We start from the raw sequence: 72089 nt of genomic DNA on the forward strand, positions 1-72089 counted from the left end.
TTACAGAAGCATCGATACAATATAAACTGGATTTCATGGCTTTACAAGAAACTGGGAGGGATAATTTCACAACCCAATTTTTAAATAGTTTATCAGGAGGGGTTGATTTTGATTGGCATTATTTACCACCAAGGGGAAGATCAGGTGGGATCTTACTTGGGGTTAAATGCGAAACACTAGAAGTGATGAGTGTGGTTTATGGTGAGTTCGCCGTCAAATTTCGTGTAAGGTCGAAAGTTGATGGTTTTAAGTGGGCTCTAGTTGCTGTCTATGGGGCGGCGCAATTGGAGTTCAAGCCTGATTTTCTTGCAGATCTAGTGAGAATCTGTGGAGATGAAACGTTACCAATTATGGTGGGGGGAGATTTTAATATCATTCGTAGACAGGATGAAAAAAATAACGATAACTTCGATACACGATGGTCATCAATGTTTAATATGGTTATTGAGAGTCTAAATCTAAGGGAGATTCATCTCTCTGGTAGACAATACACTTGGGCAAATTCTTTACCGATACCAACATATGAAAAGTTGGATCGGGTTCTTACTAGTGTTGAGTGGGAACAAAAATACCCATTTGCCACGGTACAAGCATTACAGAGGGCAATCTTAGATCATACTCCTCTTTTAGTTGACTCAGGGGAGGCCAATCATAGGGGCAACAAGAATGTATTCTCGTTTGAACTAAGCTGGTTTGAAAGAGAAGGGTTCATGGACCTAATTACAAGGGAATGGGGTACATACTTAGGTGGATCCACCAATGTCGAAATTTGGCAAAACAAGATCAGAAATTTGCGCTGAGTTCTTAGAGGATGGGCGAAAAATCAAAGTGGTATTTATAAGAAAGAAAAAGAAAGACTAACGAAGCTGATTGATGAACTTGACGTCAAAGCTGAGTCAGCGCAACTAAATTCTATTGATACGAATATCAAAACAGATGTTGAGATTAGATTGCAAAAATTATTGAGAGAAGAGGAGATGAAATGGGCACTAAGAGCTAAGGTGATGAACGTGGTTCATGGGGATGATAATACTAAGTTCTTTCACATGATTGCGAATGGCAAACATCGAAAGAAGATTATTACTCAGTTAGAGCAAGAAGAGGGAACTATAATAGGACATGAAAATCTAAAGGTATATATTTCAGAATATTATAGGAGTCTCTTTGGTGCACCAGAGGAGAATATGATCTATCTGGATGAAACCAATGTTCAGGATATTCCTCAACTAAATGAGCAGGAGAATGAGGTTCTATCTGCTAGATTCACAGAGCAAGAGGTATATGAGGCTATAGTACAAATGAAACACAATAAAGCACCAGGACCAGATGGGTTTCCTGCAGAATTTTACAAAAAGTGTTGGCATATTATTAAGGGGGATCTAATGGCTATGTTTCATGACTTATTTAATGGTCGGTTACAACTGTTTCACCTTAACTTTGGAACAATAACGTTGTTGCCAAAAAAGGTGGATGCCATGCGTATCCAACAATTTAGACCTATCTGTTTACTAAATGTTAGTTTCAAGATTTTTACTAAGACAGCCACTAATAGATTAACAAAGATAGCCGATTCGGTTGTCCAACCAACACAGTCAGCGTTCATGCCTGGGCGACACATTTTGGAGGGTGTTGTTGTTTTGCACGAAACGCTTCATGAAATCCACACAAAGAAACTAGACGGAGCTATATTTAAAGTGGATTTTGAAAAGGCTTATGATAAAGTTAAGTGGTCTTTTCTTCAACAAGCCTTACGAATGAAAGGGTTTAATGAAAAGTGGAGACAACAGGTTGACACTTTTATTCAGAAAGGGAGTGTCGGAGTTAAAGTTAATGATGACATTGCCAATTTTTTTCAAACACATAAGGGGCTAAGACAGGGGGATTCAATGTCCCCAATACTCTTTAATATAGTAGGAGACATGTTGACAATACTTATTGAAAGAGCCAAGGAGAAAGGACAAGTAGGTGGTCTCATTCCACATCTGGTAGACGGAGGTGTGTCCATTCTACAATATACGGATGATACAATCATTTTTTTGGAACATGACATGGAGAAAGCGAGGAATATGAAATTAATTTTATGTCTTTTTGAACAACTATCGGGGTTGAAAATTAATTTTAACAAAAGCGAACTATTATGTTTTGGGAAGGCAAAAGAAGAGCAGCACGCTTATCGACAGCTATTTGGTTGTGAGATGGGTTCTCTACCTTTTAGCTATCTTGGGATACCTATTCACCACATACGGTTAACAATTAAAGAATGGAAATGTATTGAAGAAAGGTTTGAAAAGAAACTAAGTTGCTGGAAGGGCAAGCTTATGTCATATGGAGGAAGATTGGTATTAACAAATTATGTTTTAACAAGTCTACCAATGTTTCTCCTGTCTTTTTTCGAGATACCTGTAGGGGTACGGAAAAGACTGGATTTTTATAGATCTCGTTTTTTTGGCAAAATGATGAGAACAAGAAAAAATACAGATTAACACGCTGGGATATGATTTGTAGACCCAAAGACCAGGGGGGTTTGGGCATTGAAAATTTAGAAGTAAAGAACAAATGTCTCCTCAGCAAATGGTTATATAGAATTTTCACAGAGACAGAGGGTATGTGGATTCAAATTTTGAGAAATAAGTATCTTACATCAAAAACTCTAGCTCAAGCTACAATTAGACACAATGACTCACCTTTCTGGAAAGGGTTGATGAGGATAAAGATTAATTTTTTCAAGAGGGCGAAATTTATTCTAGGGGATGGTACCTCAACAAGATTTTGGGAAGATACTTGGCTTGGGGATTCTCCACTTGCTTTACAATATCCCATGCTCTACAACATTACGCAACGTAAGCAAGACTATGTGTCCACGGTCTTACAATCGATACCTATAAACATGCACTTCAGGCGAGCTCTAGTAGGCGCACGTTGGGAGGCATGGACGCATCTCGTAAGAAGACTTATGCAGGTACAACTATCTGATCAGTCGGACAGTGTTAGATGGACTTTAACTGTCAATGGGGTATTTTCAGTTAAATCCATGTACACAGATTTGGTGAATTCCGGACCCTTAGCTAGATCGTTGCATATCTGGGATATTAAAGTGCCGTTAAAGATAAAAGTTTTTATGTGGTTTTTACACAAAGGTGTGGTATTAACCAAAGATAATTTAATTAAGCGTAGTTGGAGAGGTAGATCCAATTGTTGTTATTGTGATCAAAATGAAACTATCAGACACCTGTTTTTGGATTGTCCCCTCGCAAAATTACTTTGGCGCACTATCCACATAGCATTTAACGTGATCCCACCTACATGTATCAATTCAATGTTTACAACGTGGCTCAATGGAGTGGACGTTCAACTTTCTAGACTTATTAGAATTGGGATATGTGCTCTTTTGTGGGCTATATGGAATACCAGAAACGACATAATATTTAATGGTCAGAAATTCACCAATTTTTTGCAGGTCATTTTCAGAGCAACGTCTTGGATCCGTACGTGGTCATCACTCAGTCTTGTGGACAACAGGGAGCTTATGGGTATTGGGTGCAACCGGTGGGAGACGGCCGCACGGGTTATCTTCAACCGGTTTGGATGACGTGTTAGTAATAGACTAGGTGTATAGGCATCGTAGTCTGCTATTAGTTACGTCAGAGGAGTGTATTTCTTAAGAGTTTGTTTAGCATTTTATCTTCAGCCTTCAGGCTTGTCTCGAACTATTTTGTTACTTTGGATATTTAATAATATGACTGCATGCATCGATTGATGCAGAGGCCGGGGGCTCGTTCCTCCTTTTCCAAAAAACAAATGAAGGCAACTGTTCCGTAATTCTTTTATTTTAAAGTCTTGCTATAATGATTTTATGAAACTGAGAGATGACTCTGCACAATTATTACTAAAAACAAGAAAATATAGAGAATAGCCACCAACAATATTTGATGTTTTTTTTTTGAAAATGAGGATGACCCACGGCCTTTGCATCTGGAGGATGCATGCAGCCATTTTATTAATTATTCATAAGCATCTTACAAAGTAATGCATGAGTAAGTATGAAGCCACCAGCTCGATCAAGAGAAAAGGAGGTGCCTTGCCATGATCGGGGCACCAAATCAAGATGTTGGTTTCGGTTCCTGGTCCCTTTAGTGTCACCTATAAAGAGCAGGTCGTAGGAAGCGACTTTTTGGTGGACGGGGACATTGGCTCCCGATTTTGAAATATTCAAAAATCATATTTCCAAGTTTTAAAAAATTCAAGAAGAAAAACTGTGAAAACTTATTCATATTCACAACGGACTCAGCCGATTCTGGTTAGCAATCTTCCGCTATATTTAAGGTGTTCTAATCAGGGATCAAGATCCTATGATGTTAGTAACACAATTCACGGAATATCTATTTCTGAGCCTAGGCTCATCTGCAATCGGTAAAAAGAAAATTCAAAAAATATACTTAATTTTTTTAAATATATTATATACTTTTTGCATGAAAGATAATTTGGTGTGTGAGATCCGTTTGAAATTTCAAATCATTTGGACATATGAATAGCTCTCAGCAAAAGAAAAGTTAGATTAGAACAATAGATGAACAGCAAACTGTTTCACATACCTCAAATTTATTGCACGGTAAAAACACGTCCGCGCACTAGATGGAACTGCATCGCGCGCACTACATTCGGTGCGCTCGCTCGCGCGCGGGACAAAAAGATTCGCGCGCGCGAACCAGCAACCACCCGCCTTTGCCCCTCCCACGCCCGCCTTCGCCCCTCCTTTCGCCTCCGCCGGCGATAGACGGCTGCAGCGGCATGACCCCGACCCCTCCCTACGCCCGCGATCCATTGGTCGCCGCCGCCTCCTCCTCCCCCTCCTCCTCCTCCACTGCAAACCCTTGTGCAGGGTTGCCCTCCGGTTTCGCCGCCGGCGGAGCACCGACTCTAGGCACCGGTCTCGTGCGCGGCCTTTTCATGGCGTCACGGACAAACCCTCAAGGTCACCTCGCGTTGCCGCCCACCTCGAAGCCACGGAGCTCCATCATCAAGCGATCACACGCGGCGACGACACCGGCCCAAAAGAAGAAGAAGGTGGCTGCGAAGAAGAAACCGACATCGCCCCTCGCCCTATCTCCGCCTCCGCCTCCACCGCCACCGGAAGCGCCCGAGGAGTCACAATTTGGCATGTCGGCGGCCAACGCCCAAATGGCGTTCGATGAAATGACCGCAAGGTAATATTTTTTATTCTTGTTGTTGTTGATAGAAAAGTGTGCATATAAATAGCTTCACATAATTTTCTTATCATACTTTGTAGTGAATAATTCAATGATGGCACATATTTCTCAATTACGGATGTTGGCTCCAACAATTCTCATTGCCTCAAACAAATGAAGTGCGTCAAAATGATCATGAATATGAAGTGGATGAGGAAGCTGAGGGTATGGTTGATGCACCGAGAGGAAAGGCTACCAATTACACCATGGACGAAGACATCTTGATATGCAATACATGGTTGATTGTGTCCATGGATGCCATCTTTGCAGGTGACCAAACTAGAGATGCATCTTAGATTAGAATGAAGGAGTACTTTGATGCAAAAGACAAGTGGAATTGAGTGCACCGATATCTCTCTTCGCTCCCGGTGGTTGACGATCAATAAAGATTGCCAAAGGTGGACGACGGCAATGACGTCGGTTGACAAGATAAACCCAAGTGGCACTAATGATGACGATAGTAAGTGTCATTTATTTATGTTTCATGTTCATCCTTCATCTTTTGTGTTTCAAGTGGTAACTTGTTCTTTTGTTTGCAGCACAATATTGCACAAAACTTGTTGAAAGGACGTGGATGTCGCCTAGAGGGGGGTGAATAGGCGCTTTAAAATAATTACGGTTTAGGCTTGAACAAATGCGGAATAAAACTAACGTTTAATTTTTCAAGCACAAAACCTACAACAACTAGGCTCACCTATGTGCACCAACATCTTATGCTAAGCAAGATAAACAACTAAGTGATAGCAAGATATATGACAATAAACAATATGGCTATCACAAAGTAAAGTGCATAAGTAAATGGTTCGGGTAAGAGATAACCGAGGCACGCGGACATGATGATGTATCCCGAAGTTCACACCCTTGCGGATGCTAATCTCCATTGGACCGGTGTGGAGGCACAATGCTCCCCAAGATGCCACTAAGGCCACCGTAATCTCCTCACGCCCTCGCACAATGCAAGATGTCATGATTCCACTAAGGGACCCTTGAGGACGGTCACCGAACCCATACAAATGGCAACCCTTGGGGGCGGTTACCGGTACCCGTACAAATTGCTCGGGGCAATCTCCACAACCTAATTGGAGACCCCGAAGCTTGCCCGGAGCTTTACACCACAATGATTGAGCTCCAAGACACCACCAAGCTTCTAGGACGCCAAAGCATCCACGAAGAACAATCTCTAGGGTACTAAGTACCAAAAGGTAATATGGCTTCTCAAACTTCACTTCCACGTATCATCGTGGAGAACTCAAAACGATGCAACTCATGCAATGGAAAGAACACACAACGTGGTCAAGTCCCTCACACTCAAATCCCTCCAAGCCAACAAAAGCTATGGAGAAATATGAGAGGAAGAACAAGGAGCTCAAAAAGAACTCCAAGATCTAGATACAAGGGGTTCCCCTCACATAGAGGAGAAACTGATTGGTGGAGATGTGGATCTAGATCTCCTCTCTCTTTTCCCTCAAGAACAAGCAAGAATCATTGGAGGGATTGAGAGTTAGCAAGCTCTAAGTAGGTCAACAATAGAGGTAGAACATGAGCTCAACGGATAGATTAGGCCAAGGGGGAATAAGACCCCCTTTATATAGTGGGGGAAGGAATCAGACCGTTACCCCCACTTACAGCCCGAGCCCAGCAGTACTACCGCTTGCTGCAGCGGTACTGCCGCTGAGCCCATGGTAGTGCAAAGATACTACCGGGCCAACCACCGCCAAGAATGTCTTCGCAAAAAGTCTGACGTAGTACAACCTCAAGGATGACTGTACTAAAGTCCTGGAGCGGTACTACCGCTGACCAGGGGCGGTACTACCGCTGGGCCAGCGGTACTACCGCTGGGCCAGCGGTACTACCGCCAGCTCTAGCGGTACTACCGCTAGGGCCAGCGGTACTACCGTTAGGACTGGGGCGGTACTACCGTTCGCCACTGAAACAGCCATAACTTTCGCATACGAGCTCCGAATCGAGCAAACCCAAGCTTGTTGGAAATCTTACGACCATGGAGATATGAAAATGCCAATGATATAGAGATGTGAGTCCTCTTTGAATGAAGAACCGACAAAAACTTCAACATCTAAAACATCATAGTAGTTGCATATGGAGTCCGTTTTCGATGAACTCGAGCTTGTCATGAAGATGACCATAATCTCTAAAACTCACAAAGAGAAACACCAAATAAGAACCAAGAAGTATGATGCAAGGATGGAAATGGTTTGAGCTCTCAACAAACGATACAATCAAGCTACTCACTTGAGAGCCCCCCTTGACAGAACGACAATCTATCCTAAAACAGAAAACCTATCAAGGGCAAACCTATACCTTGCACCTCGTCCTCTTGAGCTAGATGATGATGATCTTGGCTTCCTCAAGATGGACCACCTTTCTTGATTGCGTTGGCTTGATGAAGAATAGTTGATTTCTCCCATACTCACTATGGGTGAGCCACTCTTTAGCATATCTTCACAAGTCCATTGCCACCACAATGGACGGCAAGCTTCAAGCATGATATATTTGTGCTGATCCACTTGAACTTGCACACCGCAATCTTGATGCCGATCACCACTTGACATCATCCTTCATGGGTTGTATGAGATCTTCATTTTGACGCAAGCCCATGGAAACACACCTAACCCCCACATAGAACTCTCATGAAGACCATGGGTTAGTACACAAACACGTAATGGACAATGCTTACCATACCATGGGATCACTTGATCCCTCTCGGTACATCTTGTATGCTTTGTGTGTTGATCATCTTGATTTACTCTTTGTCTGAGATCTTGATCAACCTTGTGTCTCTATGACCATTCTTTGGATAATACCTTGAATACCATCTTGGTCATCATATAAACTCCTTGAACTCAATAGATGGACTTCAAGAAGTGCCTATGGACAAATCCTATAAATATAACTTAAGGCAACCATTAGTCCATAGGAATTGTCATCAATTACCAAAACTGCATATGGAGATATATGCTCTAACACTTGTTTCGAGGGGAAGAAAACAAAACCATGAAAGGCAAGGTTAAGAAAGGGAGAGCATTTGTGTTGCTCCATTGCTACAAAGTGTTGAAGGATGAGGAGAAATGTAAGAAACGTCTCGATGATGATAAGGAGGAGAACAAGAAATGCAATGTTGATGTGGTGCTCTTAGATGATGATGATGATGACGATGATGATGAGGCATCAAGTGATGGCGTCAAGAGGGGCCCTACACCAAACTCGGTTGCCTACTCCAAGCCAAAAAGACCAAGTGGAGTTGCAAAAGAAAAGAAGAAGAAGAAGAAGGGAGGAGATGACGACATCAAGATGGCTATGGAGAATCTTGAGATGGCAAGAAAGGAAACAAACGAGGAAAGAAGGGTAGCAAGAAGCCAAGAGTCGGCGGTTGAGGAGAGAAGGTTGGCGGCCAAGGAGAGGAAGGTGGCATTGGAGGAGAAGAAGTTGGCCATGGAGGAGCAAGCTAGAATGTTGGAATATGAGAAGAACCTCTTCTTGATGGACACATCTAAATTATATGATAGGCAAAAGGAGTACATCAACCTATGTCGTGATCAACTCTTGGTCCAAAAAAATGTTGGGCATCAGATGCATGGGAGCTAGCTTCGGAGGCATGGGGGCTATCATGTAAGGCTTCAGAGGCATGCAATCTACCATGGGAGTCTACGAAGCTATCATGGGTGGCTTCATAGTACCTACGAGAGGCTTGGGCAACAGTGAAGACATGGGAGCACCTACGGGAGGCTTGGGCGGCATGGGAACTGTTGGGGATATTACCTGCGGTGTAACCCGCCCTAGCTGGGCCGGGTCACTAAAGGGGGACTCATTCATTGGTGATACAGGCCCTGGCCCACGAGACGGATGGCGGTTCAGGAGCTATACATAGGATAAACTACCCAGGAGGTTTCCAGTCTTGGAAAGCACGACGACTTAGAGCTAGGGAAAGCTACGATTTGTAGGATAGCCAGGACTCTTGTAAATCCTAGGGCCTCGACCTGTATATAAAGGCGAGTCCCTGGGGAAGATAGGGGCAAGTTAGAAATCATCGAGAGCTAGGTCAGGCGAGTTACACCTTCCTTGTAATTGAAACCATCATCAATCTACACAAAGCAGGACGTAGGCTTTTACCTCCACAGGAAGGGCCGAACCTGGGTAAATCTGAGTCTCGCTTTTCGCTCACCCCCTTTGAGTCGCCACCAAGGTGCGATGGATCCATCCTTAAGTCCTTTCATGATGACATCTGCCGTGAAAAAACCACGACAGTTGGCGCCCATCGTTTCAGCTTCTTGAAAGCATGAGTCTTTATTGTTCTATGAGTCGTCCAAACATTGACGCTATCAGTGCCAAAGAGCATAAGTCGCAATGCTGCAGTTATTTCAAAACTAGGTACTGATAAGCCAAAGAGGACCACGCCACGTTGCATGGTTCAAACAAGGGCGCCTTATTAGATTTTGAGAATTAAGCCGACTTACTTGGGGGCTACAAGTTCCCAAGTCGTTTTGCAGTAAGAGCGTACACGCTTCTGCAATCCTATGCCCGACTATTCCCTAATCATAGGTCACTTGGGGGCTTCCACTCACTAAGTTCAGCCTGAATACCCTCTTTGCTAGCGAAAAATTACCGCGTTACAAATGGTTATACTAGACTATGTGTTGGACAAGTCGCCACATGGACCTATGTACTCTGGGCGAGTCAATCCGTTATTTGGACCCTGAACTCACCTTGGTTAAAACATAAAAGGTACCGGCTGGAGCCACACATGGAAATAGAGAAACCATTGGTTCACTGAACCTGCTTCACTGAAGCTTGACTCGCGCCTCATCAGCCGGTCTAAACAATATGGGATGTTGCAAAAGCCTTCTTGGGGTAACACTAGAGTTTTGCAAACTCGTCTTATCCTGTCCCAGCTCATTGAGCCGACGACTTTTATATCTTGGTGGCATGGCCGCCAGGTTTCATAACACCCTTGTATAACTCGCCGCGACTCATTGAGCCGGCCTATATTCATAACTCGCCACGACTCGTTGGGCCGGTTTTTAACTATTATTTGCCATGACCGAGGGAGCTGGTTTATCTTCTGCCATAACTCACTGAGTCGGCTTGTGGTGTTTTTTCCTGACACACAGGTTGAAGATTTTTATGTCAAACTATGACACTTCCTTGCTTATCAAGCAGAAGCATTGTAAAAGGTGATTCACGATTCGCATAAAGGATAAATTATCCAGCAATCTCGAGCAAAAGGCATGGGCGAAAGACTGTTTTCCTACAAACTAATAAATCATTACATGGCTCACACAACCAAGTCGCGCGTCGTCTCCCGATCAAAGAAGAGATCATATTGTCTTTTCAAAAGAAATGGTTACATCTTAAGAAGACTCAAGCCGCCTCCGGGTCGCCTTGCCTCGAGCTTTCTCCACCTTCAATTTGTAAGCCGCCCAGCTTCCAGTTACACTTCGCCAAGGCGACGAACTCATCTTCATTGTCAAGGAAGGTTGATAGATCTGCTTTGAAGTCAAAGGGATTTTTGGGCCGGCGAGGAGTCAGGCTCGTGGTTTCGTACGACGGAGGAGTCACCTTCTTGTTATTATCATCATACACAGCTTGGTATTTGTTTAAATCCAAGCCGGCTGCTAGTTGAGTCGCCGCAAAGCGGGACTCTTTGATCACTTGATGGTAGTCATCTTCGGTGAACTCCGACCCGTCGTCTTTCAGTTCAGGATAGCCAGCAGCTACATCCTCTGGTTTCAGCTCGGGAGCATAGGCCAGGCACCAGCTTAAGATATTCAGGGCTCCCTTCCGGGCGGCTGATCTCTTTAGCTCCTCCACTTGAGGAGGCAACGTGGACCTACAAAGGATAAATCCGTGGTTGTTAGTCTTGGCAAACTGGATTGATTTTTTTCTAAAGGAAATTGATCCTTACCAAACATGGCTTGAGTCATGTTGGAGATGTGCTTTTTCAAGCCGGATAGCTCTTGCTGGACAGCTTCTAGTTTCTCCTCTGCTTGTTCAGCCCGCTTCACGAGGGCGGCTTGGTCAGCTTTGGCCTTCTTTTCAAGCTTCTGGTGATCAGCCTTCATTTTCTCTATTTCCGCCAGGAGCACCTGATACTTCCTCTCAGACTCAGACCGAGCATTCTGCTGTTCGGCTAAATTTTTCCTTAAATCGGCCAGGGATGACTCGGCCTGGGCCATAGTTCCTGCAAAGCAAAATTTGGGGAGGCAAGTTTCAACACTATTGCAAGCAATATTCCTGACACTTGGGGGCTAATGTATGATTCTATTCGAAGTCATATAATATACAAGACCTGGCTCATCTTTCAAAAGATGACCCGGCCCTTGGGGGCTACAAGTTGAAGATTTTCTTTAATTACAAAGACCTGGCTCATCTTTCACAAGATGACCCGGCCCTTGGGGGCTACATGTTGAAGATTTTCTTTAACTACAAAGATCCGGCTCATATTTCAAAAGATGACCCGGCCCTTGGGGGCTACAGGTTGAAGATTTTCTTTAACTACAAAGACCCGGCTCATCTTTTAAAAGATGACCCGAACCTTGGGGCTATAGGTTGAAGATTTTCTTTAACTATAAAGACCCGACTCATCTTTCAAAAGATGACCTGGCCCTTGGGGGCTACAGGTTGAAAAATTTCTCTAAATACAAGACCCGGCTCATCTTTCAAAAGATGACCCGGCCCTTGGGGGCTACAGGTTCAAGATTTAAACTATATACAAGATCCGGCTCATCTTTCAAAAGATAACTCGGTCCTTGGGGGCTATGGACAGATACGGGTGTAACATACATGTCAATAAAAATTATTTCATCAAGCAAGACTAGTCTATTGGAAGGCTAATGGGTGGAAGAGAATACATAATGGACGTACCTCATGTTTGACTCTCATCATGTGGATAAAGCTTTTATACATTTCATAACTCGTCTCCAGGCGACTTGCGAAGCCAGGGCAGAGTTGGTAAAATTCGAGCTTCTCATACTGAGGAAGCTTCAACTTACTGACATCTTGATCTGTGGAAGGATGAGATTCTTTTGAGGTGTGTCTGGATAACACTGCCGCTGTAGGTTTGGAGTAGCCAGTGCTAGTCATAATGACGGCCTCTGGATCCTCAGTCGCCTTGGAAGGGCTCGACGGGTTAACATTTTCAGCGGTTTCCTTTAAGATGTCTGGCGAGTCGTACTGGACGTCAGGGATGTCATTCGCAGGAATGTCATGAGCCACCACTTGGTCCTCGTCAAGCTCTGGGACAGAGGCGCGCGTGCCTAAGACCTTAGTCGTCTTAGGAGCGGAAGACGAGTCGCGAGTTTTCCTCTTTTTTGCTTGAGCTCTGAGATGAAGGCATCAAAGTTAGGACAAATATCATTATTGGAAAGAGAAAGTGTTAATAAAATAACTCACCCTTGTACATGAATCATTGGCGGAAGAGCTGACATCGCTGAGTCGCCAGATGAAGGAGGATAAGTTTCAAAGAATAAAAGTTCAAAGAGTGAAGTTGTGAATCGCATTTTCTACAAGGAAGAGAGTGTGTTTAAACAAGAGCATACCTCGTTCGTGCGCTTCCGACCGGTTGTCTTGTCAGGCAACCCAGAAATTAAGTCGCCAGAGCTGCTCCGGGTTTTGCGCTTGGGAGTATATTTCGCCTTCTTCTAAAGGAAATCAGGGTCCATATAAGCATCTGGGTGAGACATGGGAACTTTCCCACAGATCCGCCTGGCTGGCCTAGGAGAAGAGGAAGTTGAGTTGGAAGAAATAGAAATTACCTCAACCGCGTCATCTTGGCTCTCGTAGTCATCGCCCTACGCATAAGGATAGAGGGTATATGCATGAGTCGGAACATAAGGATGATAAGTAAAGGGGATGTCTTTACGTCTGACTATTCTTCGACAGCTTGTGACTCACCGATGATGGATGAATCCTTGATGCTGGCTTTGCCTTTGCTTGCTTTCTTCTTCTTCTTCGGTGGCGGTTTGGTTGTTTTTGGGTTGTCACCTTTGGTCCCCTTCACCAAAAGGTATCACCTTTCTGATGGATAGAATAAAATTTCAAACCCGGAGCGTTGGCACGTATATTTACAAGGTAAAGGAAGGCGACTTAGATTCTTACCGGTGGAGCCGGGTTGGAGCGACAGAAGGGCTTGAGCCCGATTTTGGCACAGTCTTCCAAAGACTCGCCGGTTAGCTTCTTGATTATCCCAACAATGTCCTTTTCTGGGAATTTTTTGTGGTGGAATCATTGCGGATAGTTCACGCTACCATCATATTCACACATCAGTCCGTTCCGGCGACTCGGAGGAAGAATGTTCCATTCCACCCAGCAACGGAACAGATCAACCCCGATGAGCCCGTTATTGGTCAAGGACTGTAACTCGGAGAAGATAGCGATGAATTATGATTCTTCTTTTTCTGTGAGCTTCTCGGGCAGCTTGAAGTCCATGGGCAGGCGATCTTCTCTCTAACCCGGAAGTGGGTTCTCGCCAGGAGGGGAAGTGTCGTGATAGTAAAACCGCCTCTGTATGTTGACTCCTCTGGGTTCATGATTGGGTCCGTTGGAGAATTCAGTCTGACGATTCAGATGGAAGAAGTTCCAGAATAATGGGACAATGGGCTCTCTTTGCAGGTATACCTCGCAAAATACTTGAAACTGGCAGAGATTGCTGATGGAGTTAGGTCCCAGGTCTTGAGGATGGACGTTAAGGAAATACAGAGTGTCTCTAAAAAACTTTGACCCGGGCGGTTTGAAGCCTCATTCAAGATAACCAGTGAAAATGACTACTTCTCCTTTGGCAGGGTTGGGGATCAACTCGCCTGGAGCGGTTCGCCAACCGATAACTTCCTTGCTGTCGAGATGACCCGACTTAACAAATTTCTCAATAATAGCGTCATCAATCTTGGTTGGTAACCAATCGCACTTCGAAACGACGACCATGACTACAAAAAGAGGAAACAAGGCGGTTCAGTGGGGACCATGAAATATGGTAACTCGCCAGTTGGAGATCTACGATGTGTCTGTAAAGGACCTTATGACTCGCCATTAGGTGACAAAGTATGGATATGAAGGCCTCCTAACTCACCAGCTGGGCGATTTATGGAATGTCTATGAGGGTGTTATGACTCGCCCCTCGACCGAAAAAAGGCGTAGCTATGGTGATAATCTAACTCGCCGTGGTGGAGGAAAGTGAGTGGCGACTCTCAAAGGATTTTTTCCTTAGGGATATTCCCGAGAGAAGAATAAACATATTTCTAAAAGCAAGCAGTGAATTACGGATCTACGGGTGGATCGAATTTAAAAGATAATACTTGGCAAAATTATGAAGTCTATGAAACGCAAGAATGCGGCAGAGATATCATTTGGATCTACGAAGAAAAACTTTAAATGGCCGAGGGATGCAACCGAAACTACCGCGGTTTGATGTTACAAAGAACCTACTGCAAGCGTATTAAGCAGATCTAGAGTAAATCTTCGGTGTTCGTCGTATTTTGGAGCAAACTTGCAAGAACAATCGAGTCCTCGGTATAACCCTAACGGAAAATGGCGTGTACCTGAGAGAGGAGGACGACATCGGAGATGGACGTGGGAAGCTGCGCGCCTTCGATTGGCGTGGAGACGCCCGGGATGCTGCGGCTGGCGACGAAGCTCCGGGGAACGGCGAGGAGGCCGAGGCTCTGGCACGAGGAAGACGAAGGATGCGAGGAAGACAAAGGACGCGAGGTAGCCGAAGTGGGGGTAGGTGACGGTGCCCCCACTCCCCCTGCGGCTATTTAAAGAACCAGAGCTGGAATCGAGGCGGCAGGCGCGGGAATAGAGGCGACAAACTGAAAAATTGCAATGATGGCGCCTGGATTTTCGGGATAAGTAAATGGCGATGCACAAGATCTGTTGGGTGGTTACGACATTAAAACCCCAGAATTGAAGGGATAAGGTGATGTCATCAAAGACTGCGTGGCGGTTCAAACAATTCATGATGGATGGCGGCTTATCGTCCGTCAAAAAGTAGGGGTGATACAAGTCGCCCTAAAATAAGTGAAGGTTTATTGGCGTGAATAAATTCAATACAATCTGGGGTCTAATGTTGGGGATATTACCTGCGGTGTAACCCGCCCTAGCTGGGCCGGTTCACTAAAGGGGTGACTCATTCATTGGTGATACAGGCCTTGGCCCAGGAGCCGGATGGCGGTTCAGGAGCTATACAGAGGATAAACCGCCTAGGAGGTTTCCAGTCTTGGAAAGCACGGCGACTTAGAGATAGGGAAAGCTACGATTTGTAGCATAGCCAGGACTCTTGTAAATCCTAGGGCCTCAACCTGTATATAAAAGCGAGTCCATGGGGAAGATAGGGGCAAGTTAGAAATCATCGAGAGGTAGGTTAGGCGAGATACGCCCTCCTTGTAATCGAAACCATCATCAATCTACACAAAGCAGGACGTAGGCTTTTACCTCCACACGAGGGGCCGAACCTGGGTAAATCCGAGTCTCGCTTTCGCTCACCCCTTTTGAATCTCCACCAAGGTGCGATGGCTCCATCCTTAAGTCCTTTCACGAGGACATCTGCCGTGACAAAACCACGACAGGAACACCTACGGGAGGCATGGGTGGCTTGGGAGCTATCATGGAAGGCATGAGTTTTGGGTCTTTCATGGAAGGCATGGGAGCACCTCGCATGATGCCTCACATGCCTTCAGGTGATGCCTCACACGTTCGAGGTTCCAATGATAGAGAGGTGCTTGAGGACGAGAAAAAAGAGAAGGAAGAAGAGGGGCAAGAAGAGGAGCAAGAAGATGGAGCATGATTCTTGATGTTTCATATGTGAACTTATTTGTTATGAACTTGCTTGTGGTGGATGGTTATAAACTATGTCATGAATTTGAACTATTCTATCTTGCTTAACTCATCATTTTGCAAAATTTTATGTTCAAGATCATATGTTATTTTTTTATCACAAATTGATATGTGATATGTGATGTTTTTTCTAAATGGCGGTTGGACGCGCGCTGTATTTTAGCGTGTCTGCTGAAGCGTTGCAGCGGCACGCTAAAATTTGCAGCATCTGCAAAAGCCAACACATGTTCACACGCACTAAATTGCTATTTGGGCGCCAAAAAAATATACCGCGCGACGCTAGCATGCGTCTGTTGGGGATGCTCTTAGTGAGCCCCCAAGGAGTTATCGTCCTTCGCAGCCACAACTGTCCCCGACACACGTGCCACTACCTACACAACCCGGCTCCCCGCCGCACGCTTGGCATCGTCGATGAGGCTGCCTGGGCCAACGCTGTGGTCATCCTTGCCTGCCACACGGGCGCCCCTCGCCTCGGTCATCCGTCGTGGGGGGAGCTGCCATTGGGAGGCCCAACAGACCCGTTGGATGTGCCCGCCTCGCTTTTGCCGCTGCAGTTGGCCCCGCATCGCCTATGACCATCACCGCACTAGCACCATGAGGGACGGCAGAGTCGTTGCTGTTAGAGTTAAACGAATTTGAAGGAAAGAGAATACACGAGTCATCATCCCTCTTTTTCATGTCACAAATGTCACAAAGAGTGCATGTACACGTATTTGCAAATGAACAATTGAGTCTCTTTTTATTTTTAGGGGAAAATGTTTTAGCCCATGTTAATTTTTGGTGTGGACAGTGCGTTAGTGGTTAGGTTCGAAATACAAACCCCCTTGCATGCTCCCATAATCCGAAAGATCCATCCTTCTCAGCAACAGTCTCGTGTTCAAGAATGAGGTCTGACCTTGAAATTTTGGGGGCCGAGGCAAAACTAAAATGTGAGGCTCCTAAAATAATTCTAATATTTTTAAACAATATGAGGTCATCAACAAATACGGTGTTTCTTATTTAACGTTGCATGCATTCTGTTTGTATGCACTTTGCAAACTCACGTATGTAGCGTTCGGTGATGGATCGACCTGTTATATGTCGTATTTTAGTACAGCAAAAAGAAAATTCATCATTCTCAACAACTGTCTCGTGTTCAAGAATGAGGCCCGACCTTTAAATTTTGGGGTCAAGGAAAAACTAGATTGTGAGGCTCTTAAAATAATTCTAATATTTTTAGACAATATAAAATCATCAACAGATATGGTGTTTTTTTATTTAACGTTGCATGCATCCCGTTTGTATGCATTTCGCAAACTCACGCATGCAGCGTTCCGTGGTGGACCAACCCGTTATAGGCCGTATTTTAGTACAGCAAAAAGAAATCCTTCTCAACAACTGTGTCGTGTCCAAGAATGAGGCCCGGTCTTGAAATTTTAGAGACCGAGACAAAACTAGAATGTGAGGCTCTTAAAATAATTCTAATATTTTTAAATAATATAATGATGTTTCTTATTTAACTTTGCATGCATTCTATTTGTATGCATTTCGCAAACTCATGCATGCAGCGTCCCGTGATGAACCGGCCCGTTATACATTATATTTTAGTACAGCAAAAAAAAAAATCCATCCTTCTTAACAACTGTCTCGTGTCCAAGAATGAGGCATGACCTTAAAATTTTGGGGGCCAAGGCAAAACTAGAATGTGAGGCTCTTAAAATAATTTTAATATTCTTAAACAATATAAAATCATCAACAAATACAGTGTTTCTTATTTAACGTTGCATGCATCATGTTTGTATGCATTTCCCAAATTTACGCATGCAGCGTCCCGTGATGGACTGGCCCGTTATACACCGTATTTAGTATAGAAAAAGAAAAGCCATCCTTCTCAACGACTGTCTGTGTCCAAGACTGAGACCCGACCTTAAAATTTGAAGGGCCAAAGCAAAACTAGAATGTGAGGCTCTTAAAATAATTCTAGTATTCTTAAACAACATAAAATCATCAACATATATAGTGTTTCTTATTTAACACTGCATGTATTTCGTAAACTCACGCATGCAGCGTCCCATGATGGACTGGTCTGTTATATGCCGTATTTTAGTACAGTAAAAATACTATTGGCTAGGTGGGATTCAAACAAGTGACTTTGGTTTCAAAGACGCCCCGGAAACCACCCAGCCACCCATTCGGACGTCCCACATAGGCTTATTTTTATTTGATTACTTATATAGTTTTTTCAAACAGTTCTGCTCAGTTTTCTCCTTTTCTTTTTTCATTTTTTCATTTTCTTTTTTCCTTTTTATCATTTTTATTCTTGTTTTCATAAATTTTGATGAACTTTTTTCAAAATAGATGAACTTTTCCCATTTTTTATGAACTTTTATCAAATTCAATGATTTTTTTAATTTGATGAACTTTTTTCAGAAGTTATGAACTTTTGTCAAACTTGATGAACATTTTTTTCAAAATCGATGAACTTTTTTTAAAAATATGAACTTTTATCAAATTCGATGTTTTTCAAAATTGGTAAGCTTTTTTCATAATCGACAACCTTTTTCATTTTCAACGAAATCTCTCTGAAATTGATGAACCTTTTTGAAATTTGTCGATTAGTTTTAAAAGCAGTGAAATTTTGATAATTTTGATGAGTTTACTTTCAATATTGATGAATTTTTTTTAAATCAGTGAACTTTTTCTCAAATTTGATTGATTTTTGAAAAAAATGATGAACTTTTTTAAAAACTCATTTTTAGAAGAAATTTGTTTTAGTTTTTCCATCATTTTAAAAAGACAAGGGTTGAAAAAAGACTGGTAAGTCGCGAGCGTCAATCAACCCACGAGCGAGCGAGCGACCAGGTAGGGCGAACACTCGCCGTATGGGCTAGCCCACCATCTGGCGGCTATGAGCGCCAACTCTCTTAGTTGGCGTGTGAAGCGTCAACTAGGAGCTCCCGATAAATACATCAAGACGTGGTGAGGCGTTCTCTCAATGATACGCTACTCAAGATGGTCATGCAAGATTGATGATGTGATGTCTTCGTGTGGAGATCACATGAGATCAAGTCACCGACCGATCGTATGTGACATCAATCCAAATTGTCTTTTCCATAAGGTGAGCCAAACTTCTATGGTAAATGCTAGCAAGGGCGAGTTAACTTCTTTTGTATGGTGGAATCGATAGTATGAACATAAAGTTTTGTGATATAATTTTTTTAATTGGACACATAACTAAAATTAACCTATATGAACATATTAAGACCAAACTATGATACAAAAAGTACATAAATAGAAGTCCCCAGATGGGATCTCGCGGAAACAGAATCTTGCGGCGGCGGAAAAGTATTTTCGTGTCTCTCTTTGTTGGTTTGGGGGTTTTAGGGAATTTATAGGCGAAAGAGGTAGGGCAAAGGAGGCACGGGGGGGCCCACGAGCCTGCTAGGCGCCCCCCCCGGCGCGCCTAGGGGTCTCGTGGCCTCCTCTCTGGCCCTCTGCCTTGGTTCTCAAGTCTTCTGGATCCCTTGTGTTATGGAAAAATCATCCCGAAGGTTTTATTCCGTTTGGACTCCGTTTAATATTCTTATCCGAAAAAGTCAAAAACACGGAAAAAACAGAAACTGGCACTAGACACTGAGTTAATAGGTTAGTCCCAAAAATGATATAAAATACCATATAAATGCATATAAAATATCCCAAGTTGATAATATAACAGCATGAAACAATAAAAAATTATAGATATGTTGGAGACGTATCAGAGCATAGGAATCAAATGTTTCCTCTTGTATTGAATTATTGATTCGTGCTTGCAAGTAATTGTAGAATCCAAACAAAGTGAGGGTGAAGATAAATGGGCATTGTGATGCGGTACAAAATAGAAGTAAGCAACATAAGAAGTAATAAGAAAACAATAGAATGAGTAACTAGTGATGTGGAAGAGGATTAAGGTGTTATCAGGGAGTTCGAAATTCTCATTGGTATGGTTCTAATGCAACCTATGCATGGGCATAGGAAGCTGTGAATACTTGAGCTAGTCTTGATGATTATGTCGAGCGGAGCCGGGTACTTTCACATCCCTGATACCTTAAGCAAGTTAGTCTTGTGCTCATGTCTTCCTTGCATTGCATCTAAGAAACTTTCAACAAGAACAAAGAAAGAGGTGAAGGAAAAACTCAAACCCTAGCCACTTCTTTAAATAAAGGAAATCTCAAACTAATTAAAATCAATGAATCCAAAATGGCCTCAAGAAAAGTTCAAACTTTCTGATAAATCATGAAAGTAAATGAGCAATGAAGTAAACCTTTTTCTTGAAAATTTAAGCATTTTAAATAAATGCAGAAAACTACTGGTTTCAAGTTTTAAATTTGAAAACAGAAACTTTAAACTTTCAAAAATGTTGATAACTTTAGGAATGGTTGGAATTATTCCAACAAATATTCTAGGGTGCTCAACATAGTTTTTACAATTTATTTGGGAGTTGAAATAAATAGAAAATCAGAGAAATAGCAGAACAGAAACAAAAAAAACAGAAAGAAAATGAAAACCCTTACCTGTCGCCTAGCCGGCCCAGCCCATCTCCTCCAGTCGTCTCCCACCTTGCGAGTAGGAGCAGGAGGTGGCCGCCGCGTTCTCCGGCGCGGCCACGCACCTGTGCGCCTGCCTGGCCGCCGCCTCGCGCTGGCAATGTCGGGGATAAGCTCCCCGAGCCCGTGGCTATCCATTCCCAGCGCTAGTTCCCCCCCTCCTCTCGGATCTCTCCTCCCTCCTTCTGCCGCCATTGGAGCCCGAGCAGAGCTCGAGCTCGCCGTCGGCCTAGCCGCCCCTTCTCCCTTCTGAGCCACGCATCCCCCTGAAGCTCCCTAGCCATGAGCCCGACGCCGAGATGCAGTGAAACGACGAGCAGCTGTCGTCTTCTTCCTCGGGTCACCGAAGATCGCCGCCGACGTTCTCCCTCTCCAGGCCGTCCCCGAGCAGACTAGCGCCACCACTGCACTCCCCGTGAGCATGCGGTCATTTCCCCTAAGATCTCCCCGTCGATCCCCTCCTCTAGCCCTAGTTCCACCGGAGCCCGTCAAGATCTGCCGCTGCAGCTCGTCGCCGGTAGCCCTCCGGTGATCAGCTCGTCCTTCCGAGGGCACCAGCAGCTTCAGGCCGTCGCGTAGATGCCATAGGATCTAAGTCCCGTGCGTAGTTCCCTCGGAATCAAAGACCCCGATGACGCCCGAACCTTGGCCGCCGCCAGGCTCGTCGCCGGCGTCATCTCCGGCTAGATCAGCCCCGGCTAAGTGCAGAAATGGAACTGCGGGAGATGTGCCGTTCTTCTGGTGCTCTCCGCGCAACGTTTGGCCCTGTGTGCGCCATTTCCGAGCCCCTCCGCCGTTCTGGTGGTCGTCGGAGGCTCCTCGCCGGCGAGGACGACCTCGCCGCCGGTGGATCTCAGCTGGCCTGAGCCACTGACGTATGGGGCCAGCCTCTGGGAGTTTAAGATTAAACAAAATAAATTGAATTAATCTGCTAAGTCACTGACATGTGGGTCCAGTGGGTTTAATTAACTAAATAAGATTAATCCTAATCTAAAAATTGCCAGAGACACTGACCAGTGGGTCCCACTGGTCAGTTTTGACTTTCAACGGCCAGATGGACCTGCTGATGTCATGCTGATGTAGTAAAAGGATTTTCCAGTATAAAAATAATTCCAGAAATGTTTAAAACTTCAAAAATTCATAGAAATTAATCTGTAACTCCAATGAAAATAATTTGTATATGAAAAAGTATCAGAAAAATTCAAGGAATCTGAATATGCTATTTTCAATCATGTTTATAAAGTTACATAACCCAAACATGTAGATTAATGAATAAGTCAATTCTTATAAATACTTTATAAATGGAATTTGGAAAATATTCAAATTTCATTATGTTTGACATGATCAAACATTGTTCTAATAACAAACCAGTACCATAACATGACATCTCATGCATGCTAACCTCAAGTTGATCTGAGCATCATGTCGAATCAATTAAATCGGTATCCGAGAACACCTCGTTTGAATTGATATTTGAATATGATTCAAATCAACTTCAAACCTAATACATGTTGATTATATTAGTTTATCACCTTGCATTCTCATGCCATGCTCATGCATCATCTTGTTTGCATATGATTGTTGCCATTCATTTCGGTAGGTTCCGCACCCCCGGATTCCACCGAATATCCGTCTCACGGATATTGTCCCTCCTCTGAGCAACAAGGCAAGCAACCATTTTTATCACCCCGATAAATCCCATGTTCTTGCTCCTGCACTTGTTTATTGCATTAGGATCAAATGCTTCAACTTCTTTTGCCACGTTAGTTGAACCCACTTCCTTTGCATGACCTAACCTTGTCACAGTAAATAGCTGAACCTTGCAACCTAGCATACCTGGTAGTTGCTTGAGCTATGTTGTGCCTTATCTTGCTATGCATGCTATGCTTAGAGTTGTGTATGGTCTGTCATCTGGGAGATGAACAGAATTGTGAGAACGTGTTCGGTAAGCAAAGGTTGTGTGTTGAACCTGATTTGGTAAAGGTACCGGTGAAAGGCTATGTAGGAGTACATGGCGGGTTGTTTCATTGGAACCGTCCTTAGGAACTGAGTTCCGTGTATGTAATCCAAGACTAGATACTACCACATGCTGGGCCCTGAAATATGACCCTGCTCGGCCTATTAATTGCTTAGTACTCGGTCCAGGAGTTGCAAGTAGTTTCTGGTGTTTATAGTCATGCTGGAGGCCGTGCATAGTGCTGACCTGAGAGGTGGGCTATGATGCGGTAGGCAGTGGCACGGTGTACCAAGTGGCACCCGGATGGTGGGCTTGGGAACCCTGCGCACATCGTTTGAGGCCGTGGCAGAAACCCCGGCCGGACTTCCGTACGGGTTACTCTCAGATAGGCGATAAACCTGGACTAGGTACTAGTGTGGTTAACGGTCGTGGCCGACTCCCTCGCTGGGCTTCCGCTTGAAGGTTGCCGAGGTGCATGACGTGCACATGACGATAAGTGGCGAGAGCGTGTGTGACGAAGTACACCCCTGCAGGGTTATGATCTATTCGAATAGCCGCGTCCGCGGATATGGACTACTTGGAGACATATGTTTTCACAGATAACTTCAATGGCTACTCATAAAATTGTCAAGATAAGCGTGAGTGTCGTGGACGGCATTTCCGTATGGAGACGGGATGATTCCATGATGGTGTATTGTTGTGGTGTTAGTGGACTCGTGTGTGAGAAATCAAGTTGTCAAAATAATTTCAAAATGCAAGTTGTCTAGCCACGAGTCAAATGCTGGCTTTCCGCATGAAACCCCACAATACCCTTTTGATACCTTGCATGAGTAGTTAGTTATCCTAAAGTCTTGCCGAGTACCTTCGTACTCATGTTTGCTTAATAAATGTTGCAGAGGTTGCTAATGACCCTAATGGAGGGTTCTTCGTAGACATCGACGACGACGAGTAGATGGTGTCCCAGCTATGATCTGGCCCTACGTTGGATCTGTAGTATAGTCAGGCCATGTGCCTTCTAGTTGCCGTGTCTGTACTCAGACAGTTTAAACTCTTCCGCTGGCTTGTAACTGAATGACTGCTATTATGGGTCGTGAGACCCTTAATGTGTAATATTATGCGTGTGGCTCTTCCGAGCCTCTTAAATAAAGCTTGTATGTTTATGGTTATGTTGTGATGCCATCGATGTATCTATACATATCGGTATGCCATGCGTACGTGTGTTGTACTTGATATGTATGGGGTTCGATTACCTAGTCGTGAACTTTAGTAGCACTCCTTACAAGGAAATGCCCCTTTATGATCCAACAAGCCTTGGTAGTTCGCTACTGCTCCGGACACATTGGTTGACCGGCATGTGTCCTTCTTAGCTGCTGTGTCTGTCCCCTTTGGGGAAATGTCACACGATGTAATGGAGTCTTTGTAGCTTGCTACGACTCGTCTACACTCGCTGGTGACCGACACCGACTTTGTTGGGTCATGTATGCCTGTCCTTGTGCGGTACTTCCACTTTGGTTTATGACTAGACATGTCGATCCGGGTTCTTTGACATTGGAATGCTAGCGACACTATTGCATACGTGAGTCAAAAGACGCAAACGGTCCCGGCTAAGGTAAGGCTGCAGCCGTGGAGTTAACCGTGCATGAGACCGCAAAGGGATGCGATGTGTTACAGGCTGGATTCCTATGGCTTAGGATCAGGGTCCCGACAGGTACACTATATGGTCTACTCTAGGTAGACTTCATGCAACGCACGCCACCACCATAGTCTCCCCCTATAGGTTATCACTATGATAATTAATGCTTATGCCATGGACACATCGTGTCTAAGGGTTCTCCATAAATCCCCTATCAACCCCCACCTCGCGCGCCTCACAGGACGACCCTACCAAGAATTCATTCTTGAACGTGAATTAGTCTTGAAATTCATCCTTCATTTTAATAATCCTAATATATAGAAACCATAATTTCTGAATAATATCCTTGCAGCCCACAATCCCGAAACTCATTCTTTCCTTTTATAATATCCCGGAAGACAACCTACAATTTCATTTGAAATGCATCCTTCTTTTTTAATAGCCCCAAAGACAACCCACATTCCCTTTTGAAATTCATCATTCCTTTGCAAACAGACCCGAAGTTAGCTCACAATTTCGTTTAAAACCTATCCATCCAGGCCTCTTGTCCGCTTTAAGATGAACGTTGTGATATTCTAGGAAAGTTGTGATCCCATATAAATTGAAAGGTATTTGTCTAAAGGAGCAAGGTGGGGCTATTTTACATGAAATATTGATACCCGAATTGGCTACTACAAGCCTTTTGATGGTATAGTCATAAGTTCGATGTCAAGTGGTAGCAATATTTTTTGTGTGGCTCACAGTCCATAAGAAAAGGCCCATTCGTGGCCCATAAGAAAATGTCAACTGTGCGGATGAAATTTCTATTGTTATATACATGGATGACAATAAATCAGAGAAACCTTAGCTCTCTTTATTAGTAGGTATAGATTTCTGTTGATTCTGAAGTAGAGTATAAAAGTGTTGGAGAACGTTGCATGGGAAACAAAAAATTTCCTACGCACAAGAAGACCTATCCTGGTGATGATCATCTACGAGAGGGAGATCGGATCTACATACCCTTGTAGATCGCTAAGAGGGAAGCGTTAAGAAATGCGGTCGATGTAGTGGAACGTCTTTGCGATCCAAATCGCCGCCGTCCCACGATCCGTCCTGATCTAGCACCGAATGGAAGACCCCTCCGCGTTCAGCACACGTACAACTCGATAACGATCTCCGCCTTCTTGATCCAGCCAGAGAGACAAAGAGGTAGCTGAATTCTCCGGCATCACGATGGTGTGGCGGTGATGGTGCTGGAGCTACTGTTGGGGAACGTCGCATGGGAAACAAAATTTTTCCTACGCGCACGAAGACCTATCATGGTGATGTCCATCTACGGGAGGGGATGTGTGATCTACGTACCCTTGTAGACCGTACAGCAGAAGCGTTAGTGAACGCGGTTGATGTAGTGGAACGTCCTCACGTCCCTCGATCCGCCCCGCGAACCGTCCCGCGATCAGTCCCACGATCTAGTGCCGAACGGACGGCACCTCCGCGTTCAGCACACGTACAGCTCGATGATGATCTCGGCCTTCTTGATCCAGCAAGAGAGACGGAGAGGTAGAAGAGTTCTACGGCAGCGTGACGGCGCTCCGGAGGTTGGTGATGATCTTGTCTCGGCAGGGCTCCGCCCGAGCTCCGCAGAAACGCGATCTAGAGGTAAAATCGTGGAGATATGTGGTCGGACTGCCATGGCAAAGTTATATCAAATCAGCCCTAAAACCTCCGTATATATAGGGGGAGGAGGGGGGAGCCTTGCCTTGGGGTCCAAGGACTCCCAAGGGGGTCGGCCGAACCTAAGGGGGGAACCCTCCCCTTCCAAACCGAGTCCAACTAGGTTTGGAAGGAGGAGTCCTTCCCCCTTTTCCCACCTCCTCTCTTTTTTTTTCTTTCTCTTTGATTTTTCTTCCTATTGCGCATAGGGCTCTCTTGGGATGTCCCACCAGCCCACTAAGGGCTGGTGCGCCACCCCCAATGCCTATGGGCTTCCCCGGGGTGGGTTGCCCCCCCGGTGAACTCCCGGAACCCATTCGTCATTCCCGGTAACTCCGAAAACCTTCCGGTAATCAAATGAGGTCAACCTATATATCAATCTTCGTTTCCGGACCATTTCGGAAACCCTCGTGACGTCCGTGATCTCATCCGGGACTCCGAACAACATTCGGTAACCAACCATATAACTCAAATACGCATAAAACAACGTCGAACCTTAAGTGTGCAGACCCTGCGGGTTCGAGAACTATGTAGACATGACCCGAGAGACTCCTCGGTCAATATCCAATAGCGGGACCTGGATGCCCATATTGGATCCTACATATTCTACGAAGATCTTATCGTTTGAACCTCAGTGCCAAGGATTCATATAATCCCGTATGTCATTCCCTTTGTCCTTCGGTATGTTACTTGCCCGAGATTCGATCGTCAGTATCCGTATACCTATTTCAATCTCGTTTACCGGCAAGTCTCTTTACTCGTTCCGTAATACAAGATCCCGCAACTTACACTAAGTCACATTGCTTGCAAGGCTTGTGTGTGATGTTGTATTACCGAGTGGGCCCCGAGATACCTCTCCGTCACACGGAGTGACAAATCCCAGTCTTGATCCATACTAACTCAACGAACACCTTCGGAGATACCTGTAGAGCATATTTATAGTCACCCAGTTACGTTGCGACGTTTGATACACAAAAAGCATTCCTCCGGTGTTAGTGAGTTATATGATCTCATGGTCATAGGAACAAATACTTGACACGCAGAAAACAGTAGCAACAAAATGACACGATCAACATGCTACGTCTATTAGTTTGGGTCTAGTCCATCACATGATTCTCCTAATGATGCGATCCCATTATCAAGTGACAACACTTGCCTATGGCCAGGAAACCTTGACCATCTTTGATCAACGAGCTAGTCAACTAGAGGCTTACTAGGGACAGTGTTTTGTCTATGTATCCACACAAGTATTGTGTTTCCAATCAATACAATTATAGCATGGATAATAAACGATTATCAAGAACTATGAAATATAATAATAACTAATTTATTATTGCCTCTAGGGCATATTTCCAACAGTCTCCCACTTGCACTAGAGTCAATAATCTAGTTCACATCACCATGTGATTCCAACGAATCCAACACCCATATAGTTATGGGGTCTGATCACGTCTTGCTCGTGAGAGAGGTTTTAGTCAACGGTTCTGAAACTTTCAGATCCGTGCGTTCTTTACAAATCTTTATGTCATCTTATAGATGCTGCTACTACGTGCTATTTGGAAATGCTCCAAATATCTACTCTACTATACGAATCCGTTTCACTACTCATAGTTATTCGGATTTGTGTCAAAGCTTGCATTGACGTAGCCCTGTACGACGAACTCTTTAACCACCTCCATAATCGAGAAAAATTCCTTAGTCCATTAGTTACTAAGGATAAATTTTGACCGCTGCTAGTAATTCAATCATGGATCACTCTCTGTACCTCTCAACAGACTTTGAGTCAAGGCACACATCAGGTGCGGTACACAGCATTGCATACTTTAGGTTCTACCGCTAAGGCATAGAAGACGACCTTCGTCTATTCTCTTTATTCTGCCGTGGTCGGGTTTTGAGTCTTACTCAAATTTACACCTTACAACGCAACCAAGAACTCCTTCTTTGCTGATCTATTTTGAACTTCAAAAACTTGTCAAGGCATGCATCTTATTGAAACTTTCATTAAGCGCTTTTGATCTATCTCCATAGATATTTGATGCTCAATGTTCAAGTAGCGCAATCCAGGTATTCCTTTGAAAACTCCTTTCAAACAACCTTATATGCTTTACAGAAATTTTGCATTACTTCTGATCAACAATATGTCTACCACATACACTTATCAGAAATTCTATAGTGCTCCCACTCACTTCTTTGGAAATACAAGTTTCTCATAAACCTTGTATAAACCCAAAATCTTTGATCATCTCATCAAAGTATATATTCCAACTCCGAGATGCTTGCACCAGTCCATTGAAGGATCACTGGAGCTTGCATACTTGCTAGTATCTTTAGGATCGACAAAACCTTCTGGTTGTATCACATACAATGTTTGCTCAAGGAAACCGTCGAGAAAACAATGTTTTGACATCCTACGTGCAATATTTCATAAATAATGCATCAACAACTAACATAACTCTAACAGACCTTTAGCATCGCTACGAGTGAGAAAGTCTCATCATAGTCAACTGTTTGATCTTGTCGAAAACATCTTTGCGATAAGTCGAGCTTTTCTTAATAGTGACTTATCACCATCATCGTCTGTCTTCTTTTAAAGATCCATTTTACTCAATAGTCCTATGACCATCAAGTAATTCTTCCAAACTCTACACTTTGTTTTCATACATGGATCCTCTCTCGGATTTCATGGCTTCCAGCCATTTGTCGGAATCTGGGCCCACCATCGCTTTCTCCATAACTCGTAGGTTCACTGTTGCTCAACAACATGACCTCCAAGACAGGGTTACCGTACCACTCTGTAGTAGTACGCGACCTTGTCAACCTACGAGGCTTGTAGTAACTTGATCCGATGCTTGATGATCACCATCATCAGCTTCCACTTCAATTGGTGTAGGCGCCACAGGAACAACTTCCTGCGCCCTGCTACACACTGGTTGAAGTGATGGTTCAATAACCTTATCAAGTTCTACCACCCTCCCACTCAATTCTTTCGAGAGAAACCTTTCCTCGAGAAAGGATCCATTTCTAGAAACAAACACTTTGCTTTCGGATCTGAGATAGGAGATGTACCCAACTGTTTTGGATATCCTATGAAGATGCATTTATCCGCTTTGGGTTCGAGCTTATCAGACTAAAACTTTTTCACATAAGTGTCGAAGCCCCAAACTTTCAAGAAATGACAGTTCAGATTTCTCTAAACCTCAGTCTATACTGTGTCATCTCAATGGAAATACGTGGTGCCTTATTTAAAGTGAATGCGGTTGTCACTAATGCTTAACCCATAAACGATAGTGGTATTTCGATAAGAGACATCATAGCATGCACCATACCAAATAGTGTGTGGCTATGACGTTCAGACACATCATCACACTATGATGTTCCAGGTGGCATGAACCGCGAAACAATTTCCACATTGTTTTAACTGCGTACCAAAACTCGTAACTCAGATATTCATTTCTATGATCATATCGTAGACAGTTTATCCTCTTGTTACGATGAACTTCACTCCGAAACAGAATTGAACTTTTTCAATATTTCAGACTTGTGATTCATTAAGTAAATACTCTTGTATCCACTCAAATCGTCATTGAAGTAAGAACATAATGATATCCACTGCGTGCCTCAGCACCCATTGGACTGCATACATCAAAATGTATCACTTCCAACAAGTTACTATCTTGTTTCATCTCAATGAAAACAAGGCCTTGCTCATGTAGTATGATTTGCATGTCACTAGTGATTCAAAATCAAGTGAGTATACAGATCCATCAGCATGGAGCCTCTTCATGCAATTTATACCAACATGACTCAAGCGGCAGTGCCACAAGTAAGTGGTACTATCATCATTTCCTCGTATCTTTTGGCACCAGTATCATGAACATGTGTACGATCGAGATTCAATAAACCATTGAAGGTGATTATTCAAGCAAATAGAGTAACCATTATTCTCTTTAAATGAATAATCGTATTGCAATAAACACGATCCAATCATGTTCATGCTTAACGCAAGCACCAAATAACAATTATTTAGGTTTAACACCAATCCCGATGGTAGAGGGAGCGTGCGATGTTTGATCATATCAACCTTGGAAACACTTCCAACACGTATCGTCACCTCGCCTTTAGCTAGTCTCCGTTTATGTCGTAGCTTTCATTTCGTGTTACTAATCACTTAGCAGCCGAACCGGTATCCAATACCCTCATGCTACTAGGACTACTAGTAAAGTACACATCAACATCATGTATATCAAATATACTTCTTTTGACTTTTGCCAGCCTTCTTATCTACCAAGTATCTAGAGTTGCTCTGCCTTAGTGACTGTTCCCCTCATTACAGAAGCACTTAGTCTCGGGTTTGGGTTTAATCTTGGGTCTCTTCATTAGTGCAGCAACGGTTTTGCCGTTTCACGAAGTATCCCTTCTAGCCCTTGCCTTTTCTTGAAACTTAGTGGTTTTACTAACCATCAACTATTGATGCTCCTTCTTGATTTCTACTTTCACAGTGTCAAACATCGTGAATCACTCAAGGATCATTGTATCTATCCTTGATATGTTATAGTTCATCACGAAGCTCTCACAGCTTGGTGGCAGTGACTTTGGAGAACCATCACTATCTCATCTGGAAGATTAACTCCCACCTGATTCAAGTGATTGTCGTACTCAGACAATCTGAGCACACGCTCAACGATTGAGCTTTTCTCCTTTACTTTGTGGACAAAGAATCTTGTCGGAGGTCTTGTACCTCTTAACAAGGGCATAAGCATGAAATCACAATTTCATTTCTTTAGAACTTCACTTATGTTCCGCGATGTTTCAAAACGTCTTCAGCGCCTTGCTTCTAAGCCATTAAGTATTTTGCACTGAACTATCGTGTAGTCATCAGAAACGTGTATGTCGGATGTTCACAGCATCTACAGACGACGCTCGAGGTGCAGCACACCGAGTGGTGCATTAAGGACATAAGCCTTCTGCGCAGCAACGAGGACAATCCTCGGTTTTACAGACTCCGTCTGCAAAGTTTGCTACTATCAACTTTCAACTAAATTTTCTCTAGGAACATATAAAAACAGTAGAGCTATAGCGCAAGCTACATCGTAATTTGCAAAGACCATTAGACTATATTCATGATAATTAGTTCAATTAATCATATTACTTAAGAACTCCCACTCAAAAAGTACATCTCTCTAGTCATTTGAGTGGTACCTGATCCAAATCCACTATCTCAAGTCCGATCTTCACGTGAGTCGAGAATAGTTTCAGTGGTAAGCATCTCTATGCTAATCATATCAACTATATGATTCATGCTCGACCTTTCGGTCTCATGTGTTCCGAGGCCATGTCTGCACATGCTAGGCTCGTCAAGCTTAACCCGAGTGTTCCGCGTGTGCAACTGTTTTGCACCCCTTGTATGTGAACGTTGAGTCTATCACACCCAATCATCACGTGGTGTCTCGAAACGAAGAACTGTCGCAACGGTGCACAGCCGGGGAGAACACAATTTCGTCTTGAAATTTTAGTGAGAGATCACCTCATAATGCTACCGTCGTTCTAAGCAAGATAAGGTGCATAAAAGGATTAACATCACATGCAATTCATAAGTGACATGATATGGCCATCATCATGTGCTTCTTGATCTCCATCACCAAAGCACCGGCACGATCTTCTTGTCACCGGCGCCACACCATGATTTCCATCAATGTGTCTCCATCGGGGTTGTCGTGCTACTCATGCTATTACTACTAAAGCTACATCCTAGCAAAATAGTAAACGCATCTGCAAGCACAAACGTTAGTTATAAAGACAACCCTATGGCTCGCGCCGGTTGCCATACCATCGACGTGCAAGTCAATATTATCTATTACAACATGATCATCTCATACATCCAATATGTCACATCACATCATTGGCCATATGACATCACAAGCATACCCTGCAAAAACAAGTTAGACATCCTCTAATTTTGTTGTTGCATGTTTTACGTGGTGACCATGGGTATCTAGTAGGATCGCATCTTACTTACGCAAACACCACAACGGAGATATATGAGTTGCTATTTAACCTCATCCAAGGACCTCCTCGGTCAATTCCGATTCAACTAAAGTTGGAGAAACTGACACCCGCCAGTCATCTTTGAGCAACGGAGTTACTCGTAGCGATGAAACCAGTCTCTCGTAAGCGTACGAGTAATGTCGGTCCGAGCCGCTTCGATCCAACAATACCGCAGAATCAAGAAAATACTAAGGAGGGCAGCAAAACTCACATCACCGCCCACAAAAACTTTTGTGTTCTACTCGAGAAGACATCTACGCATGAACCTAGCTCATGATGCCACTGTTGGGGAACATCGCATGGGAAACAAAAATTTTCCTACGCGCACGAAGACCTATCATGGTGATGTCCATCTACGAGAGGGGATGTGTGATCTACGTACCCTTGTAGACCGTACAGCAGAAGCGTTAGTGAACGCAGTTGATGTAGTGGAACGTCCTCACGTGCCTCGATCCGCCCCGCGAACCGTCCCGCGATCAGTCCCACGATATAGTGCCGAACGGACGGCACCTCCGCGTTCAGCACACGTATAGCTCGACGATGATCTCGGCCTTCTTGATCCAGCAAGAGATACGGAGAGGTAGAAGAGTTCTCCGGCAACGTGACGGCGCTCCGGAGGTTGGTGATGATCTTGTCTCGGCAGGGCTCCGCCCGAGCTCCGCAGAAACGCGATCTAGAGGTAGAACCGTGGAGATATGTGGTCGGGATGCTGTGGCAAAGTTGTATCAAATCAGCCCTAATACCTCCGTATATATAGGGGGAGGAGGGGGGAGCCTTGCCTTGGGGTCCAAGGATTCCCAAGGGGGTCGGCCAAACCTAAGGGGGGAACCCTCCCCTTCCAAACCGAGTCCAACTAGGTTTGGAAGGAGGAGTCCTTCCCCCTTTTCCCACCTCCAATTTTTTTTCTCTTTGATTTTTCTTCCTATGGCGCATAGGGCTCTCTTGGGCTGTCCCACCAGCCCACTAAGGGCTGGTGCGCCACCCCCAATGCCTATGGGCTTCCCCGGGGTGGGTTGCCCCCCCGGTGAACTCCCGGAACCCATTCGTCATTCCCGGTACATTCCCGGTAACTCCAAAAACCTTCCGGTAATCAAATGAGGTCATCATATATATCAATCTTCGTTTCTGGACCATTCCGGAAACCCTCGTGACGTCCGTGATCTCATCCGGGACTCCGAACAACATTCGGTAACCAACCATTTAACTCAAATACGTATAAAACAGCGTCGAACCTTAAGTGTGCAGACCTTGCGGGTTCGAGAACTATGTAGACATGACCCGAGAGACTCCTCGGTCAATATCCAATAGCGGGACATGGATACCCATATTGGATCCTACATATTCTATGAAGATCTTATCGTTTGAACCTCAGTGCCAAGGATTCATATAATCCCATATGTCATTCCCTTTGTCCTTCAGTATGTTACTTGCCCGAGATTCGATCGTCAGTATCCGTGTACCTATTTCAATCTCGTTTACCGGCAAGTCTCTTTACTCGTTCAGTAATACAAGATCCCACAACTTACACTAAGTCACATGGCTTGCAAGGCTTGCGTGTGATGTTGTATTACCGAGTGGGCCCCGAGATACCTCTCCGTCACACGGAGTGACAAATCCCAGTCTTGATCCATACTAACTCAACGAACACGTTCGGAGATACCTGTAGAGCATAATTATAGTCACCCAGTTATGTTGTGACGTTTGATACACACAAAGCATTCCTCCGATGTTAGTGAGTTATATGATCTCATGGTCATAGGAACAAATACTTGACACACAGAAAACAGTAGCAACAAAATGACACGATCAACATGCTACGTCTATTAGTTTGGGTGTAGTCCATCACATGATTCTCCTAATGACGTGATCCCGTTATCAAGTGACAACACTTTCCTATGGCCAGGAAACCTTGACCATCTTTGATCAATGAGCCAGTCAACTAGAGGCTTACTAGGGACAGTGTTTTGTCTATGTATCCACACAAGTATTGTGTTTCCAATCAATACAATTATAGCATGGATAATAAACGATTATCATGAACTAAGAAATATAATAATAACTAATTTATTATTGCCTCTTGGGCATATTTCCAACAGCTACTCCGGTAGGGCTTCGTCCTGCCGTACCGATCTAGCTACGATATGTCATGAAGTAGTGAAGGGAGAGAGGTTTGCACAAAGGCTTGAGGTGCAAAAACCCTCTCAAACCTCCACTATATATAGGAGGAACCAAGGGGTGGTTTCTTTGCCTCCTACTCCAAGTAGGAGGGGTCGGCCGAGCCAAGGAGGAAGGATTCCTCCTCCAACTCGGTTTGGAGGAGAAGTCCTTTCCTTCTTTGCCACCTACTCTATTTTTTTCTTTCTTTTTCCTTTATTGTTGTCTTAGCCTAAATATCCCTATTAGGCTGGCCTCACCAGCCCACTAAGGGTTGGTGCACCACCCATGGGCCTATTAGGTTCTCTCCCAGGTGGGTGGCCCCTCCCGGTAAAATCCCGGAACCCATTCGTCACTCCCGGTACTTTACGAGTAATGCCCGAAATCCTTCCGGAAGCCAAATGCAACAATCCTATATATCAATCTTCGTTTCCGGACCATTCCGGAGACATTCGTGACGTCCGGGATCTCATCCGGGACTCCAAACAACATTCAGTTACCAACATCAATAATTCTACTATACCGAAAACGTCACCGAACCTTAAGTGTGCAGACCCTACGGGTTCGAGAACTATGTAGACATGACCGAGACACTCTCTGGCCAATATGCAATAGCGGGACCTAGACGTCCATATTGGATCCTACAAATTCTACGAAGATCTTATCGGTTGAACATCTATGTCAAGGATTCACACAATCCCGTATATCATTCCCTTTGTCCTTCTATATGTCACTTGCCCGAGATTCGATCGTCAGCATCTCCATACCTATTTCAATCCCGTTACCGACAAGTCTCTTTACTCGTTCCGTAATACAAGATCCCATGATTAACTCTTTAGTCACATTGCTTGCAAGGCTTGTTTGTGATGTTGTATTACCGAGTGGGCCCCGAGATACCTCTCCGTCACACGGAGTGACAAATCCTAGTCTTGATCCATGCTAACTCAACGTATACCTTCAGAGATGCCTTTAGAGTACCTTTATAGTCACTCAGTAACATTGCGACATTTGATACACACAAGGCATTCCTTCGGTGTCAGTGAGTTACATGATATCATGGTCATAGGAATGAATACTTGACATGCAGAAAACAATAGCAACAAAATGACATGATCACATGCTACGTTTATAGTTTAGGTCTTGTCCATCACATCATTCTCTTAATGATGTGAACCCGTTATCAAGTGAAAACACTTGCCTATGGCCAGGAAACCTTAACCATCCTTAACCAACAGGCTAGTCAACTAGAGACTCACTAGGGACATTGTTTTGTCTATATATCCACACATGCATTTATGTTTCCATTCAATACAATTAAAGCATGGATAATAAACGATTATCTTGAAACAAGAAATATAATAATAACTATTTTATTATTGCCTCTAGGGCATATTTCCAACAGTCTCCCACTTGCACTAGAGTCAATAATCTAGCCTCACATCTCCATGTCATTTACAATGTAATGAACCTAACACCCATACAGTTCTGGTGTTGTTCATGCTTTGCTCGTGGAAGAGGTTTAGTTAGCGCATCTGCAACATTCAGATCCGTGTGCACTTTGCAAATATTTATGTCATCCTCCTTGATGTAATCGCGGATGGCGCTGAAGCATCGTTTTATGTGTCTGGTCCTCTTGTGAAACCTTGGTTCCTTGGCTAGAGCAATGGCACCAATGTTGTCACAGAAAAGATTGATTGGATCCAGTGCACTTGGCACTACTCCAAGATCTGACATGAACTGCTTCATCCACACACCCTCCTTGGCCGCTTCTGAGGCAGCTATCTACTCTACTTCGCATGTAGAATTAGCTATGCCGCTTTGCTTGGAACAACACCAACTTATCACACCCCCGTTAAGAATAAATACTTACCGGTTTGCGACTTAGAGTCATCCTGATCTGTGTCAAAGCTTGCATCGACGTAATCCTTTACAACGAGCTCTTCGTCACCTCCATAAACGAGAAACATTTCCTTAGTCCTTTTCAGGTACTTCTGAATATTCTTGACCGCCGCCCAGTGTTCCACTCCTAGATCACTTTGAAACCTGGCTGCCATAGTTATGGCCAGGCTGACATCCGGTCTTGTGCACAACATTGCATACATGATAGACCCTATGGCTGAAGCATACGGGACGACACTCATCTTTTGTCTATCTTCTGCAGTTACTGGACATTGAGTCTTACTCAACTTTATACCTTGTAACACAGGCAAGAACCCCTTCTTGGATTGTTCCATTTTGAATTATTCGAAATTTTATCAAGGTATGTGCTTTGTGAAAGAGCTATTAGGCGGCTCTACCTATCTCTATAGATCTTTATGCCCAATATGTAAGAAGCTTCTTGCTACTGCGACAATAGACCTTCCCTGACAACGGCGCCAAGAATCCTGCTGCTACGGGCTACGCCTTTAGGGACTTCCATGGCAAATATGCAAAGGATTTCCCCGCGGCCTTGGAGCTTTGCGTTGGTGTTCCCTTGAAGAGGAAAGGGTGATGTAGCACAGCGGCGGTAAGTATTTCCCTCAGTTTGAGAACCAAGGTATCGATCCAGTGGGAGGCGCACGTCGTCACAAGTACCTGCACAAACACAAAGAGCTTGCACCCAACGATATGAAGGGGTTGTCAATCTCTTATAGATTGTTTGCAAAGTGAGAACTGAAAACAAAAAGTAAACAAAGCAAAGTAAAAGTGAAAGTGGAGACAATAGTTATGAATAGACCCCGGGGCCGTAGTGTTCACTAGTGGCTTCTCTCATGAAAGCAAGTAGACGGTGGGAGAACGAATTACTGTCGAGCAATTGATAGAACCGCGCAAAGTCATGACGTTATCTATGGCAATGATTATATCTATAGGCATCACGTCCAAAACAAGTAGACCGATACTTTCTGCATCTACTACTATTACTCCACACGTCGACCGCTATCCAGCATGCATCTAGTGTATTAAGTTCATAAGAATAGAGTAACGCCTTAAGCAAGATGACATGATGTAGATGGACAATCTCATATCTACGATAAAAGCCCATCTTGTTACCCTTGATGGCAACAACACGATGCGTGCCTTGCTGCCCCTTCTGTCACTAGGAAAGGTCACCACACGGTATGAACCCAAAACCAAGCACTTCTCCCATTGCAAGAATCATAGATCTAGTTGGCCAAACAAAACCCAAGACTCAGAGAGACTTACAAGGATATCAAATCATGCATATAAGAAATCAGCAAAGACTCAAATATAATTCATAGATAATCTGATCACAAATCCACAATTCGTCGGATCTCGACAAACACACCGCCAAAGAGGATTACATTCGATAGTTCTCCATGAAGATCATGGAGAACTTTGTATTTAAGATCCAAGAGAGAGAAGAAGCCATCTAGCTACTAACTACGGACCCGTAGGTCTGAAGTGGACTACTCACGAGTCATTGGAGAGGCGATGATGTTGATGTCGAAGCCCTCCAATTCCAAAGTCCCCTCCGACAGGGCACCGGGAAGGGTCTCCAGATGAGATCTCACGGAAACGGAAGCTTGCGGCGGCGGAAAAGTGTTTTCGTGGATGCCCCGATTTTTTTGGGATTTTAGGGAATTTATAGGCGAAAGAGCTAGGGCAGGGGAGCTCCATGGGGGCCACAAGCCTGGTAGCCGTCGGCCCCCCTGGTGGCGGCTACAGGGCTTGTGGGCCCCCTGTGGCGCTCCTTCCTTGGCCCTCTAGTCCCCCGATCTTCTTTTGTTCTGGAAAAAATTATTTCGGGGATTTTATTCCGTTTGGACTCCGTTCCAAAATGAGATCTGAAATGTGTCAAAAACACAGAAAAAATAGGAATGGCACTTGGTACTGAATTAATAAGTTAGTCCCAAAAAAGATATAAAAGGTATATAAAACATCCAAAATTGACAAGATAACAACATGAAATCATCAAAAATTATAGATACGTTTGAGACGTATCAAGCACCCCCAAGATCAACTCCTGCTCGTCCTCGAGTAGGGACGTGATAAAGAATGAATTTTTGATGCTTTCATGCTACCTAGCATAGATGTCCTTTGTAACTCCTCTTATGTGACGTGAATGTTCAGATCCATTAGATTCAAAACAATAGTTTGCTATTGATGTCGAGACAATAATACTTCAAGCAAACTAGCAAGGTAATCATGAACTTTCAAAATAACGAGGCCAAAAGAAAGTTATCCCTACAAAATCATATAGTCTGGCTATGCTCTATCATCCTTGCACAACGAATTTAAATCATGCACAACCCCGGTATTGGCCAAGTAATTGTTTTCACACCTTTACTTTCTCAAACTTTTTCAACTCACGCAATACATGAGCGTGAGCCATGGTTTTAGCACTATAAGTGAAATCGAGTTTGGTGGAGGTTGCAATACAAACAAGGAGAAGATGGTCACATTAACTAGGCATATCAATGAGCTATGGAGATGCTCATCAATAGATATCAATGTGAATGAGTAGGGATTGCCATACAAATGATGCACTAGAGCTAAGTGTATGTGAAAGATCTTAAAGAAAACTAGTGGGTGTGCATCCAACTTGCTTGCTCACGAAGACCTAAGGCAAATTTGAGGAAGACTATCATTGGAATATACAAGCCAAGGTATATAATGAAAATTTCCCACTAGCTATATGGTGGTGACAAAACGGGAGACTCTCAATCATGAAGATCATGGTGCTTAATAAGCACAAGTGTGGAAGGATAGTAGCATTGTCCCTTCTCTCTTTTTCTCTCATTTTTTTGTGGGCTCTTTGGCCTCTTTATATATATATATATAATTTTGGTGGGCATCTTTGGCCTCTTTTATTTCCTCACATGGGACAATGCTCCATCAATGATGATCATCACACTTACAACTCAGAACTTAGAGCAATGATGACTCTATATGGAATGCCTTCGGTAGTGTACCGTGACAATGATCTAGCATGGCATAGACATTAATGGAAACATCATGCTAGCTATCTTACGATCATGCAATGGCAATGTAGAAGCTATGGCACATGTCATGGTGGTAGTTGCATGGCAATATATCTCGGAATAGCTTTGAAAAATCCATAGTAGGTAGGTATGGTGGCTGTTTTGAGGGAGGCTAATGGTGGGTTTTGTGCACCGGCGAAACTTGCACGACACTGAAGAAGATAGTGATGGTGGAAGGTGAAAGTGCATCTAAACCATGGACTCAATATTAGTCATGAAGAACTCATATACTTGTTGCAAAAGTTTTTGTAGTAATCGAAACAAAGCATTCAACGCATACTCCTAGTGGAAGGGTTGGTAGGTATAAACCATCGTGCGATCCCGACCGCCACACAAAGGATGACAATCAATAGACTAATCATGCTCAGACTTCATCACATAGCGGTTCACCATACGTGCATGCTACGGGAATCACTAACTTCAACACAAGTATTTCTAGATCCACAACACCTGACTAGCATGACTTCAATATTATCAAAACCACAACTCAAAACTAATCGAGAGGAATCAAACTTCTCTAACTATTCAATGCACATGGAGATGGAAGTTTTAATATCCCTTTGGATAACTACCCCTTTTGAGACTACTATCATAGCATAGATCAACTACCAAGCCATGCGCTTCTGTGCTCTAAAAGATATAAGTGAAGCACACAGAGGAAAATCAACTAGCTCAAAAAATATAAGTGAAGCACATGTGAGCTGAATTGTCTAACCAAAGGATATAAGTGAAGCTCGACAAAATCACGGTGAGTGCATGTCTCTCTCTCTAGGTGTGCAGCAAGGAAGATTGTGGAACAAAAAAAATAAAAGACTCCTACGATACAAGACGCTCCAAGCAAAACACATAACATGTGGTGAATAAAAATATAGCCCCAAGTAATGTTACCGATGTATTGAAGACGAAAGAGGGGATGCCTTCCCGGCGCATCCCCAAGCTTAGGCTTTTACGACATCCTTGAATCAAGTTGGGGTGCCTTGGGCATCCGCAATCTTGAGCTCTTTCCACTCTTTATCTCTTTGTGCATAAGAACTTCACCCAAAACTTGAAAAGTTCACAACACAAAACCTAAACAGAAACTCGTGATATCATTAGTATAAGAAAGCAAACCACCACTTCCTTAGGTACTATAGCAAACTTAAATTCTACTTATATTGATGTTGGGTTAATGTATTTTCAATCTTCTATGGCTAATACCCCCGATACTATCCATAGTTTCATCAAAATAAGCAACCAACTCAACAAAAACAGAATCTGTTAACAGCAGACCAGTCTGTAGAAATCTGTATGCTTTGTACACTTCTGGTACTTCAAAAATTCTGAACAATTACGACAGTCTGAAGAATTTGCGTAGAAATCAGCAGCAAAAATAATCAACTCAAAAGCTATTACAGAAAACAAATGAAAATTCTTTTCGTGAGCAGAAAGTTTCTGTCTTTTCCAGCATGACCAAACGATCATCCCCAAGACTAATCATAACGGTTTCACTTGGCACAAACGCAAAAAGAAACAAAAAAACACAATCATAACAGAATTATTAAAGTGTGAAAAACACAAAACAGAAAGAAAAAGTATAGATTCGTTGGGTTGCCTCCCAACAAGCGCTTTTGTTTAACGCCCTTAGCTAGGCAAAAGGTGATGGAATCACGTATAGTCATCTTTGGTGCTCAAACCATAAGTAGCCCTCATCATAGATTCATAAGGCTATCTTATTTTCTTTCTAGGAAAATGCTCCATGCCCTTCTTTAGAGGAAATTGAAATCTAATATTCCCTTCCTTCATATCGATGATAGCACCAATAGTCCTTAGGAAAGGTCTACCAAGAATAATGGGACATGAAGGATTGCAATCTATGTCAAGTACAATGAAATCCACGGGTACATAGTTCTTATTTGCAACAATAAGAACATCATCGATCCTTCCCATGGGTTTCTTGACGGTAGAATCCGCAAGATGCAAATTAAGAGAACACTCTTCAATCTCATGAAAACCAAGAATATCTCATAAAGTCTTTGGAATCGCGAAAACACTAGCACCCAAATCACACAAAGCATTGCATTCATAGTTTTTGATTTTGATTTTGATAGTAGGTTCCCACTCATCATGAAGTTTTCTAGGTATAGAGACTTCTAATTCGAGTTTTCTCTTCAAGAGATTTCATCATAGCATCTACGATATGTGCGGTAAAGGCTTTGCTTTGGCTATAAGCATGTGGAGAGTTTGCGATGGATTGCATCAAAGAAATGCATTCAAACAAAGAGCAACTATCATAATTGAATTCCTTGAGATCCAAAGTGGGAGTTTCATTACTACCCAATATTTTGATTTCTTCTACTCCACTCTCCACACCTTTATCATCAAGATAGGTGGACTCCGAATCATTGGGGCGGTTTTCAACCAAAGTGGATTCATATCCAGCCCCTTCATCAATAGGTTTGACATGTGAAAACAAAGATTCAAGAGGAGTCACACCAAGTACTTTAAGATCTTCGTGATTTGCATCACTAGAATGCACCCTTTTAAACCATTCATGCCTAGCGCGAATTTGGGCGGTTCTTTCTTTGCTCTCATTCATGGAGACACGCATAGATTTTAAAGTTTCATCCAAGTTGACCTTGGGAGGAGCACATCTAACTTTAAAAGCATCAATATCAACGCTCTTAGCCAAATCGTCTATTTTGAGTAGTTTTTCCTCTATGGACGCATTGAAAACCTTTTGAGAGTTGATGAACTCTTTGATATTACTCTCTAAATCATAGGGTAATTTGTTGTGATTTCCATAAGTGTTGTTGTAGGAATTGCCATAATTGTTAGAGGAGTTACTAGGAAAAGGCCTAGGAGCATAGTTTCCTCTAAAAGCATTGTTGTTGCCAAAAATGTTCCTACCAACAAAATTAACGTCCAAACTAGCGTTGCTACTCTCAATCAAGGAAGATAGTGGCATGTCATTAGGATCTAAAGGAGCATTTCTGCTAGCAACCAAATTCATCAACTCGTCCATCTTAGCATTAAGCGAGTTAATTTCTTCTATAACGTGTACCTTTTTGCTAGCAAGTGACCTTTTAGTGTGCCACTGAGAGTAGTTGGTCATGATATTGTCTAGGAGTTTTGTAGCATCTCCTAATGTGATTTCCATGAACGTTCCACCTGAGGCGGAGTCCAAGATGTTGCGAGAAGCAAAATTCAAACCAACGTAAAAGATTTGCATAATCATCCACAAACTCAGCCATGAGCGGGACAATTTCTAATCATTAACTTCATCCTCTCCCAAGATTGTGCAACGTGTTCATGATCAAGTTGCTTGAAATTCATGATATCCTTACATAGAGAGATAATCTTAGCCGGAGGAAAATACTGGGATATGTAAGCATGTTTGCACTTATCCCAAGAATCGATACTATTTTTAGGCAAAGAAGAAAACCAAGTTTTTGTGCGTTCACGTCATTATACACATCTCTTTTATTTTGCATAACGCAAATTTCAATGAAGGTATTGATATGGGATGCAACATCTTCACTAGGAAGGCTAGAGAATTGCTCTTTCATAACAAGATTCAACAAGGCAGCGTTGATTTCATACGATTCCGCACTAGTGGCGGGAGCAATCGAAGTACTAATAAAATCATTATTATTGGTACTCGAGAAGTCGTAGAGTTTGGTGTTTTCAGCCATGATGACTTCAACAAACCAACAGGAGCACAAGCAAGCAAGGAAACTGGCAAAAGAAAACGGCAAAAGGCAAAAGAAAACGGCAAAGGAGAAAGGCAAAAAGGCAAAAGAAAACGGCAAAGGAGAAAGGCAAATGAAAACGGCAAATGTGAAGTGGGGGAGAGGAAAACAAGAGGCAACTAGCAAAAAAGGTAAATGCAAGAGATGAGTTTGTGACACCTACTTGGATAGATCTTGACTTGATCTCTCCTCGGCAAGCGATCCTCCTCCCTTGCAACGGCGCCGGAAATCCTTCTGCTACTGCGACAACAGACCTTCCCTGACAACGGTGCCAGGAATCCTGCTGCTACAGGATACGCCTTTAGGGACTTCCTTGGCGAATATGCAAAGGATTTCCCCGCGGCCTTGGAGCCTTGCGTTGGTGTTCCCTTGAAGAGGAAAGGGTGATGTAGCACAGCGGCGGTAAGTATTTCCCTCAATTTGAGAACCAAGGTATCGATCCAGTGGGAGGCGCACGTCGAGTCACAAGTACCTGCACAAACACAAAGAGCTTGCACCCAACGCTATGAAGGGGTTTTCAATCCCTTATAGATTGTTTGCAAAGTGAGAACTGAAAGCAAAAAGTAAACAAAGCAAAGTAAAAGTGGAAGTGGAGATGATAGTTGTGAATAGACCCTGGGGCCGTAGTGTTCACTAGTGGCTTCTCTCATGAAAGCAAGTAGACGGTAGGTGAACGAATTATTGTCGAGCAATTGATAGAACCGCGCAAAGTCATGACGTTATATATGGAAATGATTATATCTATAGGCATCACGTCCAAAACAAGTAGACCGATACTTTCTACATCTACTACTATTACTCCACACGTCGACCGCTATCCAACATGCATCTAGTGTATTAAGTTCATAAGAACAGAGTAATGCCTTAAGCAAGATGACATGATGTAGATGGATAGTCTCATATCTATGATAAAAGCCCATCTTGTTACCCTTGATGGCAACAACATGATGCGTGCCTTGCTGCCCCTTCTGTCACTGGGAAACGTCACCACACGGTATGAACCCAAAACCAAGCACTTCTCCCATTGCAAGAATCATAGATCTAGTTGGCCAAACAAAACCCAAGACTCGGAGAGACTTACAAGGATATCAAATCATGCATATAAGAAATCAACAAAGACTCAAATATAATTCATAGATAATCTGATCACAAATCCACAATTCATCGGATCTCGACAAACACACCACCAAAGAGTATTACATCGGATAGATCTCCATGAAGATCATGGACAACTTTGTATTGAAGATCCAAGAGAGAGAAGAAGCCATCTAGCTACTAACTACGGACCCGTAGGTCTGAAGTGGACTACTCACGAGTCATTGGAGAGGCGATGATGTTGATGTAGAAGCCCTCCAACTCCAAAGTCCCCTCCGGCAGGGCACCGGGAAGGGTCTCCAGATGAGATCTCGCGAAAATGGAAGCTTGCGGCGGTGGAGAAGTGTTTTCGTGTATGCCCTGAATTTTTTGGGATTTTAGGGAATTTATAGGCGAAAGAGCTAGGGCAGAGGATCTCTAGGGGGGCCACAAGCCTGGTAGCCGCCGCCCCCCTGGTGGCAGCTACAGGGCTTGTGGGCCCTCTGTGGCCCTCTTGCCTTGGCCCTCAAGTCCCGCGATCTTCTTTTGTTCTGGAAAAATTTATTTCAGGGATTTTATTCCGTTTGGACTCCGTTCCAAAATCAGATCTGAAAAGAGTCAAAAACATGGAAAAAACAGGAACTGGCACTTGGCACTGAATTAATAAGTTAGTCCCAAAAAAGATATAAAAGGTATATAAACCATCCAAAGTTGACAAGATAACAACATGAAACCATCAAAAATTATAGATACGTTTGAGACGTATCACTTCTCCTAGGTGTTTCATTGAAAAACTTTTATTCAAGTAATCCTTTACGCTTTCGAAAAACTCCACATTGTTTCCAATCAGCAATATGTCATCCACATATAATATTAGAAACGCTATAGAGCTCCCACTCACTTTCTTGTAAATACAAGCTTCTCCAAAAACTTGTATAAACCCAAACGCCTTGATCACCTCATCAAAGCGTTGATTCCAACTTCGAGATGCTTGCACCAATCCATAAATGGATTGCTGGAGCTTGCACACCTTGTCAGCATTCTCTGGATCGACAAAACCTCCGGGTTGCATCATATACAACTCCTCCTTAAGAAACCCATTAAGGAACGCCGTTTTGATATCCATCTACCAGATTTCATAATAAAAAAATGCTGCTATTGCTAACATGATTCGGACGGACTTAAGCTTCGCTACGGGTGAAAATGTCTCATCGTAGTCAACTCCTTGAACTTGTGAAAAACCCTTTGCCACAAGTCGAGCTTTATAAACGGTCACATTACTGTCCGTGTTTGTTTTCTTCTTAAAGATCCATTTGTTCTGAATAGCCTTGCGACCTTCAGGTAATACTTCCAAAGTCGAAACTTTGTTTACATACATAGATCCTATCTCGGATTTGATGGCTTCTAACCATCTATTGGAATCTGGGCCCACCATTGCTTCTCCATAATTCGCAGGCTCATTGTTGTCTAACAACATGATTGATAAGACATGATTCCCGTACCACTCAGGAGCAGTATGTGCTCTTGTCGACCTATAAGATCCGATGGTAACTTGATCTAAAGCTTCATGATCATCATCATTAGCTTCCTCTTCAACTGGTGTTGCCTCGATAGAAATTTCTTTCTGCCCTACGCCACCTTCTTGTTGAAGCAGAGGTTCCGCACCCTCATCAAGTTCTATCTTCCTCCCACTCAATTCTCTTGAGAGAAACTCTTTCTCAAGAAAAGCTCCGTTCTTAGCAACAAACACTTTGCCCTCGGATCTGAGATAGAAGGTATACCCAATTGTCTCCTTTGGGTAACCTATGAAGACGCACTTTTCCACTTTGGGTTCAAGCTTTTCAGGCTGAAGCTTTTTGAAATAAGCATCACATCCCCAAACCTTAAGAAATGATAACTTTGGCTTCTTTCATACCATAGCCCATATGGTGTCGTCTCGACGAATTTTGATGGTGCCCTATTTAAAGTGAATGCAGTTGTCTCCAACGCATAGCCCCAAAACAATAATGGCAAATCGGTAAGAGACATCATAGATATTACCATGTCTAATAAAGTACGATTACGACGTTCGTACACACCATTACGCTGTGGTGTTCCACACATTGTCAACTGTGAATCAATTCCACATTGTCTTAAGTGAGCACCAAACTCGTAACTCAGATATTCTCCTCCTCGATCAGATCGTAGGAACTTGATCTTCTTGCTAAGATGATTTTCAACTTCACTCTAAAATTGTTTAAACTTTTCAAACCTTTCAGATTTGTGCTTCATCAAGTAGATATAGCCATACCTACTCAAATCGTTAGTGAAGGTGAGAAAATAACGATATCCACCGCGCGCCTCTATGTTCATTGGCCCGCACACATCAGTATGAATGATCTCCAATAAGTCACTTGCACGCTCCATTGTTCCAGAGAACGGAGTCTTAGTCATCTTGCCCATGAGTCATGGTTCGCATGTGTCAAGTGATTGAAAATCAAGTGACTCCAAAAGTCCATCAGCATGGAGTTTCTTCATGCGCTTAACACCAATATGACCTAAGCGACAGTGCCACAAGAAAGTGGCGCCATCATTATTAACTCTACATCTTTTGGTCTCAACGTTATGGATATTAGTGTCATCACAATTGTGATTCAATATGAACAAACCCCTCACATTGGGTGCATGACCATAAAAGATATTACTCATATAAATAGAACAACCATTATTCTCTGACTTAAATAAGTAACCGTCTCGCAATAAACAAGATCCAAATATAATGTTCATGCTCAACGCAGGCACAAAATAACTATTATTTAAGTTCATAACTAATCCCGATGGTAACTCAAGTGAGACTGTGCCGACGACGATCGCATCAACCTTGGAACCATTTCCCATGTGCGTTGTCACTTCATCCTTCGCTAGACTTCGTTTATTCCGCAGTTCCTGTTTCGAGTTGCAAATGTGAGCAACAGAACCGATATCAAATACCCAGGTACTACTTTGAGAGTTGGTGAGGTACACATCAATAACATGTATATCATATAGACCTTGTTTGGCGTTGCCTGCCTTCTTATCGACGAGATACTTGGGGCAGTTGCGCTTCCAGTGACCAGTCCCCTTGCAATAATAGCACTCAGTTTCCGGCTTAGGCCCAGCCTTGGGTTTCTTCGTCGGAGGGGCAACAACTTTGCCACTCTTATTGGAGTTACCCTTCTTGCCTTTGCCATTTTTCTTGAAACTAGTGGTCTTATTGAACATCAACACTTGATGTTCTTTCTGGATTTCTGACACATCGACTTTCAGCATCACAAATAACACACGGGGTGACTTATTCATCCCTTGCATGTTATAGTTCAACATGAAGCTCTTGTAGCTAGGTGGCAGTGACTGAAGAATTCTGTCAGTGATAACTTCTAGCGGGAGCGCGATCCCCAACTCAGATAGACGATTTGAGTACCCATACATTTTGAGAACATGTCACTGACGGACGAATTCTCCTCCATTTTGCAAGCATATAATTTATCGGAGGTCTCATACCTCTCGATCCGGGCATTCTTCTCAAAGATAAAATTCAACTCCTGCAACATCTCATATGCTCCATGACGTTCAAAAGGTCTTTGAAGTCCCAGTTTTAAGCCATATAAAACTGCACATTGAACTAGTGACTAGTCATCCTTACGTGCTTGCCAAGCGTTGAAAACGTCTTGGTCAGCCGTAGCGGGTGGTTCATCTCCTAGCGCTACATCAAGGACATAATTGTTGTGCCCAGCTTGGAGGATAAGCCTCAGATTTCGAGCCCAGTTTACAAAGTTGCTACCATCATCTTTCAGCTTAGCTTTCTCTAGGAAGGTATTGAAATTCAGGGTTGCTACTGCGCGAGCCATTGATCTACAACATAAAATTTTGCAAAGATTACTTAGACTATGTTCTAGACAATTGAGTTTAGCTAATCATATTACTAATAAACTCCCACTCAAATAGACATCCCTCTAGTCATTCGAGTGTCGCATGATCCAAATTAACTAACTCAAGTCTGATCATCACGTGAGTTGAGTATAGTTTCAGTGGTGAACATCTCCATGTTGATCATATCAACTATATGATTCATGCTCGACCTTTCGGTGTCTTGTGTTCCGACGCCATGTCTGTACATGCTAGGCTCATCAAGTTTAACCCGAGTGTTTCGCGTGTGCAACTGTTTTGCACCCGTTGTATATGAACGTTGAGTCTATCATACCCAATCACCACGTGGTGTCTCGAAACGACGACCTGTCGCAACGGTGCACAGTCGGGGAGAACACAATTTTATCTTGAAATTTTAGTGAGGGATCACCTTATAATGCTATCGTCGTTCTACTAGTAGAAAAATGGTCTTTCGGCCGAGGGCCGAAAGACCATTAGTCCCGGTTCAAATCAAAACCGGGACCAATGCCAGGCATTGGTCCCGGTTCGGTTTGCTAGGGCATTGGTCCCTGTTCGGTTCACCTCACTAGTCCCGGTTCGGGGAAAAACCCGGGACTAAAGATCCAGCAACTCCCACGTGGCGTGCCGCGGAGCATTAGTCCCGGTTTGTGGCACGAACAGGGACTAAAGTGTAGGCTATTAGTCCCGGTTTTAGACAAAAACGGGGACTAAAGTTCTGCCTATATATACCGTCGCCCCTGCCCACACTATCCTCTTTTTTTGGCTGAAGTGTGCCCATGCCATGCCTCCCTTGCCACTCTAGTTCATGCACTTGACGTGTTCGATGAAATGCCCGAGCCACACTAGTTAAGCTTTCTCCTCTCCGAACTTGACCTCCAAACTCCATTTTCCTCAATATTGGTCTAGGTTTGGCCGTGCACCAACTCCACAAGTGTTTTAAAAGGTTAGCTACTTCATCCTTTCATTTGTCACTACTAGTTTAGCTCATTTAAAATGCTCAGATTAACTTCTTAGAGTCTGCACATGTGTAGGGTGTCGTCCCGTGCCCGTCCTCACCGTTGTCGATTGCCCCGTGTCGATCTCGTCGCGAGCACCACCGTGGTGAGCCTCTTGTTCTTGTCTTCTTTAAAAAAAAGAATTCTTACGTGTATGATTTAGATACATACTTGTATAAATTACTTACTTTCATTATTTTTTGTTATTATATAGTACGATGGTTTTGGTATCCGCCTCCATCGGCCCTTGTCCTCTCTATGATTCGGATGTGGTATATATTATCTTTTATAACTATTTGTTTTATTTATTGTTTATGATAATTGTGATGACCAACGTGACATATATTTTTTAATCTAGGAGGTATGTGAACCGGAAATTCCAACCCACATAGAAATTCTTCTCGAGATGTTAAATTTGGTTGAAAAAGAAAACAAATACTTGAAGGAAAAATTGAAAATAATTGAGGACAAGAATATGGAACTGGAGTTGCATGTCGTCGATGTCATCGATGATCGCAAGATGAAGATCGATGCGATGTTGTTGAAGATGGATGCAATGCGCTTGAAGATGGATGAAATGCGCTTGAAGATTAGGAATATTAGAAAATATGCCATTGATAAAGAGGCTTGGTATCATTATGCTGTAGGGTCAGTTGTTACCTTAGTTGCGATTTTGATCGCATTTGTTGTTGCATTTAAATGTTTTACATAGTTGTATGTTGTTTTATGAGAGAACTTTATGTATTTATTTTTGCAATAATAACGTTTGGTCACTACCGAGCTTTGGTTTTAATGTGATGATGAACTTGTATTAATTTGGTCATTTCTTTATTCATGATGTTTTGCAATGGTTTTTTGATATACTTAATTTCATAATATAGATGAACCGCCAATGGATGTACGGTGACCGACGCACTTCGGAGTACATTACGAACCGGGACTAATTAATGCCCGAGTCACACTAAAGTTCACACGAAATGGTATCCTCGACCGAGGTTAGCAACCTTCTTCATGTGTAACTGATACAAAAATATTGCATGTGTCAATGTACGGTGGTCATTTCACTATTCATGTATGATGCCAGATCGATGCACGGAAGCGATGGATGTACGTCGAACGACGTGGTTCCGGATTTATTGTAGGCCTACATAAATTTATCGATGTGGCTGAGGCAAACAAAGTGGACAATTTTATACCTTGCCCATGTCTTGGTTGTCGAAACGGGAAGGAGTACTCTAGCTCGAAAGTTATTCATCTCCACTTGCTTCAGAGAGGTTTCATGCCCACATATTATTGTTGGACCATGCACGGAGAAAGAGGGGTAACGATGGAAGACAATGAAGAAGAAGATGATGATGAAAACTATCATATGTTCACTTAAGAACACGGTGATACTACAATGGAAGACAATGAAGAAGAAGGAGGTGAAGAACAACCGGCATCAGATGAGCCCGCTGATAGTCTTGGACGGGTTATTTCTGATGCAAAGAGAGAATGCGATACAGAAAAGGAGAAGCCGAAGTTGGAGGCCATGCTAAAGGATCATAAAAAGTTGTTGTACCCAAATTGCGAAGATGGAAGCACAAAGCTCGGTACCACACTGGAACTGTTGAAATGAAAGGCAGAAACTAGTTTGTCTGACAAGGGATTTGAGAAGTTACTGAAAATATTGAAGCCGAAGCTTCCAAAGGATAATGAATTTCCCGAGACTACGTACGAAGCAAAGAAGGCTATCTGCCCTCTTGGATTAGATGTGCATAAGATACATGCATGCATTAATGACTACATCCTGTACCGCGGTGAGAAGTACGAGAATATGGATAAATGCCCGGTATGCACTACAAGTCGATACAAGATCAGGCATGATGACCCTGGTGATGTTGAGGGCGATGACGAGCCCCCGAGGAAGAAGGTTCCTGCTAAGGTTATGTGGTATTCTCCTATAATACCACGGTTGAAACGTCTGTTCAGAAACAATGAGCATGCCAAGTTGATGCGATGGCACAAAGACGAGAGTAAGAAAGACGGGAAAAAGTTGAGATACCTCGCAGATGGGTCGCAGTGGAGGAAAATTGAGAGGGAGTGGCCGGACTTTGCAGATGACCCAAGGAACTTATGGCTTTGTCTAAGTACAGATGACACGAATCCATTTGCGGAGCAGAACTGCAGTCACAACACCTGGCCCGTGACTCTATGTATCTACAACCTTCCTCCTTGGTTGTGCATGAAGCGGAAGTTCATTATGATGCCAGTGCTCATCCAAGGAACGAAGCAACCCAGCAACGACATTGATGTGTACCTAAGGCCATTAGTTGATGAACTTTTGCAGTTGTGGGCCAAACAAGGTGTACGTGTGTGGGATGAGCACAAACATCAGGAATTTGACCTACGAGCATTGTTGTTCGTAACCATCAATGATTGGCCTGCTCTTAGTAACATTTTAGGACAGTCAAACAAGGGATACAATGCATGCACACACTGTTTAGATAAGACTAAAGGTACATATTTGAAAATAATCTAAGAAGGTTGTCTACCTGGGGTGTCGTCAATTTCTTCCGACCAATCATCCCGTAAGAAAGAAAGGCAAGCATTTCAACGGTGAGACAGATTGCCGGAAGAAGCCTAACCTCCCTACTGGTGATGAGTTATTGGCTATGGTCAAGGATTTGTATCAAATAGTAATCTTTGGAAAGGGTCCTGGTGGTCAATCTGTTCCGAAAGATGATGTTACCGGACACGTGCCCATGTGGAAAAAGAAATCTTTATTTTGGGAGCTACCCAATTGGAAACACCAAGAGGTCCGGTCTTCAATCAACGTGATGCACGTGACGAAGAATCTTTGCGCGAACCTGCTAGGCTTCCTGGCGTGTATGGGAAGACAAAAGATACAACAGAAGCACGGGAGGAGCAGCAACGTATGAAAGACCCATACGACAAGAAGACTGATAAAGGGCGTCAATACTTAAGGAACTACGCTCTTAGCAAAGCAGGGAAGGAAATATTTTTTGAATGTCTGAGCAGTATGAAGGTCCCCGCTGGCTTCTCGTCTAATATAAAGGGAATAATAAATATGGCAGAGAAAAAAAATTCTAGAACCTGAAGTCTCATGATTGCCACGTGATTATGACGCAATTGCTTCCGGTTGCATTCAGGGGGCTTCTACCAGAAAATGTTCGACTACCCATTGTGAAGCAATGTGCATTCAACAATGCAATATCTTAGAAGGTAATTGATCGAGAATGTCTGGAAAGGCTACAGAAGGATGTGGTCCAATGTCTTGTCAGTTTTGAGTTAGTGTTGTTCAATATTATGACGCATCTCCCGGTTCACCTAGTCGACGAGATTTCCATTCTCGGTCCTGTATTTCTACACAATATGTTCCCCTTCGAGAGGTTCATGGGATTCTTAAAGAAATATGTTCATAACCGTGCTAGGCCAGAAGGAAGCATCTCCAAGGGCTATGGAACAGAGGAGGTCATTGGGTTATGTGTAAACATTCTTCTTGACCTTAAGCCGATTGGTATTCCCGAATCGCGGCATGAGGGGAGATTGAGTGGAAAAGGCACACTAGGAAAGAAAGCAGTGATATGTAGGGATGGGCATTCTTTCACTGAATCACACTACACAGTTCTAAAAAGTTCCATCTTCGTGGCTTCGTATATCGAGGAGCACAAGAATTTTGTACGCTTCAAGTTCCCGGGGAAGGTTATCTCCTGGATTGAAGAAAAACACATGGATACTTTGGGCAGTTGGTTGCGAGCACCTCTCATGAATGACAACACTGTTGGAGATCAACTCTACTTGTTGGCCGCGTCACCTTCTTTGACTGTATTACATTTCCAAGGGTACGAGATGAACGGGAATACTTTTTACATGACCGCCCAAGATAAAAAGAGCAACAACAAAAACAGTGGTGCCCACTATGATGCGACACACGATAATGGGAAAAAGGACACATACTATGGTTACATAGAGGATATATGGGAACTTAACTACGCACCTACTTTGAAGGTCCCTTTGTTTCGATGTAGTTGGGTGAACATGAATGGAGAAGGGGTAAAGGTAGACCAGTTGTACGGAATGACAACAGTTGATCTCAAGAATCTTGGGAAAAATGTAGACCAGTTGTACTAATGTATTAAACTTAGAGAGAGATTGTCCGTTTTGTACACGAAGTGCATCCAGTTTTTGTCGTAACCCTCTCAACCTTTTATCACATGCTATGTGGGTGAAATGACGATACGATGCCAACTTTCAACATTTTTAGAGTTCATTTATAGTGCTTTTCAATTTCACGGTCAACTAGCTCAAAAAAAAAAGAAAATGCACGAAAAATATCAAATGAAGTCAGAAATTGTTGAAAATTTGTGATGTGCCTTTGAATGGTGCATTTTGAACACACAAAAAGTAGGGAATTGAAAAAAGTTCAAAAAATGAAATCCCTTTGTAACAGATGAGTTATCATTCGAAACCTTGATACTTCGAGAGAGATTGTCCGTTTTGTACACGAAGTGCATCCAGTTTTTGTCGTAACCCTCTCAACTTTTTATCACATGCTATGTGGGTGAAATGATGATACCATGCCAACTTTCAACATTTTTAGAGTTCATTTATAGTGCTTTTCAATTTCACGGTCAACTAGCTCAAAAAAAAGTAAATGCATGAAAAATATCAAATGAAGTCAGAAATTGTTGAAAATTTGTGATGTGCCTTTGAATGGTGCATTTTGAACACACAAAAAGTAGGGAATTCAAAAAAGTTCAAAAAAATAAAATCCCTTTGTAACAGATGAGTTATCATTCGAAACCTTGATACTTCGAGAGAGATTGTCCGTTTTGTACACGAAGTGCATCCAGTTTTTGTTGTAACCCTCTCAAATTTTTATCACATGCTATGTGGGTGAAATGATGATACGATGCCAACTTTCAACATTTTCATAGTTCATTTGTAGTGCTTTTGAATTTCAGGGTCAACTAGTTCAAAAAAAAAGTAAATGCACGAAAAATATCAAATGAAGTCAAAAAATGTTGAAAATTTGTGATGTGACTTTGAATGGTGCATTTTGAACACACAAAAAGTATGGAATTCAAAAAAGTTCAAAAAAATAAAATCCCTTTGTAACAGATGAGTTATCGTTCGAAACCGTGATACTTCGAGAGAGATTGTCCGTTTTGTACACGAAGTGCATCTAGTTTTTGTCGTAACACTCTCAACTTTTTATCACATGCTATGTGGGTGAAATGATGATACCATGCCAACTTTCAACATTTTCAGAGTTTATTTGTAGTGCTTTTCCACTTCGGGGTCAACTAGCTCAAAAAAATAAGTAAATGCACGAAAAATATCAAATGAAGTCAGAAATTGTTGAAAATTTGTGATGTGCCTTTGAATGGTGCATTTTGCACACAAAAAGTATGGAGTTCAAATAAGTTTTAAAAAATGAAATCCCTTTGTAACAGATCAGTTATCGTTCGAAACCCTGATACTTCGAGAGAGATTGTCCGTTTTGTACACGAAGTGCATCCAGTTTTTGTCGTAACCCTCTCAACTTTTTATCACAATCTATGTGGGTGAAATGATGATACCATGCCAACTTTTAAAATTTTTAGAGTTCATTCGTAGTACTTTTCAATTTCAGGGTCAACTAGATCAAAAATATAAGTAAATGCATGAAAAATATCAAATGAATCTAGAAATTGTTGAAAATTTGTGATGTGCCTTTGAATGGTGCCTCTTTAACACACAAAAAGGATGGAATTCAAGTAAGTTCAAATAAATGAAATCCCTTTCTAACAGATGAGTTATTGTTCGAAACCCTAATACTTCGAGAGAGATTGTCCGTTTTATACACGAAGTGCATCCAGTTTTTGTCGTAACCCTCTCAACTTTTTATCACATGCTATGTGGGTGAAATGATGATACCATGCCAACTTTCAACATTTTCAGAGTCATTTGTAGTGCTTTTCAATTTCAGGGTCAACTAGCTCAAAAAATAAGTAAATGCACGAAAAATATCAAATGAAGTCAGAAATTGTTGAAAATTTGTGATGTGCCTTTGAATGGTGCATTTTGAACACACAAAAAGTATGGAGTTCAAACAAGTTCCAAAAATGAAATCCCTTTTTAAAATCTTAAATAGAAAACAAAAATAAAAGAGAAAAATTATTAAAGTAAAAAAATGCCGACTATTAGGCCATCACGGCGTGCATACGACTAGAAACCCTACCCGACAGGTGGGCGAGGATGCAGGCCCTCGAGCCCAATAGGCCCAACAAGCCGCAAGAGGACATATAGGCCCGTAGGTCTGCTTTAGAGAGGAGCTCGATGCAGTTGCTGCGGCGGGGCTTATAAACCAGTGCCAGTGCCCCTCGCTCGGCGAGGTGGGACTAAACATGTCGCGCAGCCAGCCGAGGGGCTTTAGCTCTGGGTCGTGGCTAGAACCGGGACTAAAGATCCCCTTTAGTCCCGGGTCTAGCCCCGACCCGGGGTTAAAGCCCCTCGCCTGCCAAAAACTACCTTTAGCCCCGGGTCATGGGAAGAACCGGGACAAAAGGGTGGTCTTTAGTCCCGGTTCTTCCCACGACCCGGGGCTAAAGCCCATCCTATATAAGCGGGACTTCAATTTTTCCAACCCCCACCATCGCGAGTTTCATTTTCTTCCTCCTCGCTCTCGCCTGCGCACCGCCCGACGCGACGACGAGCTGAACGCCGCCAGGCTGCCCCGACATCCGCCTCGCTGTCACCATCGCCGACGCCCGTCCTCCTCCTCGCCGGCATTGGATCTTCGCGCGGGCCTCTTCTCCCCCGAGGTGAGCCACCGGCCCTCTTCTCCCTCTCCTCGTGAAGGCCGCGGCCGACGAGCTATACCGTGCTCCATTGCCGCCATGGCCGCCCCTCCCCGAGCCCATCCCCCACCTAGCCACCACCGGAAATGCCCGATCCATCTCCGGCGTAGGAGCCCCGTCGCGCCCCGTCCATTTTCGACGTTTGAGCCGCCGGTGCTGTACACACACACGTACACACACACACGTACACGTACACACACACACTCTCTGAAACACTCTGAAAAAATTAGGGTTAAGAAATAAAATTAGTTAATTGGATAGTAAAACAGAAAACTAGGATTATTGTTTTAGGTAATTAAGTGTTCATATTGTTTTAGTTAATTAAGTGTCCATATTGTTTTTGGTTATTAAGTGTTTCATATTGTTTTAGTTAATTTAGTTGTTTTACTTGTTCAGGTTTTTTTGCAAAAGTTTGATGAATTTTGACATTTGCAAAAGTTTGTTATGTATTTGCAATTAATTACTCCCTCCGTTCCTAAATATAAGTCTTTTTAGAGGTTCCATTAGTGAACTACATACAGATGTATATAGACATATTTTAGAGTATATGTTCACTCATTTTTGCTCTGTATGTAGTTTTTTGATGAAATCTTTAAAAGGTATTATATTTTGGAATGGAAGGAGAGTACAAATTTAGAAAATTTTGTTAAACAATAGGAATTTAAATAGTAGGCATACGATGCCCGGCCAACATTCTCGTCGTCGACTCGGTGGCGGTCACCTGCTTGATATGCGCCAGCGTGTGCGGGACTGGGCTCCGCCGGGCTAGCACTAGGAGGAGTTACCTTCCGGGGTGCGTAGCTTGGTGAGGAACCAGGTTCCCGTCGTTGACCCGGAGCTTCTTTGGTGGCGGTCGCGAGGGCCACAGAGGGTGCCGACCCCCGAGGAGGAGGTATGTCGCCGTGTCAGCAAGGAGGATGAGCACGTCCGTCGCTACATGGAGGCGTTGGATGCCAGGTTCGACAGGACCCGGCTGGTTCTTTGGGGATCTCATCGCATCTATGATCTGGTGATGGTTCCTGCTCTTTGGGTGTCCACCGCCCGCGCCTAAGTAGGACGATGGCTCTTTGTTGACTGCTCAGTCATTATTATTCGATGTATTACTGTATTCGAGAGATGTATTATTTATGTATTCCAAATTATATATTCGATAATATTAAGTGGATTATTCGACGATGCATTAATTAAGTGGATTATTCGATGTATATAGTTTTAGTTGTTAGTTAATTTAGTTTTTATGTTTAATTAATTTGTAGATACTATGGATCCACACGGTAGAGACGAATATCAGGAAGACGTGATGCATGGTGCCATCCGCGGGGATGGTATTTTAGTTGGCGATGTCGATGTCACCAATCAGTTTCTGAATGACTCCGGCGAGGGAGATGAGTCTCTCAACACACAAGGTAGAAGCTCCGGTGAGGTAGACGCCCACGCCTCGGGCGAGGGAGGAATCGACGGCTCCAATGAGGAAGAAGCCGACGAGGGAGAAGCCGACCGCTCCGTCGAGGTGCATATATATATATTAATAAATTAATCCTCTGCTATATGTATACATATATTAACGCTCGTTCTTTTAGCCCTCTGTATCGAGCAAAACTTCAGTATGTACGAAACAAGGCCCAACCAAGAAGCTGGATGACGATGAGAGGTACACGATCAAAACAGTCTCACATCCCGGGGAACCAATTGCTCTTGTAGATGTAAAGCAGAAGTTTGTGAAGGCATGCGGAGTTTGTTGTGGAACGTCGCAAGGGAAACAAAAAATTTCCTACGCGCACGAAGACCTATCATGGTGATGTCCATCTACGAGGGGGATTTCAGATCTACGTAGCCTTGTAGATCGCACAACAGAAGCGTTAATAAACGCGATTGATGTAGTGGAACGTCCTCACATCCCTCGATCCGCCCTGCGAACCGTCCCACGAACCGTCCCGCGATCCGTCCCACGATCCGCTCCGATCTAGTGCCGAACGGACGGCACCTCCGCGTTCAGCACACGTACAGCTCGACTATGATCTCGGTCTTCTTGATCCAGCAAGAGAGACGGAGAGGTAGATGAGTTCTACGGTAGCGTGACGGCGCCCCGGAGGTTGGTGGTGATCTAATCTCAGCAGGGCTCCGCCCGAGCTCCGCAGAAACGCGATCTAGAGGAAAAACCGTGGAGGTATGTGGTCGGGCTGCCGTGGAAAAGTTGTCTCAAATCAGCCCTAAAACCTCCGTATATATAGGTGGGAGAGGAGGGGCCTTGCCTTGGGGCTCAAGTAGCCCCAAGGGGTTCGGCCGAAGGGGGGGAGGAGGATTCCTCCTCCAATCCTAGTCCAACTAGGATTGGAAGGTGGAGTCCTTCCCTTCCTTCCCACTTCCCCTCTTTTTTATTTTCTCTTTGGTTTCTTTTATTCCTGCACACGGGCCTTCTTGGGCTTGCCCACCAGCCCACTAAGGGCTGGTGCGGCACCCTAAGGCCTATGGGCTTCCCCGGGGTGGGCTGCCCCCCCGGTGAACATCCGGAACCCATTCGTCATTCCTGGTACATTCCCGGTAATTCTGAAAACCTTTCGGTAATCAAATGAGGTCATCCTATACATCAATCTTCTTCTTCGGACCATTCCGGAAACCCTCGTGACGTCCGTGATCTCATCCGGGAATCTGAACAACATTCGGTAACCTTAAATGTGCAGACCCTGCGGGTTCGAGAACTATGTAGACATGACTCGAGGGACTCCTCGGTCAATATCCAATAGTGGGACCTGGATGCCCATATTGGATCCTACATATTCTACGAAGATCTTATCGTTTGAACCTCAGTGCCAAGGATTCATATAATACCGTATGTCATTCCCTTTGTCCTTCGGTATGTTACTTGCCCGAGATTCGATCGTTAGTATCCGCATACCTATTTCAATCTCGTTTACCGGCAAGTCTGTTTACTCGTTATGTAATACAAGATCCCACAACTTACACTAAGTCACATTTCTTGCAAGGCTTGTGTGTGATGTTGTATTACCGAGTGGGCCCCGAGATACCTCTCCGTCACACGGAGTGAAAAATCCCAGTCTTGATCCATACTAACTCAACGAACACCTTCGGAGATACCTGTAGAGCATCTTTATAGTCACCCAGTTACGTGGCGACGTTTGATACACACAAAGCATTCCTCTGGTGTCAGTGAGTTATATGATCTCATAGTCATAGGAATAAATACTTCACACATAGAAAACAGTAGCAACAAAATGACACGATCAACATGCTACGTCTTTAGTTTGGGTCTAGTCCATCACATGATTCTCCCAATGACGTGATCCAGTTATCAAGCAACAACACCTTGTACATAGTCAGGAGACCCTGACTATCCTTGATCAACTGGCTAGCCAACTAGAGGCTTGCTAGGGACAGTGTTTTGTCTATGTATCCACACATGTATCTAAGTCTTTATTCAATACAATTATAGCATGGACAATAAACGATTATCTTGATACAGGAATTATAATAATAGCTTATTTATCATTGCCTCTAGGGCATAATTCCAACAGTCTCCCACTTGCACTAGAGTCATTAATCTAGCCCTCACATCACCATGCGAATTACATTGTAATAAATCTAACACCCATACAATTCTGGTGTTGATCATGCTTTGCTCGTGGAAGAGGTTTAGTCAGCGGGTCTGCTACATTCAGATCCGTGTGCACTTTGCATATATTTACGTTCTCCCATTCGACATAGTCGCGGATGAGGTTGAAGCGTCGTTTGATGTGTCTGGTCCTCTTGTGAAACCGTGGTTCCTTTGCTAAGGCAATGGCACCCGTGTTGTCACAAAACAAGGTTATTGGATTCAGTGCGCTTGGCACCACTCCAAGATCCGTCATGAACTACTTCATCCAGACACCCTCCTTAGCCGCCTCTGAGGCAGCCATGTACTCCGCTTCACATGTGGAATCAGCTACGACGCTTTGCTTGGAACTGCACCAGCTTACCCCAGCCCCATTAAGAATAAATACGTATCCGGTCTGCGACTTAGAGTCGTCCGAATCTGTGTCAAAGCTTGCATCGACGTAACCTTTTACAGCGAGCTCTTCGTCACCTCCATACATGAGAAACATCTCCTTAGTCCTTTTCAGGTACTTCAGGATATTCTTGACCACCGTCCAGTGATCCACTCCAGGATTACTCTGGAACCTGCCTGCCATACTTATGGTCAAGCTAATGTCCGGTCTAGTGCACAACATTGCATACATGATAGAACCTATGGCTGAAGCATAGGGGACGGTGCTCATATGCTCTCTATCTTTATCAGTTGCTGGGCACTGAGTCTTACTCAATCTCGTACCTTGTAAAACTGGCAAGAACCCCTTCTTGGACTGTTCCATTTTGAACCTCTTCAAAACTTTATCAAGGTATGTACTTTGTGAAAGTCCTATCAGGCGTTTCGATCTATCCCTATAGATCTTAATGCCTAGAATGTAAGCAGCTTCTCCTAGGTCCTTCATAGAGAAACTTTTATTCAAGTAATCCTTTATGCTCTCCAAAAACTCCACGTTGTTTCCAATCAGCAATATGTCATCCACATATAATATTAGAAACGCCACGGAGCTCCCACTCACTTTCTTGTAAATACAAGATTCTCCAACCACTTGTATAAACCCAAATGATTTGATCACCTCATCAAAGCGTTTATTCCAACTCCGAGATGCTTGCACCAGTCCATAAATGGATCATTGGAGCTTGCACACTTTTTTAGCATTTTTAGGATCGACAAAACCTTCGGGTTGCATCATATACAACTCTTCCTTAAGGAAACCGTTAAGGAACGCCGTTTTGACATCCATCTGCCAGATTTCATAATCGAAAAATGCAGATATTGCTAACATGATTCTGACGGACTTAAGCATCGCTACGGGTGAGAACGTCTCATCGTAGTCAACTCCTTGAACTTGTGAAAAACCCTTTGCCACAAGTCGAGCTTTATAAACGGTCACATTACCGTCAGCGTCAGTCTTCTTCTTAAAGATCCATTTGTTCTGAATAGCCTTGCAGCCCTCAGGTAGTACTTCTAAAGTCCACACTTTGTTTTCATACATGGATCCTATCTCAGACTTCATGGCCTCCAGCCATTTGTTGGAATCTGGGCCCACCATTGATTCTTCATAATTCGCAGGCTCATTGTTGTCTAACAACATAATTGATAAGATGGGATTACCGTACCACTCTGGAGTAGTACAAGGTCTCGTCGACCTGCAAGGTTCGACAGGAACTTGATCCGGAGTTTCATGATCATCATCATTAACTTCCTCAACTGGTGTCGCAACGACAGGGGTTTCCCCTTGCCCTGTGCCACCATCCAGAGGGATGAGAGGTTTGACAACCTCATCAAGTTCTATCTTCCTCCCACTCAATTCTCTCGAGAGAAACTCCTTCTCGAGAAAACCTCCGTTCTTAGCAACAAACACTTTGCCCTCGGATTTGGGTAACCTATGAAGATGCACTTTTCTGCTTTGGGTTCCAGCTTTTCAGGCTGAAGCTTTTTGACATAAGCATCACATCCCCAAACTTTAAGAAACGACAACTTTGGTCTTTTGCCATACCACAATTCGTATGGTGTCGTCTCAACGGATTTTGATGGTGCCCTATTTAAAGTGAATGTGAAAGTGCGTTATATCGACTAGAGGGGGGGGGGTGAATAGGAGATTTTTAGAATTTCATCACTGAGGAAATTCCTTTTGAGGAAATTCCTCACTGATGACTAACTTATAGCGGAAAGAATAAAGGATCAGGAGTGCAAAGTTTCACAACAACAATTATTCAGTGTGAGGAATGTGAAAACAGATTGCACAGTGAGCAGGCACGCAGAAAACATATGAGGATTAACTAGCGTGAAGAATTTGGGGTTGAGGAATTTTAGATAAAGTCTTCAGCAAACTCTTCAAACACTGACAGTGAAAGTCATCAACACATAATCTGAGGAATGTAAGGAGATGAGGAATTAGAACCCGTTTCACAGCGAAGACAGTAGTTGATGACCCAGTTCCAACTGCTGTGACAGTTGTACATCTGGTTTGGAGCGGCTTGGTATTGAAACCAAAAGAAACACAGTCCCGGGACACACAGTCCCTACCGTATTCTCCTTGGGATAAGAACACACAGTCCTCACCCAACACTCGTGGTAAGTCTTCATGGCAGACTTCCAAACCCTCACAAACTTGGTCACCCGATGATCCACAATTGACTGCTCGATTGCTCTAGACCATGACGCCTAACCGTCTGGAGGATGCACAGTCCTCAAAGGTAAAAGGCTTTAGTCCCACACAGGAACAACTTCTTCAATGATGCTCAATCACTTGGTTCTAGGTTTGTGGTTTGGTGTTTGGGGTATTTCCTCACTGATGAATTACTCTCGAAGACTCTGAGGAATTGGGTTGCTCTTATGACAAGTGTCAGTTTCTAACGGAGCACCCGACCAGCTAATGGTTGTGGGGGGCGGCTATTTATAGCCTGGGAGCATCCCGACATGATTTGACACTAACGCCCTTAAATAATATGACCGTTGGTGTGGATAAGATCAATGATGTGGCGTGGCTATCGAAACGGTCGGAACCCTCAACCGTGAGAGTCCTCATGTCACTCGTATTCCTCACTTGAGGCTTTTGGTAGGATCAGGATTGGGTTGAGCATCATGAGGAAATTCATTTCAAAGTGTAACTTCGACCCCCTTTAACAGTACGGTGTTCCTATTACTCAAGTTTGAAGAAAACAAAACAGACAGAGTAAATCTTCATGCTTCAAAGTCTCCAGAATGATTTTCTTCAGGACACACCTAATTCCTCAATTTCAATATCTTCATGAGGAATATCAATTTCATCGCAGATTCTTCGCGATTCAATTCTTCAGCTTCAGACCAATTTCTTGAACCGAAGATATACATTTTTAGGGGTCGATATTCATCAAATATTTCAAACTCCTCAGTGACTTATAGATCCTGTGTACACTCATGAACACATTAGATACTTAACCTATAAGTCTTCAAACCACGAAAATCACCAAGGGGCACTAGATGCACTTACAATCTCCCCCTTTTTGGTGGTTGATGACAATTAGGTTAAGTCTTCAACAGGGATAAAAATATGAAGTGTAAATACTAATTTGAGGAATTTGAAATCAAGATTCAGAGAGACTCCCCCTGAAGATGTGCATATCTTGAGGATTTTGCTTTTCACAGCAAATGCACATTGATGATTTATATCATGGAGATCTCCCCCTGAGTCTTGCAATACATGCATACATATGACATATAGTATGAAGAAATTGAAGATGCATGATGACAAATGGTATCTACGAATTCCAGCATGCGTGCATTAAAAACTTGAGGAATAAGCATGCGAAGAAAAACGTTCAAAAGCGTGAGAGTACCATCGGGCTTAAGTTACAACTCATTACATAAAAACTTCAGAAGAGCCAAGAGTTTGTAACTTAAATATAGTTCATAAGACCCAAAATATCCCGCTTGAAGACTAAATCTCAAGTTTCTCCCCCTTTGTCATCAAGTGACAAAAAGGGACAAACTGAGGACTAACGCCTGTGAAGACTTCACTCCTTGGCGGTTGATGAAGATGCGTGGTGCTTCTTGGGAGTAGTCTTCTTCCTTGGACCGGTGGCATTGTCGTGCTGTTCTTCATCAGATTCAGCAGTGCAGAATGAAGAAAAGGAACTGTCTTCAAGGTCTGGACTGGAATTTTCCTGAACTTCTTCTTGGGAGGCCACGACTAGTCAAAGTCTTGCTCAAACTCCAATTCTTCAAGTTCTGTCTGAGTCTTCGGATGAGCAAGTGTGGCCCAGGTGCGATCAAAAACCTCATCCAGATAGTGATGGTTAAGCTTCACAAAGTTCTGTGTTTCAGTGAGGGTTTTCACAATGGCGCCGAACTGGCGTTTGACCCACTTGTGATTGCGATCCACCTTCTGGTGAAGACTGAGGAGAAGCTCTCTTGTATTCATCACGCGAGGAGCAACACGGCTTGGAGGGTGAGTCTCAGTATCATCCCATGAAGAATATGCTTCCGGCTCTCTGAATTGGCCATCAAGGGGCCTACGGCCTTCATCAATAACTGACTTGCCTTTTCCTTCAACTGGCTCAAAAGTCTTCTTGTTGACCCTGATAGGAGGCATATAACCAACATGGTTGTTGAAATCAGTGTGGAAGTTGATGCCTACCCTTGTCCTGATGAATCTCATCATCCATGGGGCATATATCTTGTGATTAAATGGACACATGGCATTGTCGGTCAAAGTCCTCAAGAAGAAATCATGTATTTTGATAGTAATGCCATGGATGATGTTGAAAATGATATTCTTCATGATGCCTACAACATCTTCTTCATCATCATGGCCTTTGATCAGCGCAAGAACACTACAGAGGATTCTGTAAACATACCTTGGTGTATATTTGAGCTCGTGGACGAGGAAGGTTTTTCTCGGTGGTTGCCCTTTAGCCAAAGGCTTCATGAGGACTTCCATCATCCCGTTGGGCAGCTCACGCTCACTATAAAGCTTCATGGCCTCCTCTGAGGGAATTGATACTGGCAATTCACGCAGTAGCTCAGTAGCAGGAGCCTTGTAGTGAGTGTTTTGCGTCATCCAGTCAAACACCCAGGTGTTAATATCTTCAGGATCGCCAGAGATGTGAAGAGTGGCATAAAATTGAAGAATGAGCTCGCTATTCCAATCAGAGATATCTGAGCACATTGGTAGCAGTCCAGGTTCATGAAGGACATTGAGGACTGGAGCCAGGCATGGTATTGCTTTAAGTTCAACATGAGGAATATGCCTGTGCTAGAATATCTTATTTCTTCCACACAGCACAGAGGCATAGTAATTCAGCTGTGTCCTCGTCCAAAACTTCAGATGTCTGATTTGAGGCTTGTCATAGGGATTTTCTCCAATGAAGTACAAGCGTTCTTCAAAGAAGTTCTCCTTTTGAAACTGTGGCCGCTTGGAGAATGGCTGACGCTGCATTGGCTGAAGACTTTGCTGAGGAACTGGAGGGGAGACAACAATTGCAGTATCTGGATTGAGCACGACGAAAGCATTGTCTTGGTCTGGTGCATTTTCATCAGCATTGTCCTCAGGGTGAGGAATTTCATTAGCTTGGGCTTCAGGCTGAGGAGCATGCTCGTGTTGTGCTTCAGGTTGAGGAACGGGATCTGGCTGTGCCTCAGGCTGAGGAATGTCATCAACTAGAGCATCCTGTTGAGGGTTCTGCTCAGGAGGAGGAATAGGTTCATTCTGAGCCCCAGTGTGAAGATCTTGCTCAGGAGGAGGAGTTGGGTCAACCTGATCCTCAACTTGAGGATTTTTCTTAGGACTCTGAATTTCATGAGCTTGAGGATTTTCACTTTGCTCTTCCTCAAATTGCTTGGTGACCGAGCCAGATTCATCAGCTGGTGCAGCTGATCCTTGTGCAGTTGTTACCTGAGGAATGGAGGGCTGAGGACTGTCGTCAATGCGAATTTCTTCGTTAGTGTGTTCCTCAGATGCGGCATCCGTCATTTCCTCATCTGGCCCTTTCTCCTGGTCTTCAAAGGTGACCATTTCATAAGATGGAGTGACGTTGAGGGGCACAGGGTCCAGTGGAGCATTTTCTTCAAGCGCTTTGAGGCGCTTGGCCTTAGTGTTTTCTTCTGCTGAGGAGGCCTTTCTCTTTTTGGCTTCCTTCTCAGCAGCCCTTGTCTTCTTCACGTCTGATGCAGACGGAGTCATCTTCTTCACCTTTGAAGCTTTTGGTGAAGGTGTTTTCTCAGCAGATTCATCAGCTGGCTTTGAGGAACCAGCTCGATCAGAGTCATCAGCTTGCTTTGAAGCAGTAGCTGGATCAGGGGCAGTCTCACCAGCTGTAGCAGATTCATCAGCTGGATTTTCTATGGTGATTTCTTCAATTGCCGGTACATCCAGACGGCTCTCTTGTGGTATTTCCTCAGCTTGAGGAGTTTCATCAGCTTGAGGAGATTTGTCGGCTGGCTCTTCAATCAGAGGCTGAGGAGTTGGTACTGGAGGGGCAGCCTTCTTGTTGTAGTCGTCAACAGCTTTAGTGGCAAATTTGATGAAACTGCTTTCGAGACTCTGACGATCAGATAGCTTGGAGTACTTATTTATCAAAGTCTTCAAGTCAGCCTATGTTGACACCAGTGCATCAGGAGTCAGGTTGAGGAGATTCTGCTTGAGGAATTTCTCCTTCTTGAGCTTAGCAACTTTGGCCTGTTTGGCTTGCTGCTCCTTCCACTTGGCCTCGTTGATGAATGTGACCACCATGTGGCTGATGCCAGGGGGAAGTTTCAAATCATCAAGCGGAGTGTTGGGGTCCTCATACCAGATGTTTATGTAGTCTAGGAGGACTTTGGGGTCCATGGCCAGAGGAATAGCGCTACCAGACGCTTGAGCTACCCTCTCCTGCTTCTTTCTGATTATAGCTTGCAGGGTTTCATCATCATATTCATCACTACCCTCTAATGCAGAAGGGACTGTGATGATTTTGCTAGGGCTTGGTTTTGTTCCTCTTTCAGCAGACACCTGAGTCTTCATAGGAGGTGGTGAAGACTTTGTCTCCAAGCTGGTTGCAACTGGGAGTGAGGAGCTGGAGGTAGCGGGCAGTGGCTTCATGACTTGTTTCAGTTCTGGTTTTGAAACCTGTGGTGGCGCTGAGGGTTTTGTAGCTGATGCCAGAGCTGGTTTCTCTTGAGGCTTTGGAGCCTTTAGTTTTGACAGCATAGACTTTTGTTGAGGAATTGCTGAACCAGAGGTCTCAGCGGCAGAGGAAGTAGTTGCAGTTGAAGCTGCAACAGATGATTCATTGAATTTCCTCACCGCAGCATCTGCCTGCTTCTTAATCTTGGCCAAGTGCTTGTCCTTTTCATCAGGATAGTCATCAAGGGTCTTGAGGCTTGAGGGATGTGCTACTTGATGAGCCTCAAGTGGAGCCCATTTGCGAGGAGGCTTCAGAGCGAATTTCTTCGCATACTTGGGAGTGACATATCTGTATTCCTTCCACTCCTTAGCCCATCGGTGTTCTATCTTCTGAAGCCGAATCTTTCTCTTGGCCATTGTTTCATTTTCATCAGGTGTGCAATAGTCCAAGTAAATATCCTCAGGGATATCCAAAGCTGTATTCTGTTCAAGTTTCTTGCCTCCCTTATGTTTCCTGTCATCCTCCATTTTCTTCAGCTGAGGATTTTGCTGATGAGATTGCACTCTTGAGGATTCCGATGAGACTTGAAGATTTTCTTCAAGAAACGCTGCAAATGAGTTAATGTGATGAGAACCGAGAGATTCATCAGCTGACATGTGTGTACCTATGAACAGAGTATAGTTGCGAGGAATTTGGAGAGGTCATATGCGTTCTCAGATTGGAAGAAGATGAAAAAGTTTGACAGTTGAGGAATTTAACCAGTGGTTGAGGAATTTGCCTAAGCATACAGTTCTTGGGTTCCAGAGTTGTACACATCCGAAAATTCGCACAATTGAGGAATCTCGTGAAAATCTTAGATGCTTAGTGAAGTTCATCAATAGTGTGGTGATAGGCAGTGTTTGAGGAATCATATGCATATGGATTCTTGAGGAAAAACAGATTTCACATCTCAGATGTAAAATAGTAGATTTAACTTGCTGTAAAAATAGGGTTTTTAGTTACCCTAGATGGCGCGCACGAAGAACAGAGGAGAGTTGTCGGGAGAAGCTCTTCGGTGCGTGTCCAATGCGCCCTAACCCGGCAGCAGAGGACGTCTACGGCGGCGGCGTACGAAGATGGTCCGACTCCGGCGTGGTTTCGGCGACGGAAAAGTCGAGGCAGTGAAGCTCTTCTTCGCCGGCGACGAGACTTCCAGCGGTGGCGCTAGGGTTCGGGGATTTTGCTATGGCGGGAGAGCGATGGAGCGAAGAAGTGTTTGCCGAGGGGGATAAGGACATATTTATAGCCAGGCAGTTACTGTTGGCGCGAAGAAATCGGACCAAATAGCCCTTGCCTCTACGTCTCCGCTGGACACGTGTAGCTCCCGAGCAAGGCGGTAGAGATCGTGGTTATCCGAACGAGGGAAGTGGGGTTCAATTACTATTCATTAAAGAGATATTTTTGAAGATTTGAGGATTTTGTTACAAAATCATCAACTAACAAGGACGTAGTGAGGATTTTGAACAAAGTTTCAAGTAGAACGCATATTAAGACTTGAATAGACTGGATGAGAATAGCATAGAGGGAAAGTAGGGTCCAATCACATTCACTTAGATGAAATATCAACTTGAAGAAATAGCTATAAGTGAATGCTGCTGAGGACTTGAAATCACAGTCTATCTAGTTAAACAAAAGTCATCAAGTGTTTTTGAAGATTTGAATAACTTGAGGATTTTGTGATAAATCGTCACAATGAAGAAAAACTATTTTGAAGAAAAACAAGTTTTGAGGAAATGGAACTTTGAAGAAAATCAACTTGAGGATTTCACGTTGGGCGGTGGTGTGACCCACCATATAAGAATGTTGATTACACACGCCGCGTACAATTGTCGTTGGGCCCTGAGAATCAATTTCTTCGTTGATTTCTTCACATTCAGAGTGATATTCTTCATCAGTTGAAGAAAATCGATTCATCATGTGTTGCACATCTAAGTCATCAATTTTGCATAAGTGTTAGGATGTGTGCATGTTTTACAAAACATTTGAAGATTCTAAGATATTTAGCTCACACGGCAACTTGCAAAACCTTTTCACATCCAAGGGCTTAGTGAAGATATCTGCCAGTTGATCATCAGTCTTCACATGGTCGATGAGTATATTACCCTTGAGGACATGGTCCCGAAGAAAATGATGACGAATCTGGATGTGCTTAGTCTTTGAGTGCTGTACTGGGTTGTATGCAATCCTGATTGCACTCTCGTTGTCGTAGTAGAGAGGCACATTCTTCATGTTGATGCCGTAGTCCTTGAGGGTTTGCTTCATCCATAGTAATTGAGCAGAGCATGAACCAACAACAATGTACTCAGCTTCGGCAGTGGAGAGTGATACGTAGTTCTGCTTCTTTGAGGACCAGCAAACTAGTGATCTTCCGAGGAAATGGCATGTACCAGAAGTTGACTTGCGATCCACACGATCACCAGCGTAGTCAGAATCAGAATACCCTACCAGATGAAGATTTGAGCCCTTGGGATACCATAATCCTAGTGTTGGTGTGTGAGCTAAGTATCGAAGAATATGCTTCACAGCCTTATGGTGTGATTCCTTCGGTTTTGCTTGAAAACGTGCACACATGCAAACACTAAGCATTATATCTGGCCTTGATGCACATAGATACAATAATGAGCCAATCATAGAGCTATGTACGTGCTGATCGAATTCTTTACCATTTTCATCAGTACCAAGGTGGCCGTTGGTAGGCATTGGAGTCTTGGCACCTTTGCATTCATGCATGTCAAATTTCCTCAGAACATCCTTGAGGTATTTCTCCTGTGATATGAAGATTCTATTGTGTTGTTGACGAATTTGAAGACGTAAGAAGAATTTCAGCTCCCCCATCATGGACATCTGATATTCTTCACTCATCATGTAAGCAAATTCATCACTATATCGTTTGTCAGTACAGCCAAATATGATATCATCGACATATATTTGGCACACAAATAGCTCATTATCATAGGATTTAGTGAAAAGAGTTGGATCGAGTGAACCAGGTTTGAAGCCTTTCTTCATGAGCAATTCCTTCAATGTGTCATACCATGCCCGAGTGGCTTGCTTGAGACCATAGAGCGCCTTTTTGAGTCTGAAGACTTTGTCTGGATTCTTTGGAACCTCAAAACCTGGGGGCTGAGCAACACATACTTCTTCGTCAAGCTTACCATTGAGGAATGCACTTTTCACATCCATTTGATATAAGATGATGTTATGATGATTAGCATAAGCAAGTAGTATTTGAATAGCTTCAAGTCTAGCAACAGGTACAAAAGTTTCATCGAAATCTATTCCTTCAACCTGGGTGTAGCCTTGGGCTACGAGTCGTGCCTTATTCCTCACCACTTGACCATCCTCATCTTGCTTGTTTCAGAAAATCCACTTGGTTCCGATGATGTTGTGCTTGCGAGGATCTGGTCGTTTGACTAGCTCCTATACGTCATTCAGCTTGAATTGAAGAAGTTCGTCTTGCATAGCTTGGATCCACTCCGGTTCCAAGAAAGCCTCAACAACTTTTGAGGGTTCTGTGACAGATACAAAGAAAAAATGCCCACAAAAGTTAACTAAGTGTGAAGCTTTTGAGCGAGTGAGAAGACCTGGCGCGTTGATGTCGTTGAGGATTTTGTCAAGTTCTACTTCATTTGCAATCCTCGGATGAGCTGGTTGAGGATTTCGTCTGGGCAGAGGAAGTGGTTCTGGAGCAATGTCCTCAGGAGCATCTTCTTGATTTTCATAAGTGATGGGGATGGTTTCTTCATCAATTTCCTCAGTGGGAACAATGTCTTCAGTAGGTTTGAGCTTTAATGCTTCCTCAGGAGACAACTTAGCTGGATCAGAAGGCAATTGCTCTCTTTGCGAGCCATTAGTTTCATCGGACCGCACATCTACAGTCTCAACAACTTTGTTGTGATAGTTGTTGAAGACTCTGTCGGTGTGCGAGTCCTTTCCATAACCGAGCATAAAACCCTCATGTACCTTAGGTGCAAATTTTGAGCTATGGTGAGGATCTCTAATCCAACATTTTGCACCGAAGACTTTGAAATAACTTACATTGGGTTTCTTATCAGTGAGGAGTTCATATGAGGTTTTCTTGAGGAATTTGTGAAGATATACCCTGTTGATGATATGGCAAGCAGTGTTGATGTAACGACCAAGATGCGGTCCTTTCCGATCTGGGGATCGAGGCCCCGAATTGGAAAGAAGCGCATCTAAGCGTCTCGCAAACAGATAACACAACACATGCATAATAATAAATATAGACAATCAGGGATTCAATTGCCTTCTCATAAATATCTCAGAGTACATCACACATACAACCATGGTAGTTCCGCTACGGACTACAAAACATAGAAAGGCTATGCTACCCTGTCTGCAGGCCCACGATCACGACCACGCCTCAATCTTCTGGATAGTTCACGTACATGCGGTCTGCCTCCTCATCATACTGCCACGCCAGCTGCGTGCCATCGGGATCATCTGTCTCTGGGGTACCTGAACCTGTTGGTATTGTGGAGGAATCCGTGAGCCACGGGAACTTAGCAATCTAAGACCTTGGTGCCAGAACTAGTCAAGTTATTAGGTAGGGTAAGGTGAAGTGTTTAAGGTTGCAACATCCTAAGCTTGATTTGGTGGCTAACTTACGTAGAACATGTATGAAGGTGGACTATACTAGCGGTCACGAATACTTGATCACTAAGTGATCTTGAACACCTACCTACGCCATTCATAACCCCCACTGTGTTCCTGATCGAAGAGAGATCTTCGAGGGAACAGTCACGGTTACACACACGGTTGGCAATTTTATTAGCCTTTGTTTAAGTTATCTAATACCGGATGTTAACAAAATATTCCAAGTTGCCACATAACCGCGGGCACGGCTTTCCGAAATATTAAACCCTGCAGGGGTGCTCCAACTAGTCCATCACAAATGTACACAGGCCGCAAAGTAATCCTCTATTACGAATCTCGTGATCTCGTCAGATTCCTTAGAGGAAAACCTCAACTCTGGGGAAACCAAAGCTTCACTGGGATTCCTATACGCAAGATATATCGCTAAGGTAAGGCAAGACTAGCAGGACCTCCCGATGTGTCGACGACCCTGATAAGAGCCGCGTATCTCAGTCTCAGGACACGCCGGATAAGTGAAGCGTACAGTGGCTAGAGAAATCTCCCGAGTTTCTCCGGGATGGCCCCGCAAGGTGTTCTAGTTTGGACCAACACTCATGAGGAGCACTGGCCCGGGTTGTTGATTAAATTCCTCGGGGTAGCTACTCCCTATGCAGATTTTTATTAACTGATTAGCAAATTAACACCAATGTTGGGTCCTGCCAAACAAGCCTTAGGACTACGCGATTTATCGAGGGGGTCCCCATAACAACCCCGAACGTGTTAGGAGCGATCAATATGGAATCAAACACCGGTAGCCGGTAACTATGGCGGCAATAACGGAACAAAGCACCCGACAAAAGGCTAGGCCTTCCGTAATTTACCAAGTATATAGGTGCATTAATTAAATAACAAAATTTAAGATAATGATATCAAGCTCATGTTATCACATGAGTCAAAGCACCTGCATCTAGCAACACTAACATTAGTAACTAAGCAAAGCCTACTTAGCCATTCAAGTTTCCTAGGAAGGGATCGGTGTTTGGGTTCATGTCATATGAAGAGGCAAATATTTCAGTGGTAGGCAGCGAGCAATATGACATGGAAACGCAAACTAGCATA

The sequence above is a fragment of the Hordeum vulgare genome, chromosome 1H, assembly GCF_904849725.1.
Source record: "Hordeum vulgare subsp. vulgare chromosome 1H, MorexV3_pseudomolecules_assembly, whole genome shotgun sequence".
Taxonomy (NCBI): domain Eukaryota; kingdom Viridiplantae; phylum Streptophyta; class Magnoliopsida; order Poales; family Poaceae; genus Hordeum; species Hordeum vulgare.